Consider the following 72,089-nt stretch of genomic DNA (forward strand, 5'->3'; position numbering starts at 1 on the left):
CCTCTAGTTGTCCAAATTTGGTCGATTCTTGTCCATGTCAGTTGGGCTTCAGAAAAGAATCATTTAAACATTTCAGGGTAGTATAGTATAGTATAGTATCAACATATTATTATTATTTTGTGCTTTGGTCCAAACCCCTGAGCCTCTTGGGCTTGCCGATCAGAAGGTCAGTGGTTCGAATCCCCACGATGGGGTGAGCTCCCGTTTCTCGGTCCCAGCTCCTGCCAACCTAGCAGTTCAAAAGCACGCCAGTGCAAGTAGATAAATAGGTATCGCTGTGATGGGAAGGTAAACGGCATTTCCGTGTGCTCTGGTTTCCATCATGGTGTTCCATTGCACCATACGTGGTTAACTCATGCTGGCCACATGACCCGGAAAGCTGTCTGTAGATAAATGCCAGTTCTCTCGGCCTGAAATTGAGATGAGTGCTGAAACCCCATAGCTGCCTTTGACTGGACTTAACCGTCCAGGGGTCCTTTACCTTTACCTTTTTACCTATTTATTTGTAAAATGTAGATAGATAACTTTGAAATCAAGCCATGCCAGGGGTTGTTTCTTTTTGTTTTCCACTGTTTTCTTATGGATACAAAAGTTCAGAGTGGCATGAGCAATTTTTTTATTCTGAAAATGTGGTCCAGAAAAAAAAGTTTGAGAACCACTGGACTAAGGGGGCGGGTTATGAAAGGGCCCCACACAGTCAAACAAACAGAGTGAGGCAGAGGAGATTTATTTGTATAAGGCAAACATTGGCTGAATAAAAGCCAACACTGAACTAAGGCAAACTCATCCAGAGCTGCCATGGGAGGGATCCATTGATTCTAATAAGAACAAGCAAGCAACAAAAGACTCAAACACACAAACAGCGAGATTAAATCAAAAGGAATAAATGACGAAGAACCGCAAGATTTGGAAAAGTGGGTTTAATAGTGGGTTAAAGGGATGGACTGGATCAGACTTTACCATGAAAATACTGAATCCAGCTGCTCCACCTTGGAGAACTATTTTAATAAAGCGGTTGGCAAATAGATTTTACACACACACACAGTGGTACCTCGGGTTACATACGCTTCAGGTTACAGACTCCGCTAACCCGGAAGTAGTACCCCAGGTTAAGAACTTTACCTCAGGATGGGAACAGAAATTGCGTGGTGGTGGCAGCGCAGCAGCAGCAGAAGGCCCCATTAGCTAAAGTGGCACCTCAGGTTAAGAATGGTTTCAGGTTAAGAACGGACCTCCCCTCCGGAACGAATTAAGTTCTTAATCAGAGGTACCACTGTGTGTTTGTGTGTGTGTGTGTATGCTAATTGGCAAAAAAAGGAGGAGAAATTGTAAAAGAGCAGGAAGCATGTGAGGCCCAGTGTATTTATGAACTTTGAATACCTCTTACCAGAAGCACTGGGACTGGAGAAACCAAGTACAGTGGGTACCTTGGGTAACATACGCTTCAGGTTACATATGCTTCAGGTTACAGACTCTGCTAACCCAAAAATAGTACCTCGGGTTAAGAACTTTGCTTCAGGATGAGAACAGAACTTCCGGGTTAGCGCCATCGGCGAATGGCGGAGTTCCTCCGACCGGAGGAACAGGCTCCGTGGAAACTGGGTCTTCCCGTCGCAGCGAAGGCGGGGACCCACTAGAAATCCCAGGTGGAGAAGCCTGGGAACGTGGGGTTTGGCTGAGCACCAAGGGCGCCTCCCCTACTCGCGAGGAAACCCCTTTTTTGGGCTCCGGAGTGAAGTGGGGTGAGTAGCGCGGTGCTGCGAACCGATTGCTACTTTCACGGAGGGAAGCCGCACAGCCATCGCCGGAGAGCGCTGACTTTTTCCTGATGACAATTGGACTCTAAAACAAGTACCCATGAGTAAAAACGGAAAATTGGATCAAGAAACTTGTTAAATTTGTGAATTAGGCAACGAAGCAGGAAGGTTTAAACAGGAAGTCCGCCTTCCGCTTTTTGTAAACAGACTGAAGCAAAGACCTTGCAATCTAATAGCCTGGAAATCATTTTAAAGTTGGAAATTTCCTGCATTCACAACCAATAAAACCCCCTGGGAAGCAGGAGAAAGGGGGGGGATTTTACTGTTTAATCCTGCAGGAGGAGAGTAAAGGAATTTAAGTTTCCATCGTCCCAAACCTGGGGACGGGGTGTCAGGACAGAAATTGTTTGAGATGTCCATTGATTGAAAGGGGAGCATTTTGACAGATAGTTAAAAAAGGAGAAGCAAATTAACTTCAACGCCGCTTTCTGTATCTCTGCATTTTAAAGAAACAAAGTATTTGAAATCGAAAGTAATCTTCTTTGTTGGATACATTTTAAAGATGGACATAAATAGAAATTGTGTCCCCTAGAGGGAGCCTGTCAGTCTGTTGTTGCAGTTTACTTGAGACTTTACATCTGTCAGATTGTGATCGTGGGACCAGACGTTTGACCTTGAACAGAAAATGATTTGCAAGGAAGTTTTGGTGTCTGTCCTTGGCAAGATAAATGCTATGCTGGAGCAGCTGCAGGAGAAAATGAATTTGAGGAATGAAAAGTTGGACTTGATGACTGCTGTAACCAGCGAATATGGATTAACAGGAAACAAGGATAAAGAAGTTATACAGCGACCAATTCAGGAAATTGGTTTGACAGGGCAAGTCCAAGGGCAGAAGAAGACGGAAGAAGTTGTGATTACAACTGAAACAACACAAATGGAGGGATCCAAAATCCTGCAGGAGCAAAAGTTGTTGCAGTGGAAGATGGAATTTGGAGTTTGTCTGGAAGTGTCTGGAGTCAAGGAAGCTCTTAACTCTGGTGGGACTATTAAACAGGTTGAAAACTACTTTTTGGAAAACTACTTTTTGAATTACAAAGATGATGATAAGAAACTACGAAAGAAATCAAGAAAAGACAAAGAAGTGCACAAGCGCAAACAAGAACAAGAAAATCTGCAGAAGGGGCATAGAAGAGACTTAAGGGCCTCGGATATAAGATCACCAGATTGATGGACTGGATGTAATGGGTAGAAGGGACTGACATAACCCGTGACCAGGAAGAAGGGATGTTGGATTAAAATTAGAGGAAAAGTTTATAATAAGAAAAATTACTTTTTACTTTTGGAATTAGTGTAGTACTAATGGAATATTAGGAAATATGTTGGAAAGGAACCAATTGGCTTTAGTAGAAAGGAGTCAAGAAGTTATGAATAAACATGGCTTAAATTTTGAAATTTAAAGTATTTTAGGCAAGATAAGATTAAAGAAACTAAGGTAAATTGAATAATAGAATATAGTAAAAGATGGAAAGGATATGTGGATTTAATTAATAAGATTGTTAAATCTTTGTTAAGACAAATCATTTAAATTAAAACTGAGAAATATGGGAAGAATTTGCTGGGATAACGAATTAACTTAGAATACAAAAAGGGAGGTGTGAGGAGGTCCAAGAAATAAGTAAATGAAAAGATGTAATTTGAGATTTGTATTTTTTTTCTCTTTTGTTTTTTTCTTTTTTTTCATTTTTTCTTGTATTTTTCTGATTTTCTTTTTTTGTAACGGTGAAACTCTGAATAAATATTATTTTTAAAAAACAAACAGAAATCGTGCAGCAGCAGCGGGAGGCCCCATTAGCTAAAGTGGTACCTCCGGTTAAGAACAGTTTCAGGTTAAGAACGGACCTCCAGAACGAATTAAGTACGTAACCAGAGGTACCACTGTAAACTAATTCCTTCTGATTACACACTTTGCCTGACAGTCCCAAGAGAGATCTTCCTCCTCCTTCTCCCCCTACTAAGGTTCACGCTATCTCCCCGCTCTACCCCATCTCTGTGTTTTCCTTATATTGTTAAGTTAGATAGATTATGTCCACTTCTAGCCGACACTTACCTGTAGCATTCTGGGGGTGGGGGTGAGGGGAGGGATCTGAGGTATACAACTTCCATCATCCCTGATCATTGTCCATGTCGATTGGGAATGAGCATGTATGCAAACTATCGCGGAAGGTTTTTCAGCAGAGGTTGGAAGGCCATCTGGCATGGATGCTTTAGTTGAGATTGGGACTATTGTTGCATTTGTCCTGGGGTAGCTCAGTCAGTAGAGCTTACTGTACATGGGATTCTTAATCTCAGGTTGTGGGTTTGAACCCCAAGTTGGGCAAAATATTTCTGCATTACAGGGGATCAGACTTGTTGACCCCTAAGATCCCTTCCAACTCTGGGATTCTATGACTATGGAAGTCATGAAATGGGCTGTAAATGCAAATAAAAAACAAGGTATACAACATTTGAACAATAGAAAGGGAGCGTTAAAATTGTTCCTTGCCTGGGGTGCTGTTTGGTCTAGGGCCAGTCTTAGAAAGACCTTAAAACAACACTTATTATAGCACTTTTTGTGACTTGGCCTCTTCTGGGTATTTGCTGAAGGCAGAAGCAGCTCCTATTTCCCCTGCCTGAATACGGCCAAGACCAATCGTGAACTGCTAACTATATTGTCACTGTGCAGTATAATTATGGGTTCCCCAAATATATCATTGTGTTAGTGGTTTCACCTGTTCATGGATCTCACGCCCTGCTGGCTTTCTGACAACTTCATAGCAACAGGGAGTTCTGTGTTCTGATCCTAAATTAGCCTTCCGTAAATGACTTTTTTTGTGTGTCACTGAACCATTTGGAACTTCTGCCCACGCCGTTTGCAGGTAACCTTGGCAAGTCTCATTGCACGGATAGCCTCAGCTGAAGCCTGTGACTCAGACACTTTTCAGTGTAAGAAAGTTGCTGTAACTTATAGTTATTTTCATTTTCATTTATAAGTCGTGCTAACTGAGTAGTATTTAGGGGCATGGAGGTCTGCAGAATACCAGAAGCCAGAAATGGGTCCCTGCCTCCAAAGGGTTTGCAAATTGATTGATTGATTTTTTTACCACGATGGAGGCAACTGGAGAGGGAGGGATAAGAGGAAATACAGAGGCAAAGGTGCCAAAAGAGTTTGCAAAACTCAGGCAGGGATTGGAAACTTTCCCCCTTTGGTTCTTTTTTTGCTCTAAAATTTTGCTCTCTAGTTATGTGCACATAAATATGTGATTATCACATGGTTGCACCAGCCACATTGTGGAATCATAGAGTTGAAAGGGACGGGAAGCAGAGAGGAACCTGCAGCCTGTGACTGTTGTTCGCCCCTCCATGCACAAAGGTCTGTTCTTGTGTCCGCCTGCACATTTAACATCCCTCCACATCTCTGAGGACTTGGATGGTGACAAGTTGAAAAGACAGTGCCAGGTGTGTGTGCAGGAGCCAGGCCCTGTGACCAATAGGACTTTGCAGGACTGGGACCTTCCTAAGTTTGTTCTAAAGAGGCAAGGCGCAGCTTCACAGGTGAGGCGGCTTGGTAACTCACAGCACCTGGTGGCAAGAGCTGGGAAGGGATATAAGGTCAGCATTTCCCTTTGGCTCTTTGCCACAGCAACAAGCTCCCTGCCTTGCTGTGTTTGGTTTCTTGCTTCCTGATCCTTGAACCTTGGCTTCTTGACTCCCTGCTCTTGATCCTCAGACCCTTGGCTTCCAGTTCTCTGACCCTCAGACTCTTGCCTTCCTGGCTTCTGGACCCCCGTTCCTGCTCCCATCTTGCCATCTTGCCCCTGGTCCTGACATCCCCAGCCGGGACTTCGATCGCCTGTGACAGACAGTAGGAAGTACTTCCAAAGAAAAGGTGGAAACTGAAAATTGCCTGAGCATATTTATCCCACCTATTTTCTGTCCTAGAAAGCATGCACAGGGGAGGGGAGAACCCAAGCATTTCTGGACTCCTTAATCAGTATGTTTTGATTTTGGATTCCGATCTACAGCTTTCAAGATAGCAAGTTAAGATATTTTCAGCCGAGTCTCCCGAATCTCAGATCAAAATCAGGTCCACTTGACACAGACCGAAAAATGGATTAAGGAACCGTTAATTACTTCTCGGACTTTGGCTTTCCGCGTAGGCTATCAGAGTGCTGGTATTAGCAGGAGGTTATGTCCTTTTGCCACAACGCTGACAAGTATTTAGCAGATATGAGAATTTCTGGCTTAAAGCCATACAGATTGGTGATCAGTTGCAAAGCAGGTTAGAAAGCTTGTAACAGCTTAAGTAAGTGACTGAAGGTTAGGTGTCTTAGCTTGTAAATGTAATTACCCGGCTTGTCAATACTCATTGATTTGCTCTGGCAGATAACTTCAAAGCATTCCAAAGCCTAGGAAAGGAACACAGGACAGATCAACATGGACTGAAACACATGTGAAATGATAAAAGATTAGAGTATACCTGGAAGCAGGGATTGGTTTATCCAAACAAGAACATGATGCTTTTCGACAGAAAAATAATTTCCTTACAAAGCTACATTTTCAGAAGTCCCTGCAATGGGTTGTATCCAACAATGTTGTCCCATTAGCGCAATGACTTCTGCCTGCACAATAGGACTTCCTTTTTCTCTCCTCTCTTCCCCCAATCCTGCAGAGAAGATTGACGGGGGAATGTGTCGGGAACAAAGAGGGAGAGGAAGTTCCATCACACAGATGGAACTAATTGGACAACTTTGCCCGCCACAATCAAGTGATGCTTTATTCAAGCTTGAACCAGTTTGATCAATTAGATATCTGCAGTAGGAATGGCTGAGGAATTCATTCAGTTTCCATATGCACACAAACCTTCCTAATTTGTACTTCCAGAACCTATACATGAACTGGGATGCAACTAGCCTTTCAAAATTTGCTCTTCTCTGAATTTTGCAATGCATTTTTCCAACCAGAAAAATGTGTACAAAAAACACATAGGGGAGGGGAGTTTGTGCAAAATGCATATATTCATAAAAATAGCATACAAAGATCCACTATATTAAGGGGAATTGTTTGCAAAAATAAGTTTATTGTGAAAAGAACAAATGAGGATGATGATGTCTCATTTAATGAAGCCAGAACATACTGTTCTTCCAATGAGATATTTATTGACACAGTAAGCCAGACTACAAGGGCCTTACAACCAGCCTTCAGCAACTATAAGAAAGAAGGATAATGACTACAAGTGGTTTTTTAAGCGTCTCTGAGTATTTAGTCAGCTTCTTCAGGTACAGGTAAACTAAAATTCATTCAAGCAATTGTGACCGCAAAAGGTCAAGGATACCTCCAGTACAGATTCAACATTCAACGTTGCATCAAGGTCAGAATGAATGTATTTAGTCAAACGAACATTCCACAAACAAGTTCACTATGGACTTCTATGCACCACCTTGACATCTAGTGAAAGGATGTTCAATACCCCAAAGAGCTCAAGAGCATCCAATAGCAAGATAATCCCTAGTGACATCATGACCAGTTAGGTCATATCCACCTTGAGTTTTCCACTTTATCTGCTCTACCTCTCATCCCTGGTTCTTCATTGTCCATCAGTTCTTTAAAGAACCAAAAAACCCAACCGCATTGTAGGGTAAACAGGGGCTCCTGTGTAAACAGTCCAAGGCAACTCTCCATTCTGTTGTGTGGAAGGAATAGTGCTGCCAATTGATAGGCTCCTGAAGACCATCTCAAGCTAGTTTGGGCCTAAAGACAAATACTCCTCCATTCCAAAGTTTCTTGTGCCACTTTGTGCCACACTGGAGAGTACTATGGGAGGAATTAGGTTCCAATCAGGTGGGCATTTGTGAAGTTCCAGGCTCTGGCCTTAAAGGCCAATGCTATGGGAGGGCCTTCTGGTCTACAGTGGAATATTCAGAGTCCTGAAATTGGCCCAACTCTCTAGCTGGTGCCATTTGTGCCCTTCCTGATATGTCAATATAACCAAATCACCAGAAAGCCATGTACCTTTAATTCCCTCTCCCTCCTCTTTAGAGTCAACCAGTGAGAGTGAAGGGAAGAAGGTTCAGGACAGAGTAAAAGGAAGCACCTCTGTCCAGTTCTGGGCACCACAATTTAAGAAGGATATTTACAAGCTGGAATGTTTGCAGAAAAGGTCGACCAAGACGATCAAGGGTCTGGAAACCAAGGCTTATGAGAAATGGTTGAGGGAGTTGGCTACATTTAGCCTGGAAAAGAAGAGGCTGAGAGGAGATATGAGAGCCATCTTCAAATATCTAAAGGGCTGTTACAGAGAAGATACAACAAGCTTGTTTTCTCCTGGAAGGTAGGACCCAAACCAACGACTTTAAGTTACAAAAGGAGGAGATTCTGATTAAGCATCAGGAAGAACTTTCTGATGGTAAGAGCTGTTTGACATTGGAATGGACTCCCTCAGGAGGTGGTGGACTCCACTGGAGGTTTTTCAAGCATGGATCATCTGTCATGGATGCTTTAGCTGATATTCCTGCATTGCAGGGGGTTGCACAAGATGACCCTTGGGGTCCCTTCCAACTCTACAATTCTAGGATTCTAGGATTCTAGGACCAGCATCTCCTGGTAGAGCTAGGAAAGATTCCTGCCTGAAACCCCAAAGAGCTGCAGACTGTCAGTGTCAACAGTGGAGAAGTAGATGGTCCATTGTTCTGAGTAAGCAGCTTCCTTTATGCATATGCTTTCTATGTTCCTAATTCACTACCTCAAGATTTAGCAACAGCCAGCAACTTGGACTACCTTAAGTGGGATAAGAGGCAGCATCCCTCTGACCACCAGAGAGTACTGTTGCCCTCATGCCTTGCTTGCGGGCTTCTCAAAGAAGCAGCTGATTGGCAGCTGTGGACAAAATGTCCTGGACTAAATAGTCCTTTGGTTTGTTTTAGTAGGGATCTTATTGTGCTGGGCCCGGGGGTAACCCGAGCAACGCGGTCCAGGTCCGGTCCCGAATCCAAGGGTTCAGTGAAGAGTCATTCCGACAGGGCCAAGGCAGGACACGAGGCAGGAAACCAGGCAAGGTCAGGCACAGGGTCTCAGGCGGGTACTAGCGAACAGCAATGTTGCTCTCGCAACCTGGGGCCAGGGTCCGACAGCCTTTTATCTTTGTTGGGTCAGTCCTGATCCCCCGGTGACTCACCTCCCTGTCTCGCCCAAAGGCGAGCACTCCTCCTGCAAGTACTCAGGTTTCTCCTTCTCTCAGACCTTAGTCTCTGCAGCTCAGGAGATGTCGGTGGGTTACTAGACCGAGAGACCACCTCAGCTTCTCCTGACCCAACTGATAGTGGAGCAACTGTAAGTGATTGCTCAGCTGAAGGCAACGAGGTTATCCCCATATCTGGAGCCAGGGCAGGCTCAGGCCTCTGACTTGGCCCAGCTGGTCCTTGTTGCAGGGGAACCTGTGCAGACTGGGACTCTTCAGGATCAGGCCCCAGGCTTGGTTCAGATGCCGCCTGTGGCAAAGGATCTAGTGCGGACTGAGGCTCCTCTAGTTCTGAGTCCGAGCCCGAGTCCCAGGCCATCACACTTATTATGCTTCTGTGTTTGTGTTCATAACACATGGCTCTCACGAAAGGGCCTGCAGTACCTTCTAAAGAGCAACTTCACCACGAACACTCATCTTTTGTTATCCAGTTTTTGAAAATGGAAAGGACCTTGGCTTCCTGAATTGCTTCCTCTCTCAGAAAGCATTGTCATTGTTACCCTGAAAATGGAATAACAACCTTGAAAGAAGAACAGGGCATATTCCTAATTGCACTTGGAACTGTTTGATTGTGATGCATAGTGGAGTGGAGCGACCAAGGTTTGCATATGCGAGCCCGGAATCCTTCAAACAATAACTTAATTTGGTTTTAGGTCTCAGGTCTTAGGCAAAGAGAGAGGGGAGGCTGCCACTGGCTACTAGCCATAACGACCATCTTCTGCCTCTACAATTGGATGCAGGAATGGTTCTGAATACCAAATGCAAGGAAAAAAGGGGGCTTGTGTTTGGGTCCTGCTTGTGGGTGATCAGGTTGCCCACTGTGAGACCAGGAGGCTGGAGGAGATGGGCCATGGAGCTGGTTCAACACATTCTTCATATGTTCTTATGTTCAGGCTGCTAGCTTCTCAGCCTTAGGTCTACATCTATAAAATAGGTATAGTAATGCTAATCCTATGAGGAAAAGTTGGAGCAGTTGGGCATTTATAGCCTTCAAAAGAGATGATCCATTGGTTAGATATCATGGCCATCTTGACAGGCTCATCATTGTCACTTCCTCTCACCTTGGAAGGAAATAGGTAATCAAGTCTATTGTTGTACTCAGTCTAACTTAGAAGCTCATAGAGGTTTGAGCTGGTCCTCTAGCTTAACCACATGGCTCTCACCAGCCACTCTTAGAATCATAGAATCATAGAGTTGGAAGAGACCACAAGGGCCATCGAGTCCAAGCCCCTGCCAAGCAGGGAACACCATCAGAGCACTCCTGACATATGGCTGTCAAGCCTCTGCTTAAAGACCTCCAAAGAAGGAGACTCCACCACACTCCTTGGCAGCAAATTCCACTGTCGAACAGCTCTTACTGTCAAGAAGTTCTTCCTAATGTTTAGGTAGAATCTTCTTTCTTGTAGTTTGGATCCATTGCTCTGTGTCCGCTTCTCTGGAGCAGCAGAAAACAACCTTTCTCCCTCCTCTATGTGACATCCTTTTATATATTTGAACATGGCTATCATATCACCCCTTAACCTCCTCTTCTCCAGGCTAAACATGCCCAGCTCCCTTAGCCGTTCCTCATAAGGCATCGTTTCCAGGCCTTTGACCATTTTGGTTGCCCTCCTCTGGACACGTTCCAGTTTGTCAGTGTCCTTCTTGAACTGTGGTGCCCAGAACTGGACACAGTACTCCAGGTGAGGTCTGACCAGAGCAGAATACAGTGGCACTATTACTTCCCTTGATCTAGATGCTATACTCCTATTGATGCAGCCCAGAATTGCATTGGCTTTTTTAGCTGCCGTGTCACACTGTTGGCTCATGTCAAGTCTGTGGTCAACCAAGACTCCTAGATCCTTTTCACATGTACTGCTCTCAAGCCAAGTGTCACCCATCTTGTATTTGTGCCTCTCACTTTTTTTGCCCAAGTGCAATACTGTACATTTCTCCCTGTTAAAATTCATCTTGTTTGTTTTGGCCCAGTTCTCTAATCTGTCAAGGTCGTTTTGAAGTGTGATCCTGTCCTCTGGGGTGTTAGCCACCCCTCCCAGTTTGGTGTCATCTGCAAATTTGATCAGGATGCCCTTGAGTCCATCATCCAAGTCGTTGATAAAGATGTTGAATTTCTTGATTTCCTATACCAATAATCTAGGATCTTTCGCCATTTTATAAGAAAGATAATTTTTATTGCCTCTGCAACTTTTCTGAGGCACATGAATGTGACCTTTGGGGAATTTGTAAGTAAACCATTTTTAAGTTACCCAAAGTGTAGTCTTTTTCTATGCTAGGGGAAGTCAGAAACTTTGGGACCCACTTGGAAGGCCCTATAGATATATTAAATATCTAACAGTCTATATCTCCACACTTTACTTTGCTACAAATTTTATGACTTTTTTATGACCTCTGCTGGCAATCTCTCATCAAAGAGCCCTTGCCCAAAACTTGGATCTTGTCATCCAGGAGTCCTCTTTCCTATGTATCTATTGCACCAATAGCTATCAGAACAAATAGTCACTGATAGGTTCTGAATTCATGATATGAAGTGTTAAGCATTATTGTTAAGGAGGACTTGAAGCAGGAACATTATTGCTGTCATCCTTCATATTATTTGGTGTGTGAGATGAATCCAATGGGAGGGCATAACAGTTCAGCATCAAAGAGGCGAATCCCTTCTCAGGAACTGATTTCCACGTTGTCAGCATCATGCACGCTTACCCCAAACACCCTCATTCCCTGTGACAGCCGAAACATTTCAGGTTTCCCTGAAACTCGTCTGACACTTTTCACTGATCAGGAACCCCCACATCAAATGGGACTATTTTGCTTTGGTTGCAATGTAGGAATATACGGAATGCACTGCAAAGACCTAAACAAATTGAGTCCAGGTTACCTTAAGTACTGCCTGAGCTCTTATATCACCACCTGATCTGCTCATCAGGAGGAGCACCCATTGTTGTCTCTCGTTTTACAGAGACCAAACTGGCCTGAGTTGGAAGTCAGTCGTTTAGTGTTGCTGGTTCCACGTTGTGGAATACTCTTCCAGCAGAGACATGGCAGGCATCCCATGACTAAAAACAAAACAAAACATACTTCTTCATGCAGTGCTTTTGAATTATGGTGCTGGAGGAGACTCTTGAGAGTCCCATGGACTGCAAGAAGATCAAACCTATCCATTCTTAAGGAAATCAGCCCGGAGTGCTCACTGGAAGGACAGATCATGAAGCTGAGGCTCCAAGACTTTGGGCACCTCATGAGAAGAGAAGACTCCCTGGAAAAGACCCTGATGGGAAAGATGGAGGGCACAAGGAGAAGGGGATGACAGAGGATGAGATGGTGGGACAGTGTTCTTGAAGCAACAAACATGAGTCTGACCAAACTGCGGGAGGCAGTGGAAGAAAGGAGTGCCTGGCGTGCTCTGGTCCATGGGATCACGAAGAGTCAGACACGACTAAACGACTAAACAACAACAACAACATGCAGTGCTTAGTTAAATTGTGGAACTTGCTGCCCCAGAAGGCATTGGTGGTCACCAACCTAGATAGTTACAGATAGGTAGCCGTGTTAGTCTGCCATAGTCAAAACAAAAAAAATTCCTTCCAGTAGCACCTTAAAGACCAACTAAGTCAGTTCTTGGTATGAGCTTTCGTGTGCATGCACACTTCTTCAGATACCACGAAAGCTCATACCAAGAACTGACTTAGTTGGTTTTTAAGGTGCTACTGGAAGGATTTTTTTTTGTTTTAACCTAGATAGTGTTAAAGCTATAAGTTTAATGTACCTAAAATGCTGTGTTTGAATGCATTGTGTTCAAAATGCTATAAAGGGGAGTTTACCTTAGGCAAGAGGTTCCACTCTGGCAAAAGCATCAGAGAAGGCAGGTATTTTTCCATTTTAATGAGTTGAGCTACCTGATGACTCATCACCAGAAACATGACCTGCAGAGATCTCACAGCAGGAAGCTGAAACATGGGAAGCCAGTGTGTGGTTGTTGGAAATGGCTGGTGGTAACAGCGGCAGTTGTAGAGAAACTTCGCAGTGAAGAACAAGTTTAGTGTCCCACTCTCGGATCGGACAGAGGAAAGTTTACTGAAATGCATAAAGAACTGTCCCCATCGCTTGTTTGCAATGCATTACTCTGCAACATTTCTCTTACTGTAACTAGTATATAAGACTATTCTGCATTATAGCTTTTAGAGTTGCCATATTTCTATCACATTGGTTTTCCCTTAAAGGTAAAGGTAAAGAGACCCCTGACCAACTAAGTTTGTTCTGGGTTCTAGCTTTTGTGTGCATGCACACTTCTTCAGATACAATGAAGCAGAAGTCACCAGACCCTTACATATAGTGAGAGGGTAAAGGTAAAGGGACCCCTGACCGTTAGGTCCGGTTATGACCAACTCTGGAGTTGCGGTGCTCATCTCGCTTTACTGGCCGAGGGAGCCGGCGTACAGCTTCCGGGTCATGTGGCCAGCATGACTAAGCCGCTTCTGGCGAACCAGAACAGCGCACGGAAATGCCATTTACCTTCCTGCCGGAGTGGTACCTATTTATCTACTTGCACTTGACGTGCTATTGAACTGCTAGGTTAGTAGGAGCAGGAACCGAGAAACGGGAGCTCACCCTGTCGCAGGGGTGACCTTCTGATTGGCAAGTCCTAGGCTCTGTGGTTTAACCCACAGCACCACCAATGTCCCATTGGTTTTCCCTTACATTTTGCCAATTCAACAAAATTCCCCCGAACGCCATTTTTACACCCCAAAACCAGGTCATATGGCAAGCCTACTTTGAAACTCATTTTTGTGGTGGAGAGAATTTATTTCTGTGCAAGGTCCAGATCAGGCATTCCACTGAAAAACTCTAACAGATGGCTTTAAGTGAAGATTAAACAAATTCATGGAGGAGACGGCTGTTGAAAACTACTAGCCATGGTATCTATGTTCCACCTCCACTGTTGGAATCAGCAATACTTCTGAATACAGTTTCTGAAAACCACAGGAGGGAGAACACTGCTCTTGTACTTGGGTCCTGTTTACAGGATTCACACAGGCATCTGGGGGTCTACTCTGAGAAGAGGATGTTGGACTGATCTATCCCGGATTCTTCTTAGGTCCTTTTGTTCTTACATCTTGGGAACATTTTTTATGCTGACTGGCCAATGCAGTAACCAATCTGTTACTGAGCAGCCAGCCATTTTAATTATTGCTCTCTATTTCTTTTAGCAGGGTTTGCTTTTTAACATCACTGTACACTGCCTTGATGTTTTGTGAGAGAGTGAAACATACATTCTTTTATAAATGAGCAAATAAAAATAAATTGGCTACTCCAGTGGGAGCTGGTGGCTAATAGCATCTGATAATGCTTGAGAGTATTCGTGGAGCTTTCGACTGCTGTCACCCAGGACTTTTCTTCAAGGAAAATAGGTGCTGGGACTTACCATGAAGTTGTTACAGTAAGTCGCTGGATGACTCGGGGCAGGTCTGATCAGATGCTGGTTTGACAACAGCTTTGTTCACTGTCTGTGGAGGTGCTAAAACCTATGGCAAGCTGCCTCCCTAGCTGCTAGAGGGGGGTCACCACTGGTTCTGCTGCAGGTGAAATAAATGTGCCCCACCTCCCTCGTTCTCTTAGACTCAGGCAGGTGGCTAGGGCCAGCTTGGAAGGGCCCTCGCTCAAATGTGTGTGTGCAATGGAAGAGGCCTGGCTGACATGCTTAAAGCCTGCTGCCACTACATGGGAGATGGATTGAAGAAAAAGAAATATGAATTGACCCCGCCCCATAGCTTGGCCAATCACAGCTAGGAGCACCTAGGAGATAGGTGGAGTCATAGATCTTTAAAAAAGTGTTAACTTGCACACACTGGCCAGCTTCCATTTTGACTTGAAATGTTCCTTTTGGGCCTCTCAGAATTATGTAAAGGGAAGAAGAGGGACAGGGCGGCAGCAGCCAGCAAATCCCCTTGATGGGGTGAGCTCGCATTGCTCAGGCCCAGCTCCTGCCAACCTAGCAGTTCGAAAGCACGTCAAAGTGCAAGTAGATAAATAGGTACTGCTCCGGCGGGAAGGTAAACGGCGTTTCCGTGCACTGCTCTGATTCGCCAGAAGCGGCTTAGTCATGCTGGCCACATGACCTGGAAGCTGTACGCCGGCTCCCTCGGCCAGTAAAGCAAGATGAGCGCCGCAACACCAGAGTCGTTCACGACTGGACCTAACGGTCAGGGGTCCCTTTACCTTTAAGAGGTGCCGGAACTACACTCTGGCTGGGGGGGAAAAACCCCACTGGTGTCAACATTTTGGAAATTTTATGTGAGCCAGTATTTTTGTGCTGGCCCAGAAATGCACCTACTGTATATAACAGCCCCCAAACTTTCTGCAGTTATTTTTCTTTGCTCTCCCTGCCCCAACTTTCAAAGTAACCCAGGAAAGAACTCTTGAGGTATCTGCTCTCTTTTGAACCTTTTTCAGCTCCTGTCCTGAAAAATATCGTCTCCTCTTCTCCCCTTTCCTCCCTCCCCTCGCTTCTTTTCACAGATGAGCAAGACCATTGAAGTTATTTTGAGTCTGTCCTATGGATTTTTCATTGAAACATCTATGTTAACTTTTATCAGCCTTGCTCTGCTTTGTAATTTTGGAAACAGATATAAAGAACGAGCAACCCAGAGCACCGTAATATAGTGGGAAGCATCCTTCATAAGTCAATTGAGGAATTTAATAATCTCTTTAGAAATAAGCTCTGCTGCTATGAGGAAAATGTGTGGGTTAAAGGCCTTCCAATTAAGAAAGGTTTCTCTGTGGATTTATAGGCTGGTGGTTAGCTCTTCCTGCTCGTGTTCCCATGGCAACTGTCAGGTAGATTTTCTGCTCCTTGCTAGGAAGTTGGAAGCGTTGAGTCGGCTTGAGCCTTTCAATTCAATGAAGCTTAAATGAAATTCTTTGCACAGGAACTGCCATTTAGCCCAGGTCGTTTATTCATATCTAGGGGAGAAATCAATTTACAGCAATCAAATCTTTAAATTTTATTTTTATTGGGATTATTTTGGAGTACATGATATATAGCATGAACTCCAAAATAATCTCAATACAATTATACATACGCATCTATCTGTCTGTGTGTCTATCTATCTACAGTCCAGCTTCCCTGACAAATATTACCAACGGAACCTTCCAATTTGCCTCGAAATTTATTTAAGTTCTCAAAGTTTCCCCCAAGAAGCTTAAGGTGGTGTACATGTTTATCTTCTGCTTGTATCCTCACAGCGACCCTATGCTGAGAGAGAATTACAGCCCTAGTCACAAAGTGAGCTTCATGGCTGAGGGGAAATTTGAACCCTAGCCTAACACACTAGCCACCAAGACCCATGACCTCAAACCACTACACCTCTGGCTTTGTCTGTTAATTTCTTTTGTGTGTGTGTCAAATTTTCATTAAGCTTTAAATCTTTACATATCAATTCCAGATTTCAAATTTGTTATACATTTCTCTTTAAACTTTGACTTCCTGCCTTTCCATGCTGTTCTTTTTTAAAAAAATATTTTATTTAGGATTGTCTTGTTTTACAGAAGTGTAATGCCTCGGGTTTTTTTCCCCCATGTAACATTTTTACAAATCCGTTTCATTTGTTGAGGCATTAGGGGGAGAAGGAAAGGAAAAAGAAAGGGGGTAGAGGGAGGGAAGGTGCATGTGGGTGGGGTCAAGTGGTGGTGTTTCTATTATGCTTAATGTATGTAGAGTTTGGTGTCAGCATGCTTCTGTTGTTCACTTGTGTTTCTTTGGTGGTGAGAGAGGTTGGGGTTGGCCCGGGTGTGATTGTTTGATTGTGATTGGCTGTGGTGATCTTTGTTTTCGTGTGTGAGTGGGGTGGGTGGGTGTTTTGGATCAGGTTAGCCATATTGATTTGTATGCTGTTGGTGGATTATTGTCATTGTCCTGTTGGGCTGTGTATGTGATAAAGGGGAGCCATACCGGGGTGAAGGTGTCTTCTTCTGTTTGTCCCCGTGTCAGTTTCAGTTTATTAGTTAATTTTTCCAGTAGGGCTGTTTCCCATACTATTTGGTACCATTGGTCCATGCTTACTCCTGACAGGTCTCTCCAGTGTCTGGTTATGGTGTTTCTGGCTGCTGAAAGTAGGTGGGTTATGAGTTCTTTGTGGTGTAAATGGGCGTTGTTGTCTTGGAAGATGTTTAGTAGGGCCAATTCTGGGGTGATATCTAATACTTGTTTAGTTATTTTACATATTTCTCGTATGGCTGTTGCCCAGAATAGTTGGATTTTGGGACACTCCCACCACATGTGGAGGTATGTGCCTGTGGAGGTGCACCCTCTCCAGCATTTTGGTGAGGTTCCATGCTGTTCTTAATCCCATCCCATTTAAATACTGCATTCTAATAAACTGTTCACCTAATACATATTCTTCTGTTTCATATATTATCATTTTTTTACCACAGCTCATATTTCAAATCCTGCTCAAGATTTCATCTGATTATCATATTTCCCCCCCAGGTATTCCAAAAAGAGCTTCCATTCTTCCATGAATAGTCCACCATGTACTCTTATTTTTGCTGTTAGTATTGCCAGTTCTGCGTAATCCATTAGCTTTAAAATCCATTCAACTTTGCCCGTTGATTTCAATGTGTCTATTATGAGAGCGATGATGTTGGGTACATCTCATTGACTGGGAGAGTGAGCTATGCAGCAACTGGGACTTAGGTTCCTCTTGCTCCCTTTCACTGCACGCCAGCCCCACTTTGAAAACGGAAGGTCACTTTGTTCCAGTGACCCGGGAAGCAATGTCCCATCCTCACCTCATCCTCCCAGATCTTGCTTTACAGTGAACCAGTGGGTCGTGATGGGAGAACCTTGTAATCCTTCCTGTCTGAGTCAATGTCACTGATACATGTGGTGCTGAGATGTTCAGAGGTGGAGCAGGGGCAACGCATGTTTACAAATCATTCAAATCCTGGCACATACACACCCCTGATGCTCTTGATGAGCATCCAAAAAGATTTGGACAGGAGGCAGTGATACCTCCACGAGAGGCAGTGTGATGACTATCAACCTAGATGGCTTTAGAAGAGGATTAGACAAATTCATGGAGGAACCAGAAGCTTTCCTATTGGGTATAGTGGGTAAAGAGATACCGAGATAAGATAAAAAAAAACTTATATACAACAACTGCGGCAAGACTCTTGTTAGCCCAAAAGTGGAAACAACATGAAGTACCTGCAAAAGAAGAGTGGCAGATGAAACTGATGGACTTTGCAGAATTGGCGAAATTAGCATTCCAAAAATTAGAATTAGCATTCCAAAAAGACGGGAACAAATTTATATTCTATTTGAAAGACAACTGTAAGCAATTAACATCATTAGCAGGATTATTTGAAGAGCTGTAAGGTTAAACTGCTACTAATTCAAGTTGAGTAACATGATATTATAGGTAACGATATATCAAGAATAAGAAAGGAAGTGAAATGCAAAGATGAAAAATTTTATTAGGTAAACCGCTAGGTGGGAAGGAAGAAAGTCACCGGGCTCAGTGGGCCAAAGAGATTAAATAAGTGGATATGATGTTATGCATTGTGATTATATGTAAAATAAAAAAAAAATATTATAAAGAAGGACAAATTCATGGAGGAGAGGACTATTGATGGCTACTGTGCTGGGCCCGGGGGTAACCCGAGAAATGTGGCCCAGGACCAGTCCAGAAACCGAAGGTTTCACTAGGAGTCAGTCCAACAGGGCCAAGGCGGGACACGAGGCAGGAAACCAGGCAAGGACAGGTACAGGATCTGGCATACAGCAATGTTGCTCCTGCAACCTGGGGTGGGGTCCGACAGCCTTTTATCTTTGTTGGGGTAATTACCAGTCTTGATTCCCAGCGACTCACCTCCATGTTTCGCCCAAAGACGAGCACTCCTCCTATGAGTACTCAGGTCTCTCCTTCTCTCAGACCTCAGTCTCTGCAGCTCAGGAGATGTCGGTGGGTTACTAGACCCAGGGGCCGCCTCAGCCTCCCCTGACCCAACCGGTAGTGGAGCAGCTGTAAGTGACCAGCTTACCCAGCTGAAGGCAACGAGGTAATCCCCGCATCTGGAGCCAGGGCAGGCTCAAGCCCCTGACTTGGCCCAGCTGGTGCTTGTTGCAGGGGAACCTGTGCAGACTGGGACTCTTCAGGATCAAGCCCCGGACTTGGTTCAGATGATGCCTGAGGCAAAGGATCTTGTGCAGACTGAGACTCCTCTGGTTCTGAGCCCGAGCCCGAGCCCGAGTCCCAGGCCATCACAACTACTAACCATGATGGCTGTGATTTGCCTCCACAGCCAGACACAGCAATGCTTCTGAATACCAGTTGATGGAAGCCACAGGAGAAGAGAGTGTTGCTCTTGTGGCCAAATCCTACTTATGAGTTTCCCATAGGCATCTGGTTGGCCATTGTGAGACTAGCTGGGCCATTGGCCTGATCTAGCAGGCTCTTCTTACGTTCTTCAGTCGACCACCTCTCTCACCCTTAACATGCTCCTCAACAATGATGCTCATATTTTGGTCACAATCAGCACTCACCCTTCCATCTCTGAGCATTTAGACTGTCCCCCCCCCCCAATAAATTCTCTGGAATTGTCAAACAGATGCAGGAAAGAAGTATGGTTGACAGACTCCCGTTCCATCTCCCTTTCTTCCTCCCTCATTTTTTTTAAAGATCTATTTTTAATCCCAGGCTGCGGAGAGGTTCGAAACTCTTTGCAGCTGGTCTCCCTGCAAACGTGAAGGCTTGTGGCTTTAATTACAACCCAGCGCATGCCCCACGCATGACTTTTTCAGGTCTGCTTGTACAAGCTGTAATCACCCCTGGTGCCATTCTCTGCGATGCCGGGGCTCCCAGAGGCTCATTAATGCCAGAGACACCTGTACAGAGAGAAACACCATGTACAACCCTTTTGACTTTCGTTTTCCCCGTCTTGTTGATTCACTTGAAATCGGGGCTTCCGGTGGTAAATAATTTGTATGGGTTTGCTGAAACTTCCCTGAGGAACAGCGTGTCTTAATTTTCACGTCAGTGTCTGTCTGGGCACACTTGGAGCTTTTGTGGTGGCTGTCGGATTTCCTTCCCCCTCCCCTTCCATCCCACACTGATTGCTGCTTGACAGCTCGGTGCCTCTTGTTCGTCTTCTGAATCCTCCACACCATCAGATCTCTGGGTGGGTGGGCCATGTTTCTCCACCCTCCATTTTTGTGTGGAGGGAGTGTTTGCTGCAACCCTCTCTGATCTCCGAAGAGGCCAAAGCCTTTGACCCTTAAAAGAGCTTAAAGGGCAAGTCCTTGCATGAGTCAAGTTAGCCAGAACTGGGACAGTAATTAGCAATATGCTGTGTCCACATTTCTGCGGTGGAATGTAAATATGAAGCTCTCTAAATGGGAGCCATTAAAAAAAAAAAGCAGTTGAATGAACTTGGAGACAGTTTTTTTAAAAAAGCTCAAACATGCTTTTTTGTGTTAGTTTTCATCAGGCGGAAAGTGGTAACTTTGGAAGCTGCCTTAAACTGAGTGAAATGAATGGTCCATTTAGCTTAGTATTGTCCACACTGACTGGCAGCTGCTTTTGAGAGTATTAGATAGGGGGCATTCCCAGCCGTACGTGAAGATGCCTGGGACCTCCTACATAGGGAACAGAAGAAGAAGAAGAGTTTCTATTTGATATCCCGCTTTATCACTACCCGAAGGAGTCTCAAAGCAGCTAACATTCTTCTTTCCCTTCCTCCCCCACAACAAACACTCTGTGAGGTGAGTGGGGCTGAGTGACTTCAGAGAAGTGTGACTAGCCCAAGGTCACCCAGCAGCTGCATGTGGAGGAGCGGGGAAGCGAACCTGGTTCACCAGATTATGAGTCCACTGCTCTTAACCACTACACCACACTGGTATAGTTAGATGTACTAACTACAGTGGTACCTCGGGTTACATACGCTTCAGGTTACATAAGCTTCAGGTTACAGACTCCGCTAACCCAGAAATATTACCTCGGGTTAAGAACTTTGTTTCAGGATGAGAACAGAAATCGTGCTCTGGTGGCGCGGTAGCAGCAGGAGGCCCCATTAGCTAAAGTGCTGCTTCAGGATAAGAACAGTTTCAGGTTAAGTACGGACCTCCGGAATGAATTAAGTACTTAACCTGAGGTACCACTGTACGGACTTCATGGTTTATGGTTATTTAAGCTAACACAGAGATAACATGATGAATTTAAACTGTACCGGTGTGCATTAGTTCTGTGTATGCTGCAGATAACAAGGGGTTTATTCGGGGTATGATCTCACATTCCTGAATTGGACTGTGTTTTTGACAAGGCTCCATGAGGCAGATCGGGGCCTCATAAGCTTTCAAAGCACACTGTGGTTTTGCAAAACTGCTAAGCATATAACATTTCGCCTCTCACACACCCCTTTTCTTTACTGAGAAACAAAACCCGCTAACTGAGGAAACAGCACAGCTCAAGAAGGGAGTGGGTGGAGGAGAGAATGAAAGGGTAAGGAGATTTTTCATTTTGATGGACAGGTGTAGTTTTTAATCACAGTGAATTATTTTCGCAGGGCATGCCAATCACAGTGATTTGGGGAGGACTGGTTGAAGTAAATCACCTGAACTGTTCTTCAGGTGGGCCATTGTTCTCCTTTGAATTTTGGATGTGAGAGGTTGACGTAGGCAGCAGAGTTAGACGACTGGGGTGGCTTGCTTCTTTTCCAATCATTTTCTTGCCCAACAAAGAAAAAAAAGGACCCATAATTCTCAGAGTGTATGTGTGACTTTCTAGATTTTTGTAAAAAGAAGAAGAAGGTAAATCACCCACTACAATAGAACCAATACCTATTTGTCTGAACCTCAGCAGATTTCTCACCAAAAACACTTTTCTCATCTCCCTAGTTTTCAAACTGATTACACCCACAACCTCCAAACTAGGGGACAAAATGTAGCTGCCACTTTCCCACCCAATATGGTGAAATCTCCACTTGCAAGAGAAAACCACTACAGTGATTCTGAAATTTAGCAGGCTTCGTTCGCTCAGAAATTGTAAGCATGCTTGTTATTTGCATCTAAATCAGGCAGAAAATTTTAAAAAAACAAAACATTAATTTTCTTTTCTTTTCAGAAGGAATGTAAAAGTTCCATGCACAAAACCCCCTGGGTGTTTCTGGCTAAAATTTGGCAGGCTCACTCCATTCTGGTGGGGTTGCTTTGCTTGCCAATTTCACCCTCTTAGGTGAAAAGGAAAAACAAATGATCACCATTTTTTGTTTCTGTATTATAGTCAACAAGGGCTGAAAGAGAACTTCTGATGCTGACCCGCATAATGAATCAATGTGAAGCGACACAGAGTGGATCAGGAACAGATAATCCTGTTCCATTGCAAATATTGCAGTCACTGCAAACCCCCTAATATATGTGGCTGAGGGTGTGGAGATTGTGAACAGTGAAGTCACAAGGAAATTAAAAGCAGAAAAACTCAGATGCTGCTAATGACATTATTCGCAGAGGTCCCTTTCACAAAGAACAGTTTGCTGGGCTGATCTTTGCATTGGATATTTTGATAAAATGAAATTAAAAAACCCACCATGTCTGTGCAAACATCTCAATTGAAGCTTCTCATTTTTCCAATCTTCAATTCCCCACATTTCCACAACACTTTGTGGGGATTTTTAATGTTCTTGTGAAAATTCACCTGCATTTCTATATGTAAATTTGCCCAATGGGCTTTTTTTTTTTTTTTTGCCTGACACAATGCCTTTGTATGCACACTTTAGTATACAGTATATGCATTTTTCTACACATAACTTGGCTAGAGAACTGCACTGTGAAATTTCGACAGGTGCAAATTTCAAAGGGCAACCACTATTTGCAAATGAGGTCCACCTCTATGTGCAAAGTGAGTTTGAATGCCTCCTCCATCCCTAGTGACGATTTCACGAGCAATAACACTCAACCTCATGTTGGATTGCTACAAAGAAATTTCACATTGCAGATTCCTTTTGAATTTCCTCTTTCCCAGGAATGATCACCATGGCCTTCTCAGTATCCCTCAGATGTGCCACCTGAAGCAAAATTAATCCTGGTAGGATTTGGGACTAATGAGCACCTAGTCTGAGAAATTGCAGCAACCTATCCAAACTCTGCTCTGAGAATTCCCTAGACGGTTCACCTATGGAGGAAAACCCACATATACGTCACATTTTTGCTCCAGGCAACATTTCTGAGGCAACTGCCGTTCCTTTAACTACCGTAACATGAACAAAGAGAGACTAATATCTTATGTTTTCACTTTTCCCCCTGAGCTCCCGTGAACATCTATTACACTACCCTAACAGAAATGTACAGATAATCGATGCTCTGAAAAGTTCACTCCAGCGTAGTAAGACTTAACGTGGAAATATTGTGCAATCGGGTTCTTGGAGTCACCTAATCCAACCTATTTTTTTCTTTGTTGTAACAATCCAGCTTAATGCTTTATAGTCTTGAGATAATGTTCCACTTTGTTTTAAAGCAAAACCATTTTTGGAAAGCATATAGTGATACTATGATCAGAAATCCTTTTTTCCCATTTTCGAAGATAAACTGACAACTAAGAGAGGGATTTTTATCCTCCTCCCCTCTTCCTGAACCAAGGGAACTGGCTTATACACAATCCATCTTTAGGATTTCTGAAGCTTACAAATCCAGTAGGAAATAAAAGAAGAAACCACACAATCCAGGTGGACTGTGAGTTGCAGCCAACTAAATTCTATTCAGAGCAGGACTAGCATTGGCTACAAGGAGGGATACATGAATCTATCCATTTCGGTTTCTCGTTTTTCAAATATTAAATTCACCTGACGTATTTCTGCAGCAATTTTCAAGTCTATTTTTATTCAGAAAACCCTCTTTAAAATTCATGAGCATTTTATTCCAAACATCACCTAATAAATACATTTATTGTGTGCAGTTTGGGCAAATGTGCACATTTTGAAGGACAGCTGTGTTTGGGTTTGTGGAGGCGGATCTTTAGCAGTGGACGCCGTTGAAAGGGCCACCTCCAACTCCTGATATTTGGGGTGGTTTCACACACACATACACAATCACGCTGCAAGCCCCCTGAATGTGTAGAAATTCAGGCGAGTGAAACATTCAGAGCATCCTTCACAAAAAACTGTTGGGATAAGAGAACAGAGATATAAAAAGCATACGCATGAAATTCATCTGTGCAAGGGGCTCTTTCAAACCTGTGCTGATGCCGACATTGCGGCAGACAACCAATGTACGGGGATATTTGTATTGTCCAAATGACAATATTCAGCCCCTTTTCTGTTTTGTTTTGAATTTTGGCAGGCAGTCTAGGTCCAGCACTCAATAGACTTCACAGCCAATCCTCATTACGCAAGATAGATTTTTACAGTTTGTTCAGTGAGTGTTGGCTGTGGAGTCCGCAGGGCATCACACTTCCCAGACAAACTGTTTCTACTGGATTCCCAGTGCAGGATGACTTCAAAAGTCAATGCAAGCAGGACGGCGGGAGGGGAGGAAGCATGTTCACCTGAACCCGTCCAACACAGACTGATTCCTGCATACAAAGGGAGACCAATCCATCATTAACAGATCATTACTGGAGATGAGTGAAACACCCTTCAAAATAATGCTGGTCTTCACCAAATTCTTTCTTGAGAGAATTTGCCCAATCAGAAATCTCCAGTACAGTGGTACCTTGGGTTACATATGCTTCAGGTTACAGACTCCACTAACCCAGAAATATTACCTCGGGTTGAAAACTTTGCTTCAGGATGAGAACAGAAATCGTGCAGCAGCGGCACAGCGGCAGCAGGAGGCCCCATTAGCTAAAGTGGTACCTCAGGATAAGAACAGTTTCAGGTTAAGAACCGAACTCTGGAACGAACAAAGTACTTAACCCGAGGTACCACTGTAATTGTTTCTGGCCATCATGTTGCTTAAATTTTCATATCACCCTTCATGTGAGGATCACAGGGTGGCTGACAAAATAAAAACACAAAAATGCACAACACAACAATAACACCTCCCCAAAACACACACACACAGTTTAGAAGGCCATAGATCAGGGGTGAGCAACCTTTTTCAGCTGTGGGCTGGTCCACTGTCCCTCAGACCATGTGGTGGGCCAGACTATAGTTTGGGGGAAAATAATGAATGAATTCCTATGCCCCACAAATAACCCAGAGATGCATTTTAAATAAAAGGACACATTCTACTCATGTAAAAACACACTGATTCCTGGACCGTCCACAGGCCGGATTGAGAAGCCTATTGGCCATGGGCCTTAGGTTGCCTACCCCTGCCATAGATGGTTTAATTAGCCAAGGGCCTGGAAGAAAAGGATTGTTTTTTCCTGGTGCTTACAAATATGCAATGAAGGCACCAGGTGAGCCTCTCTGAGGAGAGCTTTCCATAAGCAGGGAGCCATCACAGAAAAGGCTTGTTCTCATATTGCCACCCTCTGGATCTCTTGCTACCATTCTATTACTAAGGCAGCAGGTTCTATTCTATTCTAGATGAGGCATCCATGCTGTAGGTAGCCTAACTCCAACTTTTGTAGGATTTTAAAGATTAAGGTCAACGTTTTGAATTAAGCCCAGAAATGGACCGGAAGTCATTGCAAATGACAAAGCAACTTGCATTTTCTGTTGTTGATGTTTTTTTAAGCTTGTTTATCATTTAATGAATTGTAATTTGGTATATGAATAAACAAGCACAGTTTATCATTATCTACAAAGAAATTTCTCGGGACACATGGAGATTTCTCTCTCTTTTTGGGGAGCACTTGCTTCATTCATTTGTCAAAGATGGATCATTCGATCCAGAAACTTTTTAATTATAATGTGTAATTGAAGCACTTTAGTTTCAATTAAAACAAAGAGTCCTAAAACCACAGGGTGTTGGAAGCTTGTTAGAAGGGTATAATTTATTGCCATTTTGATGATCTTTGAGACTTCATCTTTCTTAAATCAATTATAAATAATTCATTTGAAAATGGATACAAGTCAAATTAACTTAATTGATACTAGTTTTCTTTTTGTGATCTGCAAATGTATGCACCCACTGCAAGGAGAAATGTTAATCAACCCTAGCTTTTGCTGTGATGAATCTCTCCGGTAATTGAATAACACTTTGTGCATATGCAGCATAAGCTAGAAGCTGTTTTCAAAGATCTCCAAAGAGTTTTTGAAGCCTCGCAACACTCCTTCGGAGAGGCAGCGTCAAGGAGTGGATGGATGGAAACGGTGTGGTGAGTGAACAAAACCGAAGGCAAACTTTGGCAAGCTTCTTATTTACGAATCAAATTCACATTTGGCCCTTCCTCCCAAAGAAGGCCAGGAAAGCAAACTGAAGATGAACAAATGATCTTCAAAACAACCTTGTCTGACAAATGATTATCTGAGAAAACTTCATGGCTGTTGTTGTTTTGCTAAACCTGAGGCAGAGTTGGCATCAGAGGTAGGCGTTTCTGAGCAGCTGCCAAGGCTCAAACCACTAGAGAATCATAGAAGTTCTTCCTGATGTTTAGTTGGAATCTCCTTTCTTGTAACTTGAATCCATTGGTTTGGGTTGTACCCTTTGGAGCAGGAGAAAACAAGCTTGTTCCATCTTCCATGTGACAGCCCCTCTCGTATCTCCTCTCAGGATCCTCTTTTGCAGGCTAATCATGCCCAGCTCCCTCAGTCATTCCTCATAAAGTCTGGTTTCCAGATCCTTGATCATCTTGGTCACCCTCCTCTGCACACCTTGCAGCTATAGAGGGTGTTAACCCCTCCCCCGACCTTCCTTGCTATCACTACCTGTTAATCTGCCCTCTCTGAGCAAACAGCGATACATTCCTTCTCTCTCTCCTTCCTATCCCCCATCCCGCATCATATAAACAGAGAAGACAAGCAAATATGCAGTGTGGACATCAGGGAGGAGAAGAAGAAGAAGAGGAGGAGGAGGAGGAGTTTGGATTTGATATCCCGCCTTTTACTCCCTTTAAGGAGTCTCAAAGCGGCTAACATTCTCCTTTCCCTTCCTCCCCCACAACTCTGTGAGGTGAGTGGGGCTGAGAGACTTCAGAGAAGTGTGACTGGCCCAAGGTCACCCAGCAGCTGCATGTGGAGGAGCGGAGACGTGAACCCGGTTACCCAGGATTACGAGACTACCGCTCTTAACCACTACACCACACTGGCTCTCAAGAAGAAGAGTAGTAGTAGTAGTAGTAGTAGTAGTTTGGACTTTATATCCCACCTTTCACTCCCCTTAAGGAGTCTCAAAGCAGCTCACAATCTCCTTTCACTTCCTCCCCCACAACAAACACTCTGTGAGTTGAGTGAGGCTAAGAGACTTCAGAGAAGTGTGACTGGCCCAAGGTCACCCAGCAGCTGCATGTGGAGGAGCGGAGACACGAACCCGGTTCACCACTATGCCACACTGGAAAACATCTTGCCCATGGGACCTCGAAAGCCCACAGCCTGTGACCTGGTCTCTGAAGCATCTACCAAACAGGGTCAACCTGTGGACCCCCCCCCCATGTAATTGAAATGCAAATCCTCTTATCATTGGCCATTAGCCATATTGGCTGTGGTTGATGAAGTCTGAAGCCCCAAAACATCTAGAAGGCCACAGATCCCACCCCCATCACTGCAAAGAAACGCCCATGGGATGTAGCTGCACATTGAAAGTTTTCAGAAACGTGGCTGCAGGTTTTCTGTCTCTAGCTGTACAATTCCCTTTTTCGAGCCTCCAATTTTGGGATCAGCCACTGCATTCCATGGTAGATGGTTCTGAGCGTTCAATTTGTCTCAGCCCCGAGTTCCATTTATTCCTGCCAGATTAGATTGGTTCTCCAATGTAATTGTGATATCTTGGTATGTAACACCTCTTTTGTTTAAAACAGTCATTGTTTGCCAAGAGAATGCAATGCGAGTGAGTGGGAGGGGCTTCGTCACACCGAAAAGCATCCATTGGATTGGGGAGTCATTTATTAAAATAACAAAAGACAGCTTCTGAATGCTTCTCTTGTGTTTCTGTCACAGTCGAGTCCTTGAAGTGGAATATTCCTAGCTGAATCATTTGGAACAAGGAATGCAATTCTGGCTCCTCAACACTTGATTTTGTTCTGTTCTGTTTTGTTTTGGGTGGCTCTGGGGCCCTCCAGCAGACAATGTTGATTTGGCAAAACAAAAGATGGTATTAAGTCCTAATGCCAGCCTTTGTTATTTTATTTTATTTTTTTAAAAAAAACTATTTTGCTCTGGCAGCCCAGCTGCAGATGCCTTTCATTTCTCAATGTCTCCAGGTACACAGTTGTGATGAATACATTTTTAGATTATTCAATTACAGCAGCTGACATATTCTGCGCACTGTGTATTTCCACACCAGCCTCCAACTTTGCTCAAACGCTGCAAAAAGAAAGGTGGAGAAGCCTCTGCCAAACCCAAATACTTGCTGATGTCTCTTCACTTTGACTTTTCCCCACATTCCATTCCCCAGAGTTGAATTAGCAAGATTGACAAATTTGGAGCCATTGGTTGTATTCGTCTAAACTCTACTGAAATTAGACCACTGAAATTAATGACCACTACATTAATCAAGGGACGCGGGTGGCGCTGTGGGTAAAACCTCAGTGCCTAGGACTTGCTGATAGCATGGTCGGTGGTTTGAATCCCCGCGGCGGGGTGAGCTCCCATCGTTCGGTCCCAGCTCTTGCCCACCTAGCAGTTTGAAAGCACCCTTAAGTGCAAGTAGATAAATAGGTACCGCTTTATAGCGGGAAGGTAAACGGCATTTCCGTGTGCTGCTCTGGTGCCGGTTTGCCGGAGCAGTGTCGTCACGCTGGCCACGTGACCCGGAAGTGTCTGCGGACAGCGCTGGCTCCCGGCCTCTAGAGTGAGATGAGCGCACAACCCTATAGTCTGTCAAGACTGGCCCGTACGGGCAGGGGTACCTTTACCTTTACCTTTACATTAATCAAGACCATTAACATCAATGTTTCTATTCTCTGAGTAGAACTATCATTGCATTGTCCTGGGACAGCTCAGACAGTAGAGGTTATGTAAGACTCTTAATCTCATGTCAGGGAATGGGAGGCAGAGAAGGGGGAGAGAATGGGAACGTATCGAGACAAACCTCCAGTAATTAGTAGTTGTTCTTCCTCGGACGAAGAAGGTGACGGAAACATGTCAGGAGGCAATGAATCTGAGAGGGGGGAGGCACTTCCGGGGCCAAGCCAATCTCGTAAGAGAGGAAAGAGGGGGGTTGGGCTTCGGAAGTGGTTATGAAGGAGCGTCTCCTCCCCCATCGTTCTGCCCAGACACTGAGGTCCAGCTCCGAGGGCCTTCTGGCGGTTCCCTCACTGCGAGAGGCCAAGTTACAGGGAACCAGGCAGAGGGCCTTCTTGGTAGTGGCGCCCGCCCTGTGGAACACCCTCCCACCAGATGTCAAAGCGATAAACATCTACCTGACATTCAGAAGACATCTGAAGGCAGCCCTGTTCAGGGAAGTTTTTAATATGTGACATTTTAGTGTATCTTTCATCTTTGTTGGAAGCCGCCCAGAGTGGCTGGGGAAACCCAGCCAGATGGGCGGGGTACAAATAATAAATTATTATTATTATTATTATTATTATTATTATTATTATGCTGGGGAAAACTGAAAGCAACTTTAGTCGAGGCAACTGACTGGAACGGACTTTCAACGCTGACTGTAAATAGCAATAAATCTCTGTAAATATGGCTGGATTCCCGGACTCTTATCTCTGCTAGCACTCACAACTCATTCCTGAAATCTCAGGTTGTGGGTTTGAACATCACGTTGGGCAAAAGATTCTTGCATTAGAAAGGGTTGACCTAGATGACCCTCATGGTCCTTTCCAACTCTACTATTGTATTAATATTGCCCATTGTTTTGAGTTCTTGAAAGTGGCTTTGTTTGGGATAGGTGAAGCTGTCAGTTTTGCTTTCTGTTAGCTTCTCATTTTTCTAAGCTTAAGGTCAGTTCATCTTGGGCACATTTCTGCTTAAGTTTGCATTGTTTTTGACTTCCGGAGGTGGCGCAAAACGGCAATGGCGGTCCTCTTTACTCTGTGAAGAGGGGCTCCGCGAAAAAGGGTCGTCCGCTGCGGCAAAGCGGAGACCCATCAAGAAAAACCACAGGCAGAGCGAGCCTGTGGCCGTGGGACTCGGCGGGTGCCAAAAGCCCCCCCAGAAACGAAGAAGGAGCCCCGTAAGGGGCTCCGGAACGTGAAAGGGGGAGCGGCGCTGTGAGTTCATCGCTCTTTTCGTGGATGCAAAGCCGCGCTGCTGCTGCTGATGAGCGCCAACCTTTCTTCTTGAAAACATCGAAATTGGCTGCAACATACCCGTGAGTAAGGGGAACTAAACATCGGATTAAAATTTTGGAATTTGGCTGAAATTTGGCTGAAAACGGGAGGCGAGTAACAGGAAGTCCGTCTCCCGATCTTGCTAACCAGATCAAAGCAACCGTTCAGAAGAGCGCTGAAGCGCTTAAAAGGGACTGTAAAAGCAAAACGAGGGTGTATCTGATAGACTTTGTAGTGAAAAGACAAGCAGGAAATCTTTGTAAAATTTGTGGACTTTATTCTTGGAACCTTCTTCCTAATTTTGAGCTATGCGGAGTTAAAAGGGACAACCCAGCTGTCGGGCTGTCAGTGTGCAAAAGAGAACTGTCAAACTGCTGATACTGTTATTGGAGTTTAAACTGATACATAGACTGAGACACTAACGTTTAAACATTGTTGCTGGGACCTTTCTTGACACCTTGTGGCTTTTTTTCAAGAAATAGAAAGCCCGGGGAACCTTCCTTTTGTGCTCTGGAACTACTAAAGATTTAACATAGGGAACATAAGACCTTCAATGGCGGATAAGAGTTCTCTCCTTCCTTGAAACTTTGAAATACCCCCACCTAGAGGATTGTGGAGACATAGAGGCCTGGGAACTGTACTTTATTGTGATTCTCTGTGGTTAAATTGTTTACACTCTGGACTTGTTTGACTTATGGAACAAAAGAAAATTTGACCTTGAACAGAGGCAGGTGTGGAATGAGTGGCTCAAGGAGAACAAGAGCAGCTAAAGCTAAAGAAAAAGAAAAGAAACCAGTGCAACTTGTTCAAACAACCCTATCTCATCAACGAAGATCATCCGTCCCAACTGTGCTGACAGCACAGGAGGTGGAAGCTGAAGAGCCTGCTGCAGAAGATATGGCAACTGGAGGATCTGAAATAGTCCTGAAACAAATTTTGGAACAACTGGCAATTTTAAATCAAAAAGTGGACAATCAATCATCAAAAATTGACCAAGCTACATCCTCTATTAGTAAATTATCTGAGCAGGTTTCCCAGCACACTCAGGCAATTGAAAAATTGCAAGGGGCAACGCCTGAAAACTATAAACTAGCTGTGGAAGCCAGTCAAAAAGCAGAACAGGCGAACAAAAAGGTTGATGAGATTAAGGGGGAAGTAAGGCCTCTGAAAAGACAGGTAGGGGAACAACAAGCCTACCTGTCATTGGTTGAATTGAAAAGTAAGGAAAATAATCTCAGGTTAAGGGCCATCCCAGAACTGGAGGAAGGAAATTTACAGGGATTCCTAACACTTTTGTTCTCCAAATTCTGGGGGATTGAGGAAGACAAGGATTTTAAAATTGTGATGGCTTTTAGACTGGGAAAATTGATAAAGAAGGATAAGTCCAGAGACTGTTTGGTTATTCTGAGATCAAGAGAGGAAAGAGACAAGATACTAGGCCTACATTTTAAAAAATCTTTGGAGATAGAAGGTAAAAATGCTGAAATTTACAGAGACATACCCAAACATCTTTTGGATCTTAGGACCACTTATACAGATTTGACCAAACTGTTGAGATACAACACAATCCCTTATAGGTGGGAGTTTCCGCAAGGACTATCATTTACCTACAAAGGAAGGAAAGTAAGAATTAAAACACCTGAGGACCAACAGAAGTTCTTACACGACCACGAGGAGGACCTCCAGAAAGGAGCCGCAGCTTCTTGGCCACCACCACCACCGGGACCATCTCCAAAGCCTACACCGTCTGGATCTGGACCAGCATTACCACCTCCGGGATCGGAGGGAAACCTAGACACCCCACTGTAGACCCACCAATCAGACCAGGATGTCGTTGCAGCTTCTTAGTTGGAATATAAATGGCGGAAATTCTCCGGAAAAAAGAAGAAAAGTATTTCATATTTTGAAAAAAGAACAATTGGACATTATTTGCCTGCAAGAAACGCATGTGACAAGGCTCCACAGAAAAGTGCTAATTAACAAAAGACTAGGCCAAGAATTTATTTCTTCGGATAAAGTTAAGAAAAGAGGAGTGGTGATATATGCAAAGGAGAGCCTGTCACCGAAATTCTTATTCAAAGACGAACACGGCAGAATTTTGGCGATTGAAATTCAGACACAAGGAGAAAAATTTTTGATATTAGGAATATATGCTCCAAATGAAGGAAAATCGGAATTTTTTAGGAAGCTGCATGAGATTATGTTGGACTACTTAGACTACAACAACATTATTATGATGGGTGATATGAATGGGGTTGTGTCTGTAAATATGGATAAGTCGCAAAGTGCTAACATAACGAAAGATGGCAGACTACCTAAAACTTTTTTTGAAATGACTGACAATGTGGACTTAATTGACATATGGAGGGTTAAGAACCCCCTAGGAAAAGAAGGAACTTTCTTTTCTGAAGCTCATCTGACATGGACACGAATCGACCAAATATGGATAACTAGAGGACTGGCACCCAAGACTAGAAAGGTGGAAATCTGCCCAAAAACCTGCTCCGACCATAACGCTTTGAAAATGGAACTGAGACTAAACACAACCGGATCCTTTAGATGGAAAATGAATGACACTTTACTAAGGGACGAGAAGATTGTTAAGAAGGCCCAAAAAACTTTAAAGGACTATTTTGAGACAAATTTAAATACCACTGTGGAAAAAAGAACAATCTGGGACGCAAGTAAAGCAGTCATGAGAGGGTTTCTAATACAACAAAATACGATCAAGAAAAAGCTCTGGAATGAAAAGAAGGAGAAGATATTGGAAAAAATAAGAGATGGAGAAAAAAAATTAAGATCCAGGCCCAAGTCGAAGGAAGTGCTGAGAGAAGTGAAATTTTTCCAAGCACAATATTTGAAATTGATAAATCAAGAGGTGGAATGGAAAATTAAACAAATGAAACAAAGATCTTTTGAATCAGCAAATAAGTGTGGGAAACTGCTAGCATGGCAGTTGAAAAAGAGACAAAAACTTAATACAGTTACAAATCTAGAGATTGAAGGGAGAATGGTTCAGAAACCCGAGGAAATTAGAAAGTGCTTCCAGAGATATTTCAAAGAACTTTATTCACAAGTGCCACAGAAAGATTCGGAGGTGGACCAATTTCTCAAAACCAACGGATTACAGAAAATACCTCAGGAAATGAGAACAACCCTGAATAGTAATATCACACAGCAAGAAATTGAAAGTGCCATTCAGAACCTCCAATTAGGCAAATCTCCAGGCCCTGATGGACTTACCTCCAAATACTATAAGGTTCTGAAAGACTATTTGATACAACCTTTGTTGGAGGTCTGTAACCAGATTATGGAGGGGAGGAAGGCACCGGAAACATGGAAAGAAGCCTTCATCACATTGATACCTAAACTAGAAACTGAAAAGACCCAGCTTAAGAACTACCGCCCCATCTCACTCCTAAACGTGGATTACAAAATTTTTGCAGACATTTTGGCAAGTAGGTTTAAAAAAGTGCTTAATGAAGTGATCCATAAGGACCAGGCAGGCTTTCTCCCTGGTAGGCATTTGTTTGACAACACAAGAAACATCATCGACATTTTGGAACTTTTACAAACAAAGCTTAACACTAGAGCGGTGCTAATCTTTATTGATGCGGAGAAAGCCTTTGACAACATTTCTTGGATGTTTATGAAGAAAAATTTGGAAGGGATGGGAGTGGGGCGGGGGTTTGAAAATGGAATAGAAGCAATATATTCAGAACAAAAAGTTAAATTGATAGTAAACAATGTGGTGACAGAGGAGTTTAAAATTGAAAAAGGGACACGGCAGGGGTGCCCTCTATCCCCCCTATTGTTTATTTCAGTTCTGGAGGTGCTATTGAACATGATTAGAAAGGACCGGTTGGTACAGGGAATTGAGGTCGGAGTGAAACAATATAAATTGAAAGCATTTGCAGATGACCTGGTATTAACATTACAGGAGCCAGTCTCTAGTACTAAAAGAGTGTTAGAATTAATTTCTGATTTTGGTCGGGTGGCGGGATTTAAGTTGAACAAGCAAAAAACTAAGGTTCTAGCAAAAAAATTGACAACTACAGAAACAGATGAGTTCATGAAAGAAACAGAACTAAATGTGGTTAAAAAAGTAAAATACCTAGGGGTGTATCTGACCTCCAAAAATTTGAATTTGTTTAAAGATAACTACGAGAAATGTTGGTCAGAAATCAAAAGAGATTTGGAAACGTGGTCAAGATTGAAACTTTCCTTGTTGGGCCGAATAGCAGCTATAAAGATGAACGTATTGCCAAAAATGTTATTTTTGTTTCAGACCCTACAGATCGTGGACAAGGTGGAATGTTTTGGAATGTGGCAGAAGGATATTTCTAAGTTTGTTTGGCAGGGCAAAAAGCCCCGAATAAAGTTTAAAATATTAACTGATGCGAAAGAAAGAGGGGGATTTGCCCTGCCAGACTTGAGGTTATATTATGAATCTGCAGCCTTCTGCTGGTTGAAAGATTGGATTTTACTGGAAAACACTGATGTCCTGGATCTGGAAGGGTTTGACAATGCTTTTGGGTGGCATGCATATTTGTGGTATGACAAGGTTAAAGTGCACAAATTGTTTAAAAACCACATTGTTAGGAGAGCAATTTTAATGGTCTGGACAAAATATTATAAGGACTTACTGGAGAGTAAGACTCCGAGGTGGCTCTCACCGGTGGAGGCCAAGGCACGTAAGAGACCTAACATGGAGGCCAATTGGCCTAAATATGGGGAAATAATTGAAAAGATTGGAGACAATTGGAGGTTGCAGAGCTTGGAAAAATTAAAAAACAAGGTGCGAGATTGGTTGCATTATGCACAAATTCAAGAAGTTTTTAAAGTAGACAAGAAGGTTGGATTCCAGGTGGAAAAATCGAAACTAGAGACAGAACTGTTAGAACCAAAAAGTAAACTACTTTCGAGAATGTATAACCTGCTGCTTAAATGGAATACTCAGGATGAGACAGTCAAATCCGCCATGATAAAGTGGGCGCAGGATTTGGGGCATAACATTATGTTTGAAGACTGGGAAAGGTTATGGAACACCGGAATGAAATTTACGGCATGTAGTGCCTTGAAGGAAAACATTATGAAAATGATATACCGGTGGTACATGACCCCAGTCAAGCTTGCTAAGATATATCACCTGTCTGATAATAAATGTTGGAAATGTAAAGAGGCGGAAGGGACATTCTTTCACCTCTGGTGGACCTGCCCGAAAGTGAAGGCCTTTTGGGAAATGATTCATAATGAACTAAAAAAGGTACTTAGATTTACCTTACCTAAGAAACCAGAGGCCTTCCTTCTTGGCATGGTGGACCAGAGAGTGCTTAAGAAGGACAGAACTTTTTTTATGTACGCTACTACAGCAGCAAGGATCCTGATTGCAAAACATTGGAAGACACAAGATTTACCCACACTGGAGGAATGGCACACGCAGTTGATGGACTACATGGAACTGGCCGAAATGACTGGCAGAATCCGAGACTTGGGAGAAGAAACAATCGAGGAGGAATGGAAAAAATTTAAGGACTATCTGGAAAAACACTATAAGCTGTATGAATGTTAAAAAATGCACCTTTTAGGAAACTCTAGCTTCAGTAATGTTGAACTAAAGAAATGGAAATTAAGGCACAAGAAGTCTGAGATAGAATAAGGAAATAATTTTATTGTGTTTAAATGAAAATGTACATGATTCGGGTTATAACACATTTGAAATTGGGTAACATGATAAAACGAAGGATACAATAAGTAATGAAATAAGTTAACAAATTGCTGATGTTATGTATCACAGAGAATGCAGGGTTGGGAGGATGTGGGGAAGTCCAGTAGATTTGGAAAAAAGAACAAGAAAATTTGTAATCTTTCTACTTTATTCTTATAATATGCTCTTTATTCTTTTTTCTGTATTTTACAAACTTAATAAAAAATATTATATATATAAAAAAATTTTGCATTGTTTTTTAACTTTAAAACCAGCATAAATATTTGTCTATATTTTAGTTTGCATTTCTCTCAGGATGCCCATTTTTGTAATCGATTATAATGAAAAAAAATTCAAAGCAACATTACCAAATATAATGCATCTTTGTATGTTATTTTCCACTACAATATGCATTTTCTCCTGCACATTACTTGTCTGGAGAACTGCATTGCAAAATTTGAGGCCGGTTGAATTTCAAATACATCCTGGTACACAAATTATTTGGGAAAGTTCATTTTGAAATCTGAATTTCTCCTCCACCCCCATTACCAGGCTGCCTCCTTCTCATTGTGGCAGTCAACCAAGGCTTCATAAATATCAAACAGAATATAGACTTCCTTGCTCACTTTGATCATCAGAGGTGGCCTTTCTGGTAATGCTGTCTCCAGTGGAAGTCCATTTCCTCCCCTCTGGAAGGAGGACCATTTCTGCAGTGATACCCACTTTATGGAATGATCTCCCATGGGAAATTCAGCAGCCATCAACTGCTTTGCTCTTTTGACGATTGTTAAAAGTCCACATGTTTAAAAACCATATTGTCAGGAAAGCACTGTTTAATGTATGGATAAGATATAAAGACTTTTTGGAGAGAAAAACCCCAAGGTGGTTATCACCCATGGAAGCGAAAGCTTTGAAAAAACTTAATATGGAAGCCAAATGGCCAAAATACTGGGAAATACTAGAACAGGAAGGTGACAAGCTGAAATTGCAGAGTTATGAGAAGCTTAAAGAGAAGGTGCGAGACTGGTTACATTACTTTCAAATAAGAGAGGTTTATAACCTAGATAAAAAAATTGGTTTCCAGGTGGAAAAATCAAAATTAGAAACAGAATTGTTAGAACCCAATGCTAAGATACTATCAAGAATGTACAATCTGCTGTTGAAATGGAACACTGAGGAAGAAACGGTAAAATCTGCCATGATTAAATGGGCACAAGATATAGGATATAACATTATGTTTGCTGATTGGGAGCAGTTGTGGACGACTGGGATTAAATTTACGGCATGTAATGCCCTAAGAGAGAATATTATGAAAATGATGTACAGGTGGTACATGACCCCAGTCAAGCTTGCAAAAATCTATCATTTGCCTGATAATAAATGTTGGAAATGTAAAGAAACTGAAGGTACATTCTTTCACCTTTGGTGGACGTGCCCAAGGATTAAGGCTTTCTGGGACATGATCTATAATGAAATGAAAAAGGTACTTAAATACACTTTCCTGAAGAAACCAGAGGCCTTTTTCCTGGGCATAGTTGGCTAATTGGTGCCAAAGAAGGATAGAACTTTCTTTATGTACGCTACAGCAGCAGCAAGAATTCTCATCGCAAAGCATTGGAAGACGCAAGACCTACCCACTCTGGAAGAATGGCAGATGCAATTAATAGACTACATGGGAATGGCGGAAATGACTGGCAGAATCCGAGACCAGGGAGAAGAGTCGGTGGAAGAAGATTGGAGGAAATTTAAAATTTATTTACAGAAACATTGTAAAATTTCTGAATGTTGATGACATTGAAATGAATTGAAGGTGTTCTAGCAACAAGGTAAAATGTAAGATTGGATTGATAATAGATAAACTAGAAATCAAAAAAGAGGGATTTTTGTTCTTTATTATGTGTTTTTTTCTTCTTCCTTTTTATGTTTAATGTTTGTATTTTTGTATTCTGTAATTTTGTATTCTTGTGCTTTTATGTTTATATATTTTTCTTGTGTTTTTTTCTTTTTTCTGTTTGCTGGCTTGGAATTTCTTTTACTGTTAAAACTTAATAAAATATTACTATAAAAAAAAATCCACAGGTTTGTCCAGGCATTCCCAAGTCCCTGTTGTTCTACTGGCAGGGTTTTATTTCATTGTTTTATTGTGTTGTGAAACACCTTGATATCATTTTTAATTGAAGGCTGTTTAAAAAAAAATGAGTTGGACAAATAAAGCAAATAATGAATACACCAGCAAAGCAGGTACAGAACCTTCACCTAATAGGGACTTGAGGCGGTTTACAGGCAACAAGGAGGGAGCCAGTCAAACTTCTCTGAGAGGCAAGTTGCAAACTCTGGGAGTAGCCACCGAGAAGGCCCTATCCCACATCCCTACCAAGCGTTCCAGTGAGGGTGGCGGGACCATTTTGATTACACCACTATAAGCAATTCTGATTTCATTCCCCTCCCCCCATGATATTTATTGAATTTCATACATAGACATAACTTTAACATAACAAAGAAAGAAAAAGCAATAATAAAAAGGAGAAAAGAAAATGAAGAAAATAAAACATTACAAACCCCACATATACCACCACATACATAAGTAAGACTTAATTAATTGGTTAAACTCCAACTTCATAAACATATTGCTTGACTCCCTCTAATCTCTTCCAGCTGAATTTCCTTGTAATTGAATGTAGCAGTTTCCAATATCATTATTCCATATAACAATATTCCAGTTATAATCCAATTTCCTAACTTTTCTTATCCTACTATTTCTTATTTATTTATTTAATCCTGACTTAATCCTAGGCCTAATTAGTTCTTTCAAGTAATTACAAATCTTTGATATTACAATATTTATTCAAATAGTCTTTAAATTTCTTCCAGTCTTCTTGATATTCCTCTTCTTTCTGGTCGCGGATTCTCCTGGTGAGATCAGCCAGCTCCATAAAGTCCATCATCTTCATCTGCCATTCTTATACCGTTGGTAATTCTTGTGTTTTCCATTTTTTGGCAGCAATTCTGATTTCAGTACAAAATGTTAGTGTGGAAGAGACTGCCCGATCATGTGAATTTTGCCATAGTCCTGGTACAGTCCCACCATTAGGCAAAGCGAGTTGGCCACCTACAAGAGCAAATCTCATGAAGGGGCTACGAAATGTTAGTTTATTCATGTACTATTATAATAATTTTATTTCCAGGTAGAGATGCTTGCAGGGCTTTCTGTCTCAGGTGCCAAAATGACTTAGTTATCCTTGAGAACTTTGGGAGGAATGCAGTGTGGTGCTATGCCAATCATTGGATCTGCTCAAGCTTTTCAGCTTGCCAGATAGAATGACCTCCTCTCTCCTCACCCACGTACTATTCTGGGGGGTTCTCCCAATTCCCCCTCTGGCCAATTTCAGTGTGCATGGGGGGCACACAGTGGGAGGTGGGAACACCCTGTTGTGCTAGCAAAACTCCTGTTAACAGGATTCATTAGTTCACTGCCTCAGGCAGTGAAATGTCCTGGGCCGGCTCTGCCATTGGCTAAGTGTCTTTTGAAATGGGCAACTTTAACTTTCCCATGAGGGGACAACCAAAAAAAGCTTGGATTTCATTTCTTTGACTGACTGTGTTCTGCTTAATTGGAACCAACTGTTTCCATTGACTTTGACACACGTTTTATTCCCTCGGAGCTTCCCCACTCACTCTATCAAATGCAGAGTTGTTTTCTCTTCGTTGTAACACCAAACATGTTTTCAGTTATAATAAGGGTGGTAAAAGTAAGCCACAAAATAAAGCACACAATTAAGTTGGTGTGGTTGTCAGATGAAAGAAATTATGAATGGGTTGGCAGGAAGAATAAAATTACAAGCCAGATCTCTTCAATAAGCCCTGAGCTTATTTCGTAGAAGAGTTGGGATGAGTTTACCCAGTTTTTCGTTTCTTTCTCATCTGGAGGAGGTTCAGTTACCCCCCAAAATGGGAGAGCAGAAATGTATTGAATCAGTTTGGTTCTGGCTGATGAGTGACTTCATTTTTATTTTCTTTTTTGTCTTCTTTAAGGGGAAAACAAGGGCCACCACTTCCAGTGGCAGAAGCATCAAGTTTAAGGGTTTTGGGTTTTTTTTTAAAAAAAGACCCAACCAATCATTGCCTTCTACAAGACAGGGTCTCCTGCAGATCTCAGCTCATCAGGATTTCTGTTGTGTACCATGTTGGAATTTGGCCTGTGTGGTAGCCCTAACTCTTTGCAATTCTCTCCCATTAGATATCAATCAGGGCCCATCTCTGTTGTCTATCTGTTGCCTATTGAAGACCTGCCTCATTTAACTGACATCTTTTTGTGTCAGTTGTATCTTCAGTAGATTTGAATTGTTGAAATGACACTCTTAATCTGCCACAGTGACTAGGAGCAGTAAAAAACCTTTTCTCCTCATACAGTGGTACCTCGCAAGACGAAATTAATTCGTTCTGCGAGTTTTTTCGTCTTGCGAATTTTTCGTCTTGTGAAGCACGGATTCCCATAGGAATGCATTGAAAATCAATTAATGCAAGACGTTTTCATCTTGCGAAGCTAGCCCATAGGGAAATTCGTCTTGTGAAGCAACTCAAAAAATGAACAACTCTTTCGTCTTGCGAGTTTTTCGTCTTACGAGGCATTCGTCTTGCGAGGTACCACTGTATGTATATTTTGTATACAAATTTTGCAAAATGTACTTCCCTTGATGCAAAGCATTTTTGTATGTCATTCTCACCGATATATCCATTTTCATTTACATTTCCCCCAGTATATTCATTTTTGTACACGTTGCATGACAACAGAACTGCACTGCAAAATTCAGAGAAGTATGAATTCTGAAGCATGGCTTTGTTATTGTTTGTGTGCCTTTTAAGAAAGCGTGAATTAGGTAGGCCTGCCTTCAGATGTGAACTGAATTGAATTTATCTCCCGTTCCTATTTTATTCAGCCATCCCATCCTGACTAGCGACGTGAGGATTTCCTGGTTCACTCCCCTTGCTATCCCATAGGTTTGCTGTGCCTTACATTCCACTCTCCCTGAATACAAGTTTAGCTAGAAGAATCCTTGAAATAAATTCTGTAATGGAATCTTTTGATTCCTTTGCATTGTCTGCCCCTGAATATCACTGTAGCTCACCATAGCTTTTTTTTGCATCTCTCCTCCTCACCGTAATAATGATGTGCATGTACACACTGCTGTGAGTTATACTGGGCGGAAAAGAAGAAGAAAACTTGGTGCTATTATATAAATGGCTGTATGAAGATGCATTTTGCCTCGTGTTTTATCAATGCACAGGAGACTATGTAGACATTCAGAAGCATCTTGCAGAAAAGATTCTTGATGCAATCATATAGACGATCACATCAGTGATGCATTTATGCAGGAGGGTTTTTTTTAATAATCAATGTACAGCATTTATCCATGGAGTTAAAAAGTCATGAATGGGCTGGAAGCAGCAGGAAACCATGCATGCTCCAGTCCCAGAATTAATTTTAGAAATTATTATAGGTAGACCAGAAGGAAGATGTCAAATACAGAGCAAAGGAACTAATGGAACTGATGAAATCTGTTTCTCCTTTCAAGTAACAGCATCTAGAAACCCTTAATGAAGGCTGTCCCAATACATTTTTGCAAAAGCTGAGATGCTTTCCCCCTTACATATAGGGATGTTGACACAGCCAAAGCATCTAACCTCTGCTTAAAAACCTCAAATGAAGGAGATTTTACCACCTTCTGCCGAACTGCTTTGTTTGCCTGCTGCGTACCTGATGACATATATGATGTCAGGTGTAGGACAGGAAGGTATGGCTTGGGCCAGAGAGGGAGGTATGGCAGACCTAATTACGCCCATGGGGGTAGAGGTTCTCTAGTGAAAATATAAAGCACTGCAGGAGGAATTAAAGAGGGAGTTTATCTGAGTAGCAAAACAACGGGGAAACGAAAAGTTTAAGCGCTTCTGCCCTCCCTTCTCCCAGGGACTTTTAAAAGCAGATTTCCCAGCTGCACAAATTGCCTGTCAGACACCACACAATAAAATAATACGAAGAAGCCACATGAACACAGAGCATGATTTGCTTTTTGTTTACATCTCCTATCAGTGGCAGTTCCTCCATCGGAGTCAGAAGTACTTATCTACCATTCAGTGATGATTCATTTATGGATCAGCTTTAGTTCGGTAATGTTATCTGCCTAAAGAAGAGCAGATTCTGGCCCCAAATAAGGTGTTTTAATACGGTTTGAGCAATTTGCTTTAACTATGAACACTGAATGCATTCTACCCTTGAATAATTTGTGTGCATGCTGTCCCTGACATCGCCTGTTGTTTAGGTGCTTAAAAAGTCTAACTCGTCTCGTTTTCCCAAACCCCATTTTTCCAACTGCACATTATCAGCTTCACAACAGCACATTCCCCTCCGCCAAAATGCACATTTTGTGTCCAACTGCACACCCTGCATTCTTCATTCTAAATCTGCTACCCACCCAAGTAGTGCATCTCCTTTTCTTTTTCATTTTGACATATTTAGGCGTGGCTCTAAGAATTAACATATAGCATGTAACCAGCCCATAAAGGTGCAGAAGTGGAGCCTTTTAATTTATGGCCCAGTGGCTTACGATAGCCAAAAATGAAAAGCAAAGTTGCAATTCAGTTTTTTTGCCGCCATTCCCCTGCCTGTTTGCATTCATTCCCAAGCAGGTGGAAAGCTCTTGTAGAAATATGTATATTTTAAAAAATGTGCAGTTCCTGATGCTTGTTCAGGAAACTGACTCACTCATATCTTCTTGCCCTATTTTTATAGTTGTGATTCACACTTTCAACAGAAAGAGAGAAAACAGCTCAGAAAAAGGCAGAGAAGAAGTTATCCAGGGGTTTGGCTGCGCGAGAAGTTTCTGCCATAAATAAGCCAGTGCAAAGCCCCAGAGGAAAGCTTGTTTTGCTTGAAAGGGGGACGCCATCTTCAGCCAACCTTATTTCTTGGTTCGGGAAAAGGGGTTAATCTAAATCAAAGTGAGACCCTCTGGGATCAAAGTAGAAGGGTCTACAGAGGAGACCAAAGCATCTTCTCCCCTCTCCTTCCCCCGCCCTTTCCCTTTTTCGAACTGAGCTTTAAATTTAGCTGTCTGCGGGTTTTGCACTTGGAAAAGCAAGAAGTGTTTGAGTGCTTGCTCCAAGATACGCCACCTCACCCCCCAGCTGAAGAGCAGGCAATGGGATATTAGAGAGAGAGAGAGAGAAGGAAATGATAAGCTATTAAGAGTCATGCTGGATCAGGCCCACCTAGCCAGATGGGTGGGGTATAAATAATAAATTATTATTATTGTTATTATTATAGTTTGGTATCCTACTTTTACAGTGGTCAGCCAGCTGCCCGTGGGAAGCCTGCAAGCAGATTGTGAGTGCAACAGTGATCTCCCCAGTTAAGAGTCCCAGGAACCAGTATTTAACAGGGGAGGGAAGCATAAAATCATAGTATTGTAGAGTTGGAAGGGACCATGCAGGAATCTTTTGCCCAATGCGAAGAAAGCCCATGTTGCAGGAGAGAAATTGTCAGATGTGCTTGCAGGAGCCAGGCCCTGTGACCAATAGGACTTTGCAGGGCTAGAGCCTTCCTAAGTTTGTTCTGAAGAGGCAAGGCGTGGCCTCACAGGTGAGGCCGATTGGTAACTCACAGCACCTCGTGGCAAGAGCCAGGAAGGGATATAAGGTCAGCATTTCTCTTTGGCTTTTTGCCACAGCAACAAGTTTCCTGCCTTGTGCATTTGACTCCTTGACTCCTTCCTGCCTTGCTGCGTTTGGCTCCTTGCTTCCTGATCCTTGGACCCTTGGCTCCTTGACTCCTGGTTTCCTGACCCTCAGACCCTTGGATTCTTGACTCCCAGCTCTCTGACCCTCAGACCCTTGGCTTCCTGACTCCTGGCTTCTGGACTCCCGTTCCTGCTCCCACCCCGCCATCTTGCCCCCGGTCCCAACGTCCCCAGCCGGGACTTTGATCGCCCTTGAACTAAACCGTGACTGGAGTCATGGCAGGGATGGGTGTAAAGATGGATAAGAATATGAGAAGAGACGGGACTTCCGGAGGCGGCGCGAATGGCAATGGCTGCCCTCTTCTAACCGGGAGAGGGAAGCTCCGCTGAGAAAGGGTCGTCCGCTGCGGCGAAGCGGAGACCCACTTTGAAAAACCACAGGCGGCAGAAGCCTGTGGTCTCGGGACCCGGCGGGCGCCAGGAGCTACCTCCAAAACGTTGAAGGAACCTCGTAAGGGGCTCCGGATCGCGGAGGGGGTAGCGGCGCTGTGGGTCGTTTCGCGGTCAACGGAGCGAAGCCGCGTTGCTGTTGCCGGTGAGCGCTGACCTCTCTTCCTGAAACTGCTGATTCGGAAAACAACAACCCGTGAGTAAATAAGGACTTTACAAAAGTTGGAGACTCAAAAACATTGAATTTGGCTGAAAGCGGAGTGACGAAAAACAGGAAGTCCGTCTTCCGCTAACACTGAACTTGAAAGTAAAGAGCTGGAGGAGTGGAGGCAAAGAGTGAACTTTTACTTAACTGATCTGGGCATCCATGGAAATTACTTCTAAGCAGAATAAGGATTTTAAGCAACTGACTTTATGACTTTCATTTGGACTGTGTTACCTTTCTTCTATTTGGATTACAACTTAAGCAAGAAACCCAGGTGCTGGAACTGCCTGAGTAACTGAGCAGCCAGTCTGCAGGGTTGGATACTTTGAACTTAAACTTTGAAACAATCTGAGGGAGTTTGAACTGGATACTTTGAAGCACCTCTTGGAATACCAGTAAGCACTGTTTGAAACATTGTGACTTTTTAAACACTAACTCTGCAAAATCTACTTTATTGAAGGTTCCTGGACATTAAATTAGATTTTACTAACTTTATTGGAATTGATCTCTTCCCTAAAGACATTTTAAGCTCCCCCTAGAGGATTTGGGATTTACAGCAGTGACATTGTTTTACTTTCCTTTTCCCGGCCTCCTGTTTGACTGCCACCATCTGGGCCGTTGTTTTCTCATGGGAACAACTCAGCTTGACCTTGACTTTTAGATAACTTTGGAATGAGTGGCGCTAGAAAAAAGGGACCAAGAACTAGACAAACAACTTTAACAACTTTAACCGCAGCCTCTCAGGCACGTAGATCATCTGTGCCTACTTTGCCTTCGGAGGAAGAAGCTGCTTCTCTGCCACGGGCAGGGGAGGGAGAAACTGAGGAATTACAATTGGAAGATATGGCTTCAGGAGCAACTGGCTCTATTTTAGAGAGAATTCTTGAAAAATTGGAGTCTTTGGACAGAAAAGTTGATCAGCAAACAGCCAAAATTGATCAAAATACAGAATGTTTAAATAGACTATCTGGACAAGTTGCACAGAATGCTCAAGCAATTGGAGAACTGAAGGAGGCTGCAGGTGAAAATCAGAAATTGGTTGAGGATACCAGCCAAAGACTGGGAGAATTGGAAAAAGAGGTAAGACCACTCAGTAAACAAGTAGGTGAACATCAGACCTATCTTTCTATGATAGAACTTCGGAACAGGGAGACCAACTTAAGGATAAGGTCGATACCAGAAGTGGAAGAAGGCAACCTAGCTGAGTTTCTGACTAAAGAATTCTCCAAGTTTTGGAACCTAGAGGAAAAAGACTTTAAAATTGTATCAGCTTTTAGGCTTGGAAGACTTATAAAAAAAGAGAAGCCCAGAGACTGTTTGATTACGTTGAGATCAAAGGAGGAAAGGGACAAGATTTTGGGCCTGCATTACGGAAAGTCACTGGACATTTCGGACAAAAGAATTGAAATTTATAGGGACATCCCTAAACAACTGTTGGACCTTAGATCTGATTATTTGGAACTAGTAAAATTGTTGAGGAGCAACTCAATCATCTTCAGGTGGGACTTTCCCCAAGGATTATCTTTCACTTTCAGAGGGAAGAAGATCAAAATTAGAACATTGGAAGATAGAGATAAGTTTCTGACTGCATACGGAGAGGACCTTCATAAAGGACTTGAACTACCCGCGGGGCCTGAACCACCAGGGGTACCTGCACCATTGGACCCTAAAGACCCGGAGAACAAAGTACCACCCCAAGGAAAATAACCAGATTTATTCAGGATGTCTCTGCAACTTTTAAGTTGGAACATAAATGGCTGTAACATTCCGGAAAAAAGGAGGAAAATTTTTCACATATTAAAAAAGGAACAATTGGACATTATTTGTTTACAAGAAACACATGTGACTAGGCTCCACAGAAAAGTATTAATAAATAAAAGGCTCGGCCAGGAATTTATATCTTCGGACACAGTAAAGAAGAGAGGCGTGGTGATATATGCAAAAGAGAGTCTTTCACCCAAATTTCTATTTAAAGATGAACATGGAAGAATTTTGGCAATCGAAATACAACATCAAGGAGAGAAAATCCTGATATTAGGAATTTATGCTCCGAATGAAGGTAAATCGGAATTCTATAAGAAGTTGCATGAGATTATGCTGGACTATCTGGACTATAACAACATCATAATGATGGGAGATATGAATGGGGTTGTATCAACTAACATGGATAAGTCACAAAGCCAAAACGTCACAAAAGACGGAAGACTACCAAAGACCTTCTTTGAAATGACAGACAATATGGATTGGATTGACATCTGGAGAGTGAGAAACCCCTTGGGAAGAGAAGGAACATTTTTCTCTGAAGCCCAGCTGACTTGGACAAGAATCGACCAAATATGGATAACTAGAGGTCTGGCACCCAAGGTCAGAAAGGTGGAAATCTGCCCAAAGACCTGCTCCGACCATAATGCACTGAAAATGGATATGACACTATTACCAACCGGTTCCTTTAGATGGAAGATGAATGACAACTTGTTTAGAGATCAGGAGATCATTAAGAAGGCCCAAAAAACTCTGAAGGACTATTTTGAGATAAATATGAACACTACGGTGGAAAAAAGAACTATTTGGGACGCAAGCAAAGCCGTGATGAGGGGGTTCTTGATACAACAGAATGCTGTAAAGAAAAGGACACAAAATGAGAGGAAAGACAAGATTTTGGAGAAAATCAAAGAATTAGAAAAGAAGTTAAGATTAAATCCGAAGTCGCAGCCGATTCTGAGAGAAATTAAACTTCATCAAGCACAATATTCTAAACTGATAAATCAGGAAATAGAGTGGAAGATTAAACTAATGAAACAAAAAACCTTTGAATCGGCAAACAAATGTGGGAAACTGCTAGCGTGGCAGTTGAAGAAGAGACAAAAATTAAATACAGTTACGAATTTGGAAATTGAAGGAAGAAACATCCAGAACCCCGCGGAGATTAGAAAATGTTTTCAGAAATATTTTAAAAAATTATACACTCAAGGGCCGCAGGATGAAGTAGAGATTAAACAATTTTTGGAAAAAAATGGACTTAAAAAACTCTCACAAGAAAATAGATCACTCCTGAGTAGTAAAATAACACGACAAGAGATTGAACAAGCCATTCAGAACATGCAATTGGGCAAATCTCCAGGACCAGACGGGTTGACCTCCAAGTATTACAAGACATTAAAAGACTATCTGATACAACCACTGATGGAGGTCAGCAATGAAATTATAGAGGGGAAGAGGGCGCCGGAATCGTGGAAAGAAGCTTTTATCACATTGATACCCAAATCGGAATCTGAAAAGACACAACTCAAGAACTATCATCCCATCTCCCTTTTAAATGTGGATTACAAAATATTTGCAGACGTTTTGGCAAGAAGATTTAAAAAAGTTCTAAATGAAGTAATCCATAAAGACCAGGCAGGCTTTCTCCCAGGTAGACACATGTTTGCTAATACAAGAAACATTATTGACATTTTGGAACTTTTGCAAACAGACATAAACATAAAAGCAGTCTTAATTTTCATAGACGCAGAGAAGGCCTTTGATAATATCTCTTGGAAATTTATGAAGGGAAATTTAAAAGAAATGGGAGTGGGACGGGGTTTTGAGAATGGGATTGATGCAATATATTCAGAGCAGAAGGCAAAATTGATAGTTAACAATGTGGTTACAGAAGAGTTTAAAATTGAAAAAGGTACACGACAAGGCTGCCCGATTTCCCCTCTGCTATTCATTTCGGTCCTGGAAGTGCTCTTGAATAGGATTAGAGGGGACCGGTTGGTGCAAGGGATTCAGGTCGGAGCGAAACAATATAAACTTAAAGCTTTTGCAGATGACCTAGTTTTGACCTTGCAGGAGCCAGAATCTAGTACAAAAAGAGTATTACAACTGATTCAAGACTTTGGTCGGGTGGCGGGATTTAAACTAAATAAACAGAAAACCAAGGTGTTGGGGAAAAACTTGACAGATACAGAGTCAGAACGGTTTCAGAGAGAAACAGAACTAACTGTGGTTAAAAAAGTAAAATACCTAGGGGTAAACATAACAGCAAAAAATCTGAGTCTATTTAAGGATAATTATGAAAAATGTTGGTCTGAAATTAAGAGAGACTTGGACAGTTGGTCAAAATTGAAGCTTTCTTTGCTAGGCCGAATTGCTGCTATTAAGATGAATGTATTGCCTAAGATGTTGTTTTTGTTTCAAACATTGCAAATTGTGGACAAGGCGGAGTGTTTCAGGAAGTGGCAGAGAGATATTTCTAAATTTGTCTGGCAGGGCAAAAAGCCCAGAATTAAGTTTAAGATATTAACTGATGCGAAAGAAAGAGGGGGCTTCGCCCTGCCAGACTTAAAACTGTATTATGAAGCCGCAGCTTTCTGCTGGCTAAAAGACTGGCTACTTCTTGAAGACACTGATGTGTTGGATTTGGAAGGTTTTAACAATGCTTTCGGTTGGCATGCATACTTATGGTATGACAAAGTTAAGATCAATAAGGCCTTTAAGAACCATATTGTCAGGAAAGCAGTATTTAATGTCTGGATAAAATACAAAGACTTATTGGAAAACAAGACTCCGAGGTGGCTTTCGCCTCTGGAAGCTAAGGCCCGAAAAAGACCCAATATGGAGGCCAAATGGCCAAAATATTGGGAAATATTAGAAAAAGATGGAGACAATTGGAAATTGCAGAGTTTGGAGAAAATGAAGGATAAAGTGCGAGACTGGTTACATTACGCTCAGATTAAAGAAGTTTTTAAAAATGACAGAAAGTTAGGGTTCCAGGTGGAGAAATCGAAATTGGAAACAGAATTGCTAGAACCAAAGACTAAGGTACTATCTAGAATGTACAACTTGCTGTTAAAATGGAATACACAAGACGAAACGGTTAAATCGGCCATGATAAAATGGGCACAGGACATTGGGCATAACATTATGTTTGAGGACTGGGAAAGGTTGTGGACCACTGGGTTGAACTTCACCGCATGTAATGCTCTGAAGGAAAATGTAATGAAAATGATGTATAGGTGGTACATGACCCCAGTTAAACTTGCCAAAATATATCATTCGTCTGACAATAAATGTTGGAAATGTAAGGAAAATGAAGGAACATTCTTTCATCTCTGGTGGACTTGCCCTAAAGTGAAGGCCTTCTGGGAAATGATATATAATGAGTTGAAAAAGGTATTTAAGTATACCTTCACTAAGAAACCAGAGGCCTTCCTTCTGGGTATTGTCGGCCAGAAGGTGTTAAAGAAGGACCGAACATTTTTTCTGTACGCAACAACGGCAGCAAGGATACTTATCGCCAAGAACTGGAAAACGCAAGATTTACCCACATTGGAAGAGTGGCAGATGCAGCTGATGGACTATATGCAATTGGCCGAGTTGACTGGCAGAATCCGAGACCTGGGAGAAGAGAGGATTGAGGAAGACTGGAAGAAATTTAAGATGTATTTACAAAAACATTGTAATTTGTTTGAATGTTAAGAAGGATGCTAGATTATAAATAATTGGCCACCACTAAATTAGATCTGAATTTGATTATAAGTGAGGTTAAAGAAAACACAAACCTTTTGGAGAATTACTAGATTGTATTTAAATGAGTGGATACAAGATTGTAAACAAGTTGATAATTTGCTTGGAAAAACTTTTTAACGATGTAAGTGGGAGCGGGAGACGTGAGGGAGTCCAAAGAAGTGATGAAACCACGTTTTGATATAAGTAATGTTGTTTATTATTTGGGTATTTGTATCAAAAAACTTTAATAAATATTTATTTAAAATAAAAAAAAAAGAATATGAGAAGAGACAGAGCAAAGACCACTCTCCATATGCAATGGCTTTTCAGGATGAGCACTGGGAGGAGGAATCTGGAGGCCCCAGTGACCCCACACAGGATATGCTTTAAATATGGTACCATTTATATCTTGTGATTTCATTTTCCCTAAAAACAAACAAACAAACAAACAAATAAAATGCAACCTTTTGAGCTACTTGATTGTTAACATAGTAACGTTAAAGCACAAAATCAGCATCTTTTTTCTATTTGCATCTCACTTTGTGGGGATGCTAATCCTTCATCTCCTTTTGTAAACAAGCACTTGTCAATCTGTTGAAATAATTCCAGCCTGGTGAAATAATAAAGGGGGGAAACAACAACAGCCCAGCAACCAGGAAGCTTTCCAGAGAGGCAGGCAGGAAGTTCATGGGAGCTTTAGTTAATCTTCAGAAAAGCATGCTCCATGACTCCCTTGTCACTGGCTGCTCCTTTCATCTATTCTTTATAAGGAATCCATTGAACTTTAATTAATATATTTTTTTAAAAAAATCTGGGTTTCATCAGATTTCAATGTGACTGACACCATGCTGCTTACTAAAAGCTGTACAAAGCACCAGGATGGTGGATACAGTCTTACCGTCGCCCAGTGGCTACATTCCAGCTGTGTGAAAGTCAGAGGTGTTGACATTCACACGTCTTTCCAGCATCCATCAAGCCAAGGAAGGAGTATCTGCACAGTTCAAGGACACATTGCAGACAGGAAAAGATTAAAATTATTAACAACAACAACAATTTATTTATTTATACCCTGCCCACTCTGGCCAGCTTCCAACAAAATATTAAAATACAGTAATGCATCAAACATTAAAAGCTTCATGGGCTGCCTTCAGATGTCTTCTAAATGTCTGGTAGTTGTTGTTCTCTTTGACATCTGGTGGGAGGGCATTCCACAGGGCAGGCCCCACTACCAAGAAGGCCCTCTGCCTGGTTCCCTGTAACTTGGCTTCTCGCAGTGAGGGAACCGCCAGAAGGCCCTCGGCGCTGGACCTCAGTGAACGATGGGTGTGGAGATGCTCCTTCAGATATACTGGACCAAGGCCAGGTATAAAGGTAAAGGACCCCTGGATGGTTAAGTCCAATCAAAGGTGACTATGGGGTGCAGCGCTCATCTCACTTCAGGCAGAGGGAGCTGGCGTTTGTCCCCAGACAGCTTTCTAGGTCATGTGGCCAGCATGACTAAACTGCTTCTGGTGCAACAGCACACAAGAAGAGGACAGAGGTGGGACAGTGGTGGAGTGCCATGGATAAAAGAGATGGAGCCAGGATGAGGCATGTCTTGCATCTGTGCAATGCTGTTGCACTGAACTGGCAAAACAACCTCCAGATGTCATTGGATGCTGACCAAGGCAAGGATTCCTTCTGTGTGGCAATGTTGGGAGAAATCTACCAAGTGTGTCCTTGAGAGACAAGAGAAAGACTACAAGGGCTGGAAGAAGGCAAGGTTCTCTTTACATTTCAAAAGAAAATAAAAGCATCAATGGAATCCAACCTGCCCTGGCATCTTTGATGTCTACAGAACCCATAGATTCAAGCCACTTCCCCATACTGACACTGGTTCCTGAGTCTCCCCCAAACCTGTTCCAACCATCCAATACTTAGCATTGATAAAGGACAGCTGACAGATTAACAGGCTGTCATTAGAAGCACTGCCCACTGCAGGCCAAACATTGACACGTTGGTTTGTTGCTTTCATCCAAGGAGCTCAAGCCAATGTCCATGGACTTGCCTTCTCCACTCATCCTCCCAGACACCCTGTGTGGTAGCAACTTCGTGGCTGATTGGAGATTTGGACCCCTGTCTCCTAGGTCCTGGTCCAACCCTCTTACTGCTACCCAACGTGACTCTCAAATGTACATATGTAGTGAGAAGATCTGAGCTTCAGCCGTGGGAAACACATGGCCAGTTTCTGCAATCTCGTTTGGGCTCTTATGGCTTTAAAACTCACTATATAAAGCTTAATTGAATGATGGGGCCTTTGCTGTATCGGGTAAGCATTGGATCAAGGGCTTTATCCCTGCTATCGATTTCCACGGTGGTGTTCAAAACTCTTTGTGAAAGGATTAATTTTTTTGGGGGGGGGGGTGACTTGCTTCTGTCCCTCGACACTCCCCTTGGTTGATTTAATCTCCATTCCAGAGGACAGTTCCAGAACCTTGTGTAGTGCTTTATGACATCTCTGTGACAATCTAGGCTAGAGACAAGCACCAAATAAATAAGGATATGTAAGAAGATCTGTGGATTTTCAACATTATATAAGTGAGGGTTTCAGCCTCCCGATTGCTTAACAACACCAATGCCGCCTTCTTTATTCTAAATTAGAAAGCTGAAATGAAGGAAGCTTAGGAGACAACTAGAAGTGTGTTCCCATTCTGGTTGAAACATAGGAAGCTCCCTTATACTGTTGGTCCACCTAGCTCAGCATTGTGTGCACTGACTGGCAGCAGCTCTCCAGAGTTTTGATGCGAGGGTCCATCCTAGTCCTACCCGGAGATGACAGGGATTCAACCTGGGACCTCCTGTCTGCAAAGTAGAGGCTCTAACACTGAGCTACAGAATTTGCCAAGTAGCAACACAAGAAGCTGCCTCATACTGAGTCACACCAATGGCCCATCGAGCTCTAAAATAGCTTGGCTTGGTTCCCCAGTGCTTCAAGCAGGGAACAATGAACAAATCAAAAATGAATTATATGCTGAAGATGCTCCTCTTTACCCTAACTTCGGACTGTGTGTGTGTATGTATGTGTGTGTGTGTATGTATCTGTCTATTCCCTTGACTGTAGTTAATTAATAAATGCATACATAAAAATAGCAGCCATGTAAATAAAGTTTTCTCCTACCACTAGCTGTTTTCTTCAATCTATTCTCCCTGAATGCGGTTCTAGTCCTCTTTGTCAAAATTGAAGCTTATCTAACTTTACTTTTTGGGGAAATGGCTAGTTTGGTAACTTTTTGCAGGTCCACGCCATACATTTAAAGCTCGTGTCTCTCTGGGAACTTTAGTCTCATAAGGATGCTTGGAACTGTAACTTTGTGAGTGGAAACTACAGTTCCCTGGATTCTTGTGGGGGGAGCCATTTGTTTTAAATGTGCATCAGATGTGCTTTAAATGGTTAATAATAATAATAATAATAATAATAATAATAATAATAATAATAAACAACTTTTATTTGTATCCCGCCCTCCCCGCCCGAAACCTGACTCAGGGCGGCTAACATCAAATATACTGTGGTACCTCAGTTTACAGATTCTTCAGGTTACAGACGCTTCAGGTTACAGACTCCGCTAAGCCAGAAATAGTACCTCAGGTTAAGAACTTTGCTTCAGGATGAGAACAGAAATCATGCGGTGGTGGTGGGGTGGCAGCGGGAGGCCCCATTAGCTAAAGTGGTACCTCAGGTTAAGAACAGTTTCAGGTTAAGAACGGACCTCCAGAACGAATTAAGTCCTTAACCCGAGGTACCACTGTATAACATTAGTATAAAATCAAACAGTAATTAAATTACCTCCTAAAAATGGTGTTGATCTTCCCTTAAATTTCTCCTCTTATCTTTTCATGTTAACATGAGTAATGCTTCATTCTGTCACTAGGTGTCACTGTTAACAGCTTATCTTTTGCCTAAGGAGGACTGTGTCCTGAAACAGCAGTTTTCTGTCATGAGGTGCTGCTGTTTTCTGTTTGGCTTCAGCACATAAGGATTCCTTCTGTGTTCTGGCAAAAGAAGAGGAAGTCTCCTTTCCTCATGACTCAAAGTGTGCTGAAAGGAGCCGCTAGGCTGCAACTGTAGGCCCACATTAGCATGGACATCTGAGACAGGGAACCTTTCAAAGATCTACACATGAAGGTTCCCTTGGGTCCTGGAGCTCTGGCTGAGAAGGCACCCGTTTCTCAAATATGGATGCTGTTGTGTGGACAGGGAGAACCCATGTGACAGTGAAGGAGGAGCCAGAGACACAGCCCCACTGTGATGGCCTGGGACTCGGGCTCAGACTCGGAACCAGAGGAGACTCAGTCCGCACTGGATCCTTTGCTTCAGGCAGCATCTGAACCAAAGTCTGGGGAATGATCCTGAAGATTGCCAGTCTGCGCAGGTTCCCGTGCAACAAGCACCAGCTGGGCTGAGTCAGGGGCCTGAGCCTGCCCTGGCTCCAGATGTGGGGATTACCTTGTTGCCTTCAGCTGGGCCATCACTTACAGCTGCTCCACTACCGGTTGGGTCAGGGGAGGCTGAGGCGGCCCCTGGGTCTAGTAACTACAGAGACTCAGGTCTGAGAGAAGGAGAGACCTGAGTACTTGCAAGAGGAGTGCTCGCCTTCGGGCAAGACAGGGAAGTGAGTCGCTAGGGGAACAGGACCGGCCGCTACCCCGACAAAGATAAAAGGCTGTCGGACCCCGCCGCAGGTTGCGGGAGAAACATTGCTATATGTTAGGTCCTGCCTGAGACCCTGTACCTGTCCTTGCCTGGTTTCCTGCCTCGTGTCCTGCCTTGGCCCTGTCGGACTGACTCCCAGCAGAACCTTCGGATTCTGGACCACATTTCATGGGTTACCACCGGGCCCAGTACACCCACAGCCCCTTTCTACAAACTTGCCCCTTCATGCAATCAATGCTACACATGAAGGGGGGAGATTTGTCTGCATCATGAGAGAAGCTACCCACAGTGGGTGCAAAATTAAGAGCAGAAACCGTAGAAGCTCCCAACCCCAGCTAGACAAACCACATGACCATTGCCCATGCATATGGATTGAGGAAACTCACTCTTACAAGAGACTTCCCAGAATCACAGCCTCCTGTTTCTTGTTTTTGTTCCCCCGTCTTTTGTCTTTGGAGATTTCTCTCTTGGCAAGCCTGATACCCGATGTCAATGCTTTAATTTCATTCCCAGTCCTGTCTGAGCCTTGTGGATTACTGCAGGCTCCCCTCCATCCGACGTGTGTGTCATCGAGTGCCACTGTAGTATGGAACCAATACAAATTATTACATTTTTTTTTTTAAGATCAATACTTCATTGTCTCTTTTCTGGGAGCCTCGTGGAGAGCTTCGCCTTTATATGTGTCGGAAGACACCGAGCATTTATATGGAAGCTGGCAAACGGTTTGGAGTGCCTTTTGGCAGGAGGCGAAACAGCTGGTCCCCTCAAAGTGATTGCATTCTTGGGCATTAAATTAGATTTGGAGAGAATGTAATGAAGGCTGCCTGGGGATAAATTTTATAATCCTAGTGGGTCCGTAACTCCAATATGTCAAGCCGGTAAGGTGTGCTTAAAGGAGTCCTGTTGACTTCAGCCACTTATCACTTGAACTTTGGAGGTAGAGATAGAGTCATTGAGGTAAGATGGATAATTCCATTCTGACTTTGGCTTCTCCGCGCTACAGAAACTATTGGTATAATGCTGAGTAATTAGTCACCTCCCTTTTTTGCCACCGGGTACAATTTTGTCGAATCCCCGTACATCCGTTAAATAGCAGATCAAGTCAACGCAGCCAATGCCCAAATGAATTATTTATCAGTCTGCAATTGGCCAAGCACCACTTTTCTGGGATGCATTTTCAAGAGTTATATAGGAGAGTGGCATGTAGTGCAATAGAAAACAAAGGGAATTCGAGAATGTGTGAGTGGGCACCTTTCCCCCCAAAAAGATGCACAGAGAGAAAGATGGAAGCCGATTAGAATTCGCATCGAATCTCTCCTCCAGTATAATTCAAAGAAAATTTGGGCATCCTGCTAAATAAAGAAACATCTCTAGAAGCTTTCTGTTACAGTTGAAAACCTTATTAATACTGAGATATGTGTGGGACGTGGGTGGTGCTGTGGTCTAAACCACAGAGCCTAGGACTAGCCGATCGGAAGGTTGGTGGTTCAAATCCCCGCAACGGGGTGAGCTCCCGTTGCTCGGTCCCTGCTCCTGCCCACCTAGCAGTTCAAAAGCACATCAAAGTGCAAGTAGATAAATAGGTACCACTCTGGCAGAAAGGTAAATGGCGTTTCTGCGTGCTGCTCTGGTTTGCCAGAAGTGGCTTAGTCATGCTGTCTGTGGACAAACACCGGCTCCCTTGGCCTATAGAGCGAGATGAGTGCGCAACCCCAGAGTCATCCACGACTGGACCTAACAGTCAGAGGTACCTTTACCTTTTCTACCTGGAAGATTACCTCACCCCATATACATTCAGTTGATCACTGTAGATAATTACATCCTACTAGGACCTGTCAAGAGGTCTGTTCCATACAGTACAGGAATTTATCCTTCAGAGTTGTGGCACCTACCTGTTAAATTATTGGTTCGTTTTGGTCTCTGTTGCCTTTTGCAAGCATGCTAAAGATGTTATTCTTTCAACAAGGCTTTTAACATCAGTTGTTGTTTTCTCAGCCTCTGCATTGCAATTGTTTCAAGACGTTTTTCTTGTTTTATCGCTTGTGTCTTTACCTTTGGAAGGATGGGTGGGATTATGACGAAGAAGAATAAGATGGTGTCTTCCCCAGTCTTCGGGTGTTTTGTCCAGACAGCAGTAAACTTTAGAACACAAGGATTTGAAAAGCCAGCTTTCATGAACTGGAAGGACAAAGGGGAGGAGGAAGACAATCCCAGTGAGGGGTGCAGCTATGACTGGGACCCACCAGGGCAAGATGGGGAAGGAGAGGTTAAGGTTGCAAGAATATACACATGGGATGACAGAGGACCCCTCATCAAAACCAGAGAGGCTCTTATCTTCAGGTCCAAGGCAGGCTCTGAGGCAGAGGGAGCAATGGGAGGTACTGCCTAGGAAGCTGAGGCAGACAAGGAACCACAGCCTAGGTGTGGCTCATTAGCTCTGGGAGAAAGTGTGTGATTCCTCAGCTGGAGAAGGCTCAGAACAGGTGAGGGTCATCTGCCTCGTCAAGCCCAGATGCTCCAATCAACATGCAAGGTATAGAAGAGGAGCAGAACTGAAGTGGAGCTCTGTTTGGATGTGCCAGCACCTCTACAGGACTGTGCTTTAGGTTTGACTCTGGACTGTGTTCTGTGTCGCCTAGACTTTGGACTTGGCTTTCTTGAATTGACATTGGACTGCATTTCCTGATTGTTGGACTTTGGACTCTGCTTATGTGGCTTAGTCCCCGGAACATGTTTCCTGACTATTGAATTTTGGACGTGACATACTTTATACACCAACAAGACTTTCTACCAGGTAGGCTGGGAATTCTGGACACCAGTGTGTAGAGCTGGATGAATTAATCAAAGCATCAGATTCTGCTGAAGTTTTGTTTGTTTGGCTTCTTTCTTCATCAACCTTTCTTACTGTAAATGGGTAGCAGGATGTACTTACAGGACAATTGCATGTTGGAGTCTAACTCCAGTATGGCAGCAGAGGAGGCCTCAAGATGTTTAGTAGCCTAGAGTTATTAAACTGGTCATTTTTCTAGAGCAGGGTGCAATGACCCTACTTTTCATTCATTCAGTTAAAAAATATATTCAGGCTGCCTGTGGGCAAAATTACCAGGGGGGCGTACAACATATAAAATACAGATTTGTATTTAGAGATGGGTAGAGACAAAACAGGCCAACAGTATTAAAAAACAAAACAAAAAACAGTGTAGCAAATATGCTAAAAAATTCATGTTTTAATTGATTTTGTCTGTCAAAAGCCAAGGTTAGCAAAGATGTCTTCATCTGGCAACAGAATGGCATCAAGCCTGGGGGAGATGGGGGCTAGTGTGCTGCAAAGGTACTAAAAGGTAAAAATAAGGACCCCTGACAGTTAAGTCCAGTCATGAACAACTCTGGGGTTGCGGCACACATCTCGCTTTACTGGCCCGAGGGAGCCAACATTTGTCCGCAGACAGTTTTTCAGAGTCATGTGGCCAGCATGACTAAGCCACTTCTGGCGAAACCAGAGCAGCGCACGGAAACGCCATTTACCTTCCCACAAGAGCAGTACCTATTTATCTACTTGCACTTTGACGTGCTTTCGAACTGCTAGGTTGGCAGGAGCTGGGACCGAACAACAACTGTTGCAGGGATTCAAACCACTGACCTTCCAATTGGCAAGCCCAAGGCTCAGTGGTTTACACCACAGCGCCACCCACATCCCGTGAAGGTACTAGTATGCATCAATCAATCAATCAATCAATCAATCAACTATAGAAAGATTCCCATGAGTTCAAAGTGCCCACTCAGAGAGGAGTGTGCCCACTGTGTCTCCTTCCAGTCAGTCTCCACTGGAACAGTTTGTTTCTGGGCAGTGACTCATTTTTAAGAAACATAGAATACTTTCAAAAGCATTTGAAGAATAACGGAAAAGCACTTCATTAGCAATTAGCTGCTTCACTTTAACAAGCATTTTAAGAGTCATCATTAGCAGGGGGAAACCATTATGGCTTTATAATTGACAGGCGCAAATGGCAGGCTCAGAGCTGTTGGAGGGGAATTAACATTTGGGGGGCTAATCCATTGTTTGTTCATTTCTTGCAAGCTTTCGTAGCTCATAAGTAGAGGTGCTGAGAGAATTACCTGTCTACACTGATGTGGAGAAATGGATTTCTTCATATGCCACTACATAACAGATGAATATTGTCCACAGGAATGTAGTAGGAGAACAGGAGGCGAAGGGAAACAAATTCCTTCTCCAATCTGCCCTGCGTGGTGTACACTGGATGCAGAGAAGTGGGAGGCAATCAGTGTACAAAATGTACTCTACATAACTTGCAAAAAGTCAAAAGTTCAATAGAACTTATGGAAGAGTATTTATCGGCACAGACTCTGAATGATTGCAGAATTCCTGACTGCATGGGCAGAGCATACATACATTTGTTGTTGTTTAGTCGTGTCCGACTCTTTGTGACCCCATGGACCAGAGCACGCCAGGCACTCCTGTCTTCCACTGCCTCCCGCAGTTTGGTCGGACTCATGTTTGTAGCTTCGAGCATACATATAGGATCTGAAAACATAGCTAAAGGCTGAGAGCAGGGGATGTGATGTGGGTGATCCAGCTGGCACTTCCATGCAAATTCTCAGTGCACACACTCAGTGTGTGTTTACAAAGCTAATGTTTCTGAACGAGAGATTTGTGGTCGGTATTAATGCAATGTCTTTGCAGAAGTGTCCATCTCCCCTGCAATGCCATCCTATGGATGTGGCATTGAAACTTACTTGTGTTGGTATGATCCTGCATTTTCAAATGGACTATCTGTAACTTCGGCAAACAGTCACAGTTCATGTAGTCCTATTGGTAAATTTTATTCAGTGCCATTATGCCCACAGGAAGTGGCTCCTATCTGCATTTTAATACTGAAATAGCAAGCATGCAGTTGAAATGGAGATTAGTTTAATGAAGTTGTACTGCATGTCTTTACATCAATAGTTCTCTGCATTATAAATAGGGCATTCAATGAATACAAATTCTGTCTATTTACCCTTGTATGAGCTGAGCAATTAGTACGAGAGTATTAAGAAAAAGCACCATTTCGCGCATTTCATTTCATTTTGCAATTAGGCGGAAGCCACGTTTCAGTGATGTGGGTGATATCCAACTCTGTTTTCTAATTTTGCTTTTGTGTTTGCTTTGGAAACTGAGACTTAATAATGACAGTCACAAAGTCTGTTTTTGTTTTGTTTTGTTTTTTTAAAAAAAATGGTGCCCACGACACACTCCAGTGAGCACCCAATATTTTACATTGGAATAAAGGCTGTAGAGGTCATGAAACATACACATGCATTTGTTGTTGTTTAGTCGTTTAGCCGTGTCCGACTCTTCGTGACCCCATGGACCAGAGCACGCCAGACACTCCTGTCTTCCACTGCCTCCCGCAGTTTGGTCAAACTCATGCTGGTAGCTTCGAGAACACTGTCCAACCATCTCGTCCTCTATCGTCCCCTTCTCCTTGTGCCCTCCATCTTTCCCAACATCAGGGTCTTTTCCAGGGAGTCTTCTCTTCTCATGAGGTGGCCAAAGTATTGGAGCCTCAGCTTCAGGATCTGTCCTTCCAGTCAGCACTCGGGGCTGATTTCCTTTGGAATGGAGAGGTTTGATCTTCTTGCAGTCCATGGGACTCTCAATAGTCTCTTCCAGCACCAACATGACATACTCTACTACAAATACACACGCACACACATGCAACTGTGATAAATCTACCCTGTGAATTGTCATTTAGTGGGTCTGTTGATAATTCTGTAAGAGATCCCTACATCATCCCTATCTACACACACAATTACAAGGTACCTAGAGATCACTCGAAAGAGGTAAACAGCTCAGGTCTGTATTGTAGATAGGCGATGATGATGAAGATATTATCACCCCTTTCTTCCAAGATGCTCCGAGTGCCCCCATGATTCTTCCCACAGTGTGTTAAGATTTATCCGTACTTTGCAAGCGTTGTTCTGCCCTGCGTTTCAATTACTTTTCATCTGCAATTGCAATGATTTAAAGAAAGGTGTTTAATGATCAGGGACTGGGAATGGAAGCGAAGATAACTCCCTTCTCTTCAGCTTATTAGGCAGAAGTTCTCACATTCACCCAAGTTTTATACGTCTTATTAACTTTTACCATGTCCACCTCCTATTATATGGGCAACATATAAAATCCCCCATGGGCTGCTATGTCTGTACCTTTCAGAGGATTTACTGATTTACTTATTTTATAAAATTTCTATACCGTCGTTCATCCAAGGATCACAGGGCAGTTTACAATATAAAAACACAAAAAAACATAGTAACAAATAAAAACAATTAACCCCTCCCTGATACACCCAATTTTAAAAGGAAATGGATTGTTTAATTAGCTGGCAGCTTAGGAGAAGAGGAATGTTTTTGCCTGGTATCTAAAGACATGTAATGAAGGTGCCAGGCGAACTTCCCTGGGGAGAGCATTCTACAAGCAGGGAGCCACAGCAGAAAAGGCCCATTCTTGTGTTTGCACCCTCTAGACTTTGTCATGGAGGAGGCATATAAAGAAGAGCATCAGGTGATGATTGCAGGGTCTGGATCAGTTCTCAACTATATTATATCCAGTTTCAGAGGTGAACACAAGTTTGGAGTGAGGGACGGTGAGCAGGAGAGTGCTGTTGGATTCCTGACCTCTTTGCTGGTTTCGCATAGGCATCTGGTTGGCAACTATGGAAACAGAATGCTAAATGAATCTTTGGTCTGATACAGGAGAGCAGATTAGGTCAATTCACGCATGTCTAACTACAGCTATTAACCACAAGACCTAAGAATGGAGCCCCTATATCCAGAAATAGTGAACAAAATTGAATTCCCCCATCTCTTTTGTTGTTGTTGTTCTCATTGTTTACTACATTTCTGTACTGCCCTTCATCTCTAGTCCCATGTTAGAATTTGTTTTTTCTCCCCAGAGAAGCAGACGGCAAGAATGAGTCATTTGGTGGCCTTGGTTGAGCCACTCTCTCTCAGCTTAACCCACTTCGTGGACTCATATATTGGTAAAACCTATTGGTGGTTCACAACTTTCTGACTAGTTGCAGGACCTTAGCCAGAACTAGCAGAGTAAACGCAGAATCCACGGAAGCAATTGGCGACTTGGCTGCAGACAGGATAGATGAAGCAGGAACCAGGAACTTGTAGTTAGGTGTTTATTATATACAGTGGACTATTTACAGGAACAGAACATGGATCTTTAGTTAGCTCTCTCTGATACAACTCACAACTCCTACACTCACACAGAACTCTGAACTCATGAAGTTCTGAACTAACACATTCCAGTTAGTAGGCCATTAATTATCACTGCCTTGAGAGAGCTTGACCAATCAGGGAGCGGTCTCCATGTCTCTATTATTACTAGGCAGACTTACTCCTTCAGATTGCCTTCTGGCTGTCTGCCAAACCTTAATTGACTCTGTGTGAGTAGCTGCACATACAGTTTCCCAACATCATAGAGCTGTAGAGTTGGAAGGGACCCCAAGGGTCATGTAGTCCAACCCACTGCAATGCAGGAATCACAGCTAAAGAATCCCAGACATCCAAGCTCTGCATAAAAACCTCCAGTGAAGGAGAGCCCACCACTTTCCAAAGCAGTCCATTCCACCGCTGAACAGCTCTTACCGCCAGAAAGTTCTTCTTAACGCGTGATTTGACATCTTTCCACTAGGTCTTTTGTCAGGGTTCAGTCTGACTCATTTTCTCCTTGAATGAGAACAAGCACAAAGGAGGTTCTCAGCCTGCTCACAGGTGCTTATAATATCAATGGAAACAGTTGGCAACCGCCTTCAATTTTAACCTGAAGATTGCCACTTGTCCAGTTTTAATTGTGGGGTGTATCTTAATTTATTGATCACTTGTTTTTATGCATTGTCTTACTTGTATGATGTTAGCTGCTCTGAGCCCGGCTTTGGCCAGGGAGGGTGGGATATAAATTATTATTATTATTATTATTATTATTATTATTATTATTATTATTATTATTATTATTATTATTATAGTTGGAATCTCCTTTCTTGTAACTTGAATCCATTGGTTTGAATGCAACCCTCTGGAGTAGCAGAAAACAAACTTGCCCCATCTTCCATGTGACAGCACTTCATGTATTTTGAGATAGCTCTCAAATGACCTCTGTCCTCTCTTCTCAAGGCTAATCAGGGTTTAAGCAGGGTTATTGTAAGTCTAAGAATCGTCTCTGAGTCCCTTGTAAGAATGACAGTATACAAATGTAACCCAGATGTAACCTCCTGGCCCAAAAATGGAAACAAGAGGACCTTGAATGAGTGGAGAATGAAACTTATGGACTATGCAGAACTGGATAAAATGACTGGAAAAATCAGATATCAGAAAGATCACAAATTCATCGAGGACTGGGGAAAGTTCACGGATTATCTGAAAATTATATGTGATGAACAGACAACGCTAGTGGGTTTTAAGGAGGTTTTGTGATAGTACAAGGTATATTGTAAAAAAGAAACAGAGATGGAAGGATAATATTAAATTGGCAATATTATATATAGAAAATGCGTGAAGATAGGAAAAATGGATGATTGATGGAGGTGCTGGTGGAAGTTCAAAAACTGGAAATTTGTAAACATGGTTGTATGGACTTATTTGTAAAGGAAAAATTTAATAAAAAATTTATTAAAACAAACAAACAAATGTAACCCAGACTGATATTCACTCAAAAAAACAGGAAATTAACCGGGCAATTGTTTTCTCTGGAGTACTTCTTAAGATAACTTACAATGCATTTCTCAACTCACCGAATCTGTATTAACTGTGGGGGGTGGGGATGTTGTTCTTGTTGACAACATTTGTGTTGCAATGACTCCGAGCCAGCTGCCTACGAAAAGCAAAATCAAGTCATGTTTGGGGAAAGGCAGCTCTCGTCATCTGCTGGGCTTGCATCCGCTAATCAGAAATTAAAATTTCATGCCACAAACAAAACTCCCAAACAACCACAATCATAACAAGGAAATAAAATCCGCTAATGATTTGTAATCTCAGGGAAGCGAGAGACTTGCGGTCCCATCATGTTTAATTTTTTGCTGCATTTGTGTTTGTTTGCAGGGTGCTTGTCAGAAGCAGCTTGGCAGGTAGCAAGAGGGTCAGGATGGAAGAATGCAGCTTAAATTCACAGCAAATTCGAATTACTGAGCGTCTCCCCCACCAAATGTATAGCCTTCACCCCCCCACACACTACTCTGCGACAAACTGAAAAGATTACGGCACATGATAATTTAAGAACCTTTCCTTCTCCCTTCTTTTCCTTCTCTCTCTTTTTGTCTTCCACTAGGATAATTGAAAGAGAAATCTGTGAATGCAACGTCCCTTGAAGTGAGTTGTTGTTGTTGCTGCTGCTTTGCGCAGGTAAGAGGAAATTTAATTTTTCTCCTGCTTAATCTCTGTGTATTCTTTTCCTTGCCGGGACGCGGGTGGCGCTGTGGGTTAAAGCCTCAGCGCCTAGGGCTTGCCGATCGAAAGGTCGGTGGTTTGAATCCCCGCGGCGGGGTGCGCTCCCGTTGCTCGGTCCCAGCGCCTGCCAACCTAGCAGTTCGAAAGCACCCCCAGGTGCAAGTAGATAAATAGGGACCGCTTACTGGCGGGAAGGTAAACGGCGTTTCCGTGTGCTGTGCTGGCTCACCAGATGCAGCTTTGTCACGCTGGCCACGTGACCCGGAAGTGTCTCCGGACAGCGCTGGCCCCTGGCCTCTTAAGTGAGATGGGCGCACAACCCCAGAGTCTGTCAAGACTGGCCCTTACGGGCAGGGGTACCTTTACCTTTACCTTTTATTCTTTTCCTTCTTTGGAATGGCAAGTTTTTGTATATGCAATGTGTTTGCTGAAGTGTAATTCCCTGCGGCGGCGATGTGTGCATGTGTGCGTGATGTGTTTGGAGGTGGGAGGGTTTAAGATGTAACGAAAAGGTGTAATTGTGTGATATGACCTTTTCTTCTTACTTAAAATGGGAAATAACAGCATACATGGCTGTCTCAGGGGTGTTTTATCTCAGCAAATTCTCTGCTCTCCCACCAGAAGTCATACTGTGACAACCCCAGTATCACAAGGGGACTCCATTGGCTGATTTTCACAAACCTGTCACACTGGATACTTAAACTGATGACTTGACTTTTTAAAAACTTTAAGCTAAATTATTTGGGAAGCAAAGAGAAGGAAATTAACATCTTCTTTTTTGCTCTGAATTTCCACTCTTGTCTAGGAAGATTTCTTGTGGAGCTACTCAAACTTTCAGTGGAGAGACTTTAGTATTTTTCCCCATGTTGACTTCAGTGTGCAATGTTGGTGGTCAATGCTAAATGAAATCTTTCTCATAGCTTACTTCAGCCTTTGTTTGAAATAAGAATGAAAGTGCATACATGCTCTGTTTGGAGTCATTTTGCATTGTGTGGAAAACTTTTGCATGAGTTTTGGTTTTGGTGCTGAGGTGATGTGTTTTGAGATGAGTTTCAACCACTGAAATAAATTTGTTTTTAGCTTGAGGGTAGGGAATGTAGTCATTTCACGGTGCCCATGTTCGAATTAATTTTGTTCCTATTAGTTCATTCCTTTTGGAAGCCACTTATTTATACTGTGTCATAAGATCTGAAATGTACGGTCCATATATTAGCTTAGCCTTGGCACATAACTGATTTGTAAAACTTTCAGTTGATTAAACTTTGACAATTTCTTATTGTAAAGAGCTATGGTATATCCCTTTCTACTTTCCTGTTTTCATTTATAAAGTATGGGAGCACTTTTTTCTTCTTCTTCAAAATTTGTCAGTTAACCTCCAAGGATAGCCTGAGGTAAATTTGTGACAGAGGTAGACAACTGAAATGGTAGCCACTGTGGTAGAACAACAACATGAAAATAATAGCTGACATTTTCTCACCTTTAGCAAAAGAGCACAAAAGTTTTGTCACCTGGGGGAAAAAACATTTGTCTCGGTCTCAAAGTTGGGCCTGGCTTGGCCTCTGTAAGTGACCAAACATCCGACCAAATGAATTCTCTACTTAAATAAACATGGTGAGGCCTCTATGCTCGATTAGATATGGCAGCCATTTTGACCATTGCGTTAGATATGGTGGCCATTTTGACTTCCAGCAGCTTCCTTTGGTATTAGATACTGCTGTTGGTCTGGGATTCAGCTGCACACAATGGAAACCATGAAAGATGGACGAACATTTCCCTGTCTTCCTCAACAAGTGAAATATGCCTGATTCTTGTGACAATTCCTTGTGTGTAGTCACAAAATATTCAAGAAGGGAGCTTGGCTTGCATTAGGAAATTCTCCTCAGAGGATACCTGCGGTGTTCACCTCGCTCTCCTTACACTTGATGGTCTTCTTCCTTTACTGGAGCAATGCCTATGGATGACTTCACAAGTTTTGTTATATAGATGATTTTTATTTATTTTCCATTTTATAATATACGTTCACATCAAAACACTCCACTTTATATCCCTGGCTCTGTCAACTTCCTTCCCTCCCACCTCATGGCTTTCAAAATAAACCTTTATATCATTGCATTTTGTACGTTTTCCAATTCTAATTACACACATTACCAAATAACTCAAAATTTAAATATATATAGAAAGGTAGAAAATTTCTCATTACAAGTCTTCAGACAACCCTGCTAGTGATGTTAGTTGCTTCAACAATCTATAAGATATCGTATAAATTTACTCCAGTCCTTTTGGAATACTGTACTTGATCGTGCTGGTTTTGGATTTTTCCCGTCAGCTTTGCCAATTCTGCAAAGTCCACCATCTTCATCTGCCACTCTTCTTTCGTTGGTTCTTCTTGTTGTTTCCATTTTGGGGCTAAAAGAGTTCTTGCCGCAGTTGTTGCATACATAAACAGTCTTTCATCTTCTCTTGGTATCTCTTCACCCACTATTCCCAATAAAAAGGCTTCTGGTTTTTTAACAAAAGTATTTTTAAACTTTTTCTTTAACTCATTATATACCATTTCCTAGAAAGCCTTTACGTCTTTGCAAGTCCACCACATGTGGTCGAAGATACCTTCCTTCACAAGTTTCAACTAGTTTCCTCAAAGCTCTGCCGTTTGCTCGGGTGCAAGAAAAACGAGTGGCAACACCACACACCAGAACAGCTCCCTCTCAGTGGTGGAAGCAGTAGGGCGAGCAGAGTGCAGCCTCTTGCATTTGCACTTTGAAGACCCCAGGTCACCCCCATAAATAAATTCACACAGGCACGTATTTTAGTTTAAAGGTTGATGGGCAAAATTTAGGCCACAACTTTATTGATTACACAATGTGAGCGGTATTGGCAAGACTATAACTGACTCCTGCCCTCCCAGCAGGAAGTCTGAAAGGGTAAACACCAAACGAGGGAGCTACATCGATGCAAATCAATGGAAGCTCACCCCAGGGTTCCTGTGGTCCTGGCATGGCCCTAGCCACTCAAGCAGACTTCAGACGAGATCCAGGACCCCCAGATTCCTTTAACGGAATACCTTTTTCATGGAGGGGCTGAATTGGCTAGCTGCGGCCATGACATGGGCCGGGACTCCCGAATGGCACAGGGAACGTGTCATGCCTCCGCTAAGCGTGGGAGAGTGTGAGGCCAGCCCGCAACCCCACCCCTCCTGTAAAGGAGAGTGGCTTTACTGAACTATAATAAATAAAAATAAATGCAATAATACAGAGAGAGATCTGCAAATGTCTTTATTGTACATAATTTATCACAGGGTTTCAGAATTCAGATCATTTTATTTAGTGCAGCATTTGGGGGGGTGGTCAACTAGTTGCTTCAGGAGAAGCTTGTGTGGATGTGTGAGATGAGGCCGATGAATCCCTTTCAATGCTGCAGGCATTATCGTAAACTGAGCATATGTCCCTGATGCAAAATGCCTGATTTGGCTCCAACCATATTGATCCCAAGAGCTGTACTTGAAAGACAAATGTCTTGCCAGAAGTGTCTGTTGCTCATTAAGTCTATGGCACTATGCTTATAAATTTCAAAACACAATCACTTACTTTTCCATTTCCCTACCACACTGCAGACTTCCCTTCCCCATCAGATGGCCATCTGTCATGGATGCTTTAGCTGAGATTCCTACATTGCAGGGGGTTGGAATAGATGACCTTTGGGTCCCTTCCAACTCAACAATTCTACAATTCTATGTTCAACACACTTTGGGAGAAAATGGCTGGCATACATGGATATTTTAGGGTATCAGTGATGTCCATTAGACAGAAAGTAACTGGGGGCTGTTTAGGGCCTCCAAACACCAGTTGACTATTCCTAGCAAGACTTTTTCAACAGTTGCAATATATTCATCATCCTCTGTAAGATGGGAGAAGGTGGGCTTAACTGCCTCTCTGCCTCTCCTTCAGCTCCCTGAGAAGCAATGGGAATCATGCAATAGTAGACTCAATGTGCACCCTATAATAAGCTTTAGCTGTTATGCCGTTACATCAACCATAAGTGGCGCAGCATCTAAACTGTGGCAGGGAGCTATGGTGGTGGTACTGCTCTTAACTGCAATCCATTTTGGCTTCCCTGAAACCTGTCCCTCCACTGTGCAGAATGAAGAAGAAGAGTTTGGATTTGATATCCCGCTTTATCACTACCTGAAGGAGTCTCAAAGCGGCTAACATTCTCCTTTCCCTTCCTCCCCCACAACAAACACTCTGTGAGGTGAGTGAGGCTGAGAGACTTCAGAGAAGTGTGACTAGCCCAAGGTCACCCAGCAGCTGCATGTGGAGGAGCGGAGACGCGAACCCGGTTCCCCAGATTACGAGACTACCGCTCTTCACCACTACACCACACTGGCTCTCATGACCTTGTGTTTCATAACTGAGCCGTACACTCAAATGTTATTCACACATGACAGTCAACAAGTCTACAGCTTATGCACCAGTGTGCACAATAGCAATGCACCAATGCATCTTTCACACAAACAGTATGGAAACAGATTGTACCTGTGTGGAACATGTCTTGTGGAACACCTGTATCAAATGGTCCTCTAAGTGTCTGGTGGGCAGGACGGGTTTATGGTAGGTGCTAATTCCTTCCCGTCATGAATTGTTCTGTTGAACCAGGCCTGCATCTCCCCTAGTTGTCTGAAGTCCTGTTGAATCTTTTTATGAAATAATTGACAACATGATTTCATGGGCCACCTTCATGATTCCCAGCTGCTCTGGTAAGCAAAAATGGTGTATAATATATTAAGCGATAGGACTATGATTACCGTCATTACACCGCCCTGTGGAATTATTACTTATTGACCCTGATGATCACATTCTTCAGCTCAATATACTTTCCATTTTCTCACTACCACAAGATGTGTTGTGTGGGCAGACTCCCACTGGGGCAATGGGTGTGAGCCACCCACACAGAACAGCTTGGAGGAACAAGACCTTTGGTCTTGCTTTTTTTTTTTTTAAGGAGTTGCAAACAAGTCTGCTCGAGTTTTAAATCTCTTTTTCATGTAATTTGAGTTTCACCTTCCTCATCGTTCTTAAACAAGTCTTCTAGAATGTGGGGAGGGCATCATTTGAAACATAAATAAGTGTTATCCTCCTGAAGACATATGGCAATCTGTGTTTATCTAACAGTGAAATCAACTCCCCACCTGTTCAATATTTTGGCTTGGAAATATAAGAAAATGCCTTATATTGACTCAGGCTATTGGTCCATCTAGCTCACCATTTTGCAAGCTTATCCAGTGACACTGGGAAGCCATCTCTCTTGAGGGCCACTGGCCAACAACACCACATTGGCCATCCCTGCACAATAGCATCTGTACATATCAGTAAAACACTGCACACACGCACTGGTGCATTGGTGTGGGCACAAATAGAATCCATTCAGGGCTTATCAGGATGCACATTCATCCCAGAGAAGTGGGACATGATGCAAATGGATTGAGGGAACTGTGCAGTTCTGGAATTAATTTCATAGTGTAACCTAGTTAAACCAGAATCTAGGGCAAGTGGATGGCAGAGCAAACCCACCCAACAACAAAGAAGGAAAACAAGGGATGCCCTTGACCAGGCGAAGGGAACCTTTTCCAACCCAAGGGCCACACCTTCTCAAGAGCAATATTCTGGGGACCACATAACAGCAGAGATGAAAAGTGGGTGGGTCTAGAGAAGAGAGTGGGAAAAGCAGCAGGTGTGCTGCTTTTCTTTGCATGGTTGGCTACATTGCAGCCATGCAAAAGTCAGCTGTTCCTACATACTCACATCTCTGTCCTCTGATCCAGCAAGCAAGACACATTATCACAGGTGAAGCATGTAGTCCAGCTAGGCTAAAACAGGGTGAAAAGCACAGCCAGTGAGAGGATTGGCCTGGAGAAGGGGGCTTGGTCTTGGAGGGCACCTAATGTGGGAGAGTGAAGATACCTGGAAGACCATGTTCAGCTCCTGGACCTGAGGTTCATCACCCCTAAGCTGGTTCATCACCCCTAAACCGGTTCATCACTAGCTCATGTTCTTCTGTGAGTTTCAGTTCTGCAAAAAAGAGACTGGCCTTTGCTGGTCTCTGCAGCTCTTGGCCAACATATACTGGTTTGTGGCAAGCTGTGCCCATTTAAGAATGAGCAATATGGGTCAAGTCACGCATGTGCATGAACGGAGACCTTTTGGCTCAGGTAGACAGCTTCCTTTCTGAAATTGTGGCAGATCACTTGTTGATTAAAAAAACCAAAAAACCAATCCTTTTTTAAATGCAGGTGTTTAGACTTCGTTATTTCTTGAATGCATTCAAATGATGATCCACCAAGCAGCTCCATCTTCCTTAGTTATACCTTGAATAATAGCTGCTGAGCTCTCATTGCATATGCAAGAGGACCAATTTAGTGGAAAGTTATTTCTGGCAATGCAGTGCTCGGAATCCTTTATGCCTAGTTACTAATGATGAGGTTACTTCATGTTTTATTGTTGGCAATCCAGGTAGGTCTCTTGGTCCACATTCTCAATAGCTTTTCCTTTATTTATTTTTAGCAAACAGTTCCTTAGCCATGTTCTGCAATCCTTCAAGGACCCAAGCAAGCACAAGGGGTTCTTAGAAGGGGATATATGCCCCTACCCAGAATCATCTGTGATGTCCCCTGTAGGTTACTCTAGATGGGTCTTCTACTGCACACTCTTTCACACAAACCATGTGTAGAAACAGCTTGTAACTGTGCTCAGTGTAGCATTTGAATAAGCCAACAGTGCTTCAGTAAATGGTATGAACATTTCGTCCCATTCTCAGAACCTCCCAGCAAAATGCAAGGGGCTCTCTTGTTTGCAGCCTGCGACCATGTTGTATCTGTAGTGTATTGACCCTTCCGGGTTGCCATACCTGGAAGTGCCTTCTTGGCCAGCTTTCAGGCTCTGTATTTTCAGCCTTGGAAAAGTTACACTGGGCTGAATGAGGCTTGTGGGACCTTAGCTGCCATCCCTGGCATTGCTGTGTTGAACAGAAGGTTCCTTCTGAATTCTCTGCATTTTAAAGACCTGCCTTAGAATTATTTCACTACCACCAAATTCTTGTTCTCGCTGTTGAGGCATTTTTGCCTTCCCCTCTTAATGGCAAATCACTTAGTGCAGGTTGCTCTTTGAAGAAGGCATCTGCTGAATCACCAGAAACTGGATGAGTCGCTTATGATGAATTATGCTCTGTAGCTTTATGTACAAGAGAAATTATTCATTTTCCCCACCGTCTTTGTCAAATACCCATTTATCTCAGTAAAAGCATTGATTTCGCTGGGGTTCACATGGAAACTGTCCTGGTTTGTGAAACTTAATTTAGCAAGCTGTTGACAGACAGAAGTATCAAAAACAAAAATCAAAAAACCACAAAACCTTTCCTATATGCAGAAGAGGTTGTTGTTTCAGTATTGACAGAGAAGAAGCTTTTAAAAATAAGCTTGAATCATGCAGATGATTTGTCATCGTATGCACAACATCAAGGTCTTTTCCAGGGAATCTTCTCTTCTCATGAGGTGGTCAAAGTATTGGAGCCTCAGCTTCAGGATCTGTCCTTCCAGTGAGCACTCAGGGCTGATTTCCTTCAGAATGGAGAGGTTTGATCTTCTTGCAATCCATGGGACTCTCAAGAGTCTCCTCCAGCACCAGAATTCAAAAGTATCAATTCTTAGGCTATCAGCCTTCTTAATGGACCAGCTCGCACTTCCATACATCACTACTGGATCAATTTGAGTAACCTGATTCAAAAATACTCACACCCCACTCACCCACAAAAACAATTCTCACTACAGCCAACCAAAGACAACCAACCACACCCTAAGCCACACCCAACCTCTCTCCTCCTTTTGTTGTTAACAGAGAACGCTTCCTCCTTGTGATTCACAGAAACTGGTATTCAGAGGCATTCATTCAGAGGTTTGATTCTAATGCAGATATATCGTTATTCTGTTGGTGCAGTGAAATATGCCAAACCCTTCTAAAAC

The 72,089-nt window shown here is 42.9% G+C and overlaps 1 long non-coding RNA gene across 3 annotated transcripts; it reads right to left on the reverse strand.

Annotated features, from left to right (window-relative positions):
- Positions 1-23,972: 23,972 nt before the first annotated feature.
- Positions 23,973-52,372, reverse strand: LOC310826332. 3 transcript variants are annotated; one of them, XR_014555756.1, is made up of 3 exons: positions 52,199-52,372; positions 50,831-50,923; positions 23,973-24,176 (listed from the first exon to the last, which is right to left on the reverse strand). It is a non-coding gene; the product is annotated as an uncharacterized lncRNA (long non-coding RNA). The 3 variants fall into 3 exon arrangements; XR_014555757.1 differs by having other exon boundaries at positions 51,743-52,372; XR_014555758.1 differs by lacking the exon at positions 23,973-24,176 and adding an exon at positions 50,271-50,358 and having other exon boundaries at positions 51,743-52,372.
- Between the last annotated feature and the right edge of the window lie 19,717 nt (positions 52,373-72,089).

Source organism: Podarcis gaigeae, assembly GCF_964106915.1.
Source record: "Podarcis gaigeae genome assembly, chromosome: 10".
Classification (NCBI taxonomy): Eukaryota; Metazoa; Chordata; class Lepidosauria; order Squamata; family Lacertidae; genus Podarcis; species Podarcis gaigeae.